Here is a 56,598-nt window from a genome sequence, read left to right on the forward strand (position 1 = left end):
AAAACCTATATAACATGATGCGCACTCTGTATAAGCGCCTTTTAGTTGCTGAACTTCTCAGTACTGCTAGGCCCGTGCACGTATAACTGCTGGGCGACATACTCCTGTTATCCTACAATAAATGTCACATTTGTTTTAAGATGAATCCGGTGTAGAAGTCTCTCTTGTTTTCCACTCAACACATGCATGTGAGTATGAGGCAGCTGTTTCCCACATCTGAACTATGTTCTCTGATCACAACTTGAAATGGACATCATCTTCCCATTGTCATATATACTTTTCCTCAATTGATAAATTATCTTTTCGACTATAGTATGTCTTGAAAAACATTGTCCAAAACAATTAAAAGTTTTGTCCAAGAGTTCAAAACCTAAATATTTCCAGTAAAATTATGTAAAACAGAGAAAAGCAGCTAATTAAACAGATTTTAAAAGTTGAAAACAGCAATTGTTTATCAAACGTGTTTAAACCAGATCAGAGTGTAGCCATGCTAGCAGCTCTGTAACACTGTACTTATAGGCAAAGTGATACTTTGAGCTAAATGCTAACATCAACATGCTAACATGTGCACAATGATAATGCTAGCTGTCTGATTGTAAGGAAGCCTATGAGAAAATTACCCCACTTCTCACTAAGTCTTAAATAACTATTCAGCTAACACCTTTCAGGCCTGTATCAACATAGTTGGAGCCAACTGACCTGAGGACTGATTCCACAAACACCCTCAATGTTTTCAAGTGAATCCAGGCAAAAAACACCTCACTAAAATTCACCTTCAGCCAATGCATAAAGATTCCCTATGGAGGAGGCATTCGCTTTTATAATATACGACAAAGATGCACACAAATCCAAAAGACTCTACGATGTATGATGTTGGACTCTCGTATTGCTCTTTCTTGTGAACACTATGCTGCCTCATCTCCTGCTTCTTCTTGGCCTCCTAATTGAAGCTGTACTCGCGCACAGTAAAACCTGTATGAATCACAGGCTACACTATTATAGTAATTGACACCTACAACAGAGCTTTGACTTCATCGGGTATTTTCTGGCAATCCGGCTTACTTGCTCTCCTGGGCTTTGGCTCTGAATTCACACGTATCTTTTGAAAAGTGTAACTAAAAAAACATCGCCCTCTCCATCCTCGTACAGCTTCCTGAAGGAGTAAAGTTAGAACGCTAACACGCAAAACTAAGATGGCCAACAATATCGCCTCAAACAACGAACACAATTGATTTAGTTTTAATTTTCCACTGGGATACAACTGCTACCTTCTCATGTCAATCAGCTAACAATCACGTGTCATGTTTATCAATCTGCGTATTGATTTATCATATGCCTGGTGGCCATGCACCCATGGGACTGATCAGTGATTCTCAATGGGATCAATAGTCAATAAAAAAAACTAAACAGCCATCACTCCACTCTGTGTTTTTTTCCTGCAGTGTGGTAATAATTTTTAGCTGATGTGAAACCTTACAGTTCCTCCCTGGAATAGTTCTCATTGATTTGACACAGGAATAACACGATCGATAAGTGTAGTTGCTGTGCATTCCGTTTGACCTTTAAACCGATAAACACTTGCTTCCCACGCCGCAGAAAGCTTTTTGGCAACAGTTGCAATTACATAAGCAGTTTTATGTTTTCAAATTGTTGCATAAATTCTCAGTTAACTATTCTGGGACATTTGTCTTGTAGTACTGGAAGAACTTTAAGCTCTCACTGCTCAGAAACTGCATGCTGGATTCCACTTTAACAATTTCCACAAACACACAGCTCATTCACATTGCGTACACATTTTGAAATCTTACATTGTGAAGCACAGAAAAACCTTCTGACTATAAGGATGATTTATGGCTGCAATTCTTCATTGTTCTTACTTTGGTGTTGACCCTCTGGGATGAAGACACAAAGCATAGAACCGTAAAAGCTGCTCTAACTCCCAGACTGTTTTCCTTGATGACCATTAAGTGGCTCTATAATTGCAAAGCAATTCTACTCATCAGCCACATGATGAGTGATTAAAGAGTAGACATTACTGCTGCTGCTGCTTTAAGCTTGTTCTCTTATAACTGTCGCCTGCTAAAAGTGACAGTTTCATTATCATCTGAACAGATGGCTTTCACACATTCACGTCCTCTAGCATTAAACCCACAAAAACCCCAAAATAGTTTAAGTCAGTTAATATGTGTCATGTAGTGAAGTGAGTTCATACACCCACAGTAAACATCACAGTCATTTGATATTCTATGTGTTGACAGTGAGAGTCTGGACGACCTGGAATGATGCGGACTAGAAGTCGTCAATCAAGAATCTCTGACAGATTGTGGCGCTTACTTATTTTCTGTCAAACTGTGCCCTTCAGAGAAGCTGTGTGGAGCTTCCCTCGGCTACATTAACACAAACCAAAGTCCTTGTGATTGTTGCATTAAGAGTATACCTCAATTCGTGACTGTCTAATCGAGAGTGTGTTTTGTTTAGAGGGATGTGAACTTCCTTCCTGTGGACCAGATGTAGCAAAATTTACTGAGGTAGTCTTCTTTTAAACCTGGTGATGGCTCCTTTAATTAATAATTCAGTAACCTCTCCGGATCTATTACAAAAAAAATAGATCCTGCATTATTTAAAGGGCGCGCTGAATTAATTATAAATATGAATTAATGATGAGATTATCCTAAGCATTCAACTTAAATCCCTGGCAGTAGCGCTCCAGCAATCAAGGACAAATCATTTTTTACTGTAGATTTCACTCACCAAAAAAGAAATGCTCTGCTCGGAAGACCGAGGCTGTGAAATCAGCCAAGCGCTGTAATTGCTATTCAGGGAGCGTCTCAATGTCGGTGCTGCAGCCGGGGGTCGTATTACCGGAGACCTACATCTTTCAGTCACCATCAAAAAATAATGATTCTTTGCGGCGTTCTTTTGATCCTTTTGACTCTGCTGCCTGTCGTTTCTCATTAGACACATCTGACATAGTTTGGGATGTTTTGGTCAGTGGTCACGCTTCCTATGTGTCACACAGTGCTTCAGCTTCAACACAATCACATTTTTGTTTTATAAAAGGCCCTAATTTTACATTCATGTCCTCTTTTAAAAGCAGAGCATGCCGATGTTAATATTATCTAAGCTATTTTCCTCAACCAGAATGATAAGATGCTTCCTTCTGTTCAAAGACAAAAAGCATTCGCAACTAGGGAAGAGCTGCAGATACTCATAAATGACTAAGATGTGATTGATGCTTTCAAGGGGCTTTGTTGCAGTCCCTCATATCTGCCAAACTGTCTCAAAGCTCCACCTTGTCTTCTTTGTCTGCACTGACTCTTGTCTTGTATTAATAATGACTGCAGTCTGTATGATGAGTGTCCACACAGACAAATAAGAGTTGTGTGTGCGCATTTATGACTGAAAGAGAGATAGTAGGGGATAATATATTCAATTTGTCTTTTTTAGAAACATTACAGCTGTAAAACTGGATAATCATAGAAAGTTTTAAAAAACAGACTGGCCAATGTTACTGCAACTAAGTGTGTGTTTGGATTCCCATGTTTCTTTCACCTTCAGTTGTTCAGCAGGGGTTTCACTGAGAGCAATGCTCTCTTTTTCAGAAATGATTTGATCGTACTCACACAGATACACCTGGAAGCTGCCAAGTACAACATTGAGGTTGATTAAGGGCTTTTACGCCACCACCACTGACCTTTGTATTGTAGTTATTCATTTGAAACAGTTTGATGTGGATACAATCCGGTGTTAAACTATTTTCCAATTTGCCTCTGGGGATAGCAACTAAAAATAAACTGCCTCAAATACCAATTCAAATATGGTGCTTTCTGACTCTCAGTGCAAATCTGAGATGAATCTAAGAAAGTTACTTACTTTTAAAAATATTCTCTTCAATTGAGCAATAGGGTAAAAGCCACCAAAGTGAGCACTAATAACAAAACACTGCTGCAACATTATCCCTGTCTGAACAAAAAAAATAATGAGGCTAGAAAATTCTAATGACTTCATGTGTTATGAAAACTACTGTAATTGTGACGATGCTTCCCGATCCGAAACCAATTCATTGACTTTAACACATTTGCCAATCCCTGACTAACAGTGCATTAACCTGCTTTACCGAGAAGGATTTTCTTTTTGTGTGCTCATTGAGGCGTTTGTTTGTTTATGAAAGCTGTGTAACAAAAACTCAATCTGGTAATTGGGGTTTCCTGTCTCTTTGGGAAATTGCAGGGTGTCAAACCGTTAAGTCAGGCGCAGAACAACAGCCCTCTACTGATAATTATATATCACCACAAGTAAATCACACACCCACATACAAACATGCTGGAACACATGGCAATAATAGTAAAAGTCAGTGTTTTTTGTTTTGAGCACTCACATAACAAGCAGCTGTCAAATGGCAGCTCAGTTATGTCACCATCATCAATTCTTTGCATGCCCTGGAGAGTTGACCCACTTCAGGTTGCACTTGTGTGACATCCTCCTTCACTTCTTCACGTCTTTCCTGTCACCACAAATAAGATCAGGTCAGGTGGCCTCAAGAGGAAACGGAAGTTGACTTCTGTGTGTTTTTGTGCATGTTGTCAATGTACCGAAGTAAAAATCAACGAGGATTGTCAGGTATTGACACTGCTGTTTGTTTGACACAGTTCATTTAAAGCACATCCCTGGCTGGTGGTCTATTTTAAAGTACAACTGAAATAATATTGCTTTTTTTGTCTGCTACAGCAAACATATCTGCTCTGTGAATCACAAAACGTATGTTTAATATTTAATATTTCATGATGCATTAAATTGATGGAATATTGAGACCTTATTTCGTTACAGCCAAACAAATCGTGCTCAAAGCTGTGACCTCAGCATTCTATCATGGGCAGAGCCGACGGTCGCACTGAGCCAGACAGCAACTACACAACACTAGAGCTCCCACAGAAAGCCACATTAGGTTTCTTGCTAAGGTTTCTTTCATATCTAACTTATAAACATGAACACAAGTCTTGTCTTGCACTCTAGCTTGTTGAATAAGAGATCAAACAAACATTCACTGGGAAACGTAGACTTAATTTCTTCACTTTGCATGTAAATGTACCTGCAGATGTCACCTTGGTCGTTTTAGATGCTGGTGACATTACTCTTCAACACCACTAACAACAAACGGTCTGCCCATGATATTAAGGCTACAAGTTTGTACAAGTTGTACAAATGGGGATAACCCTGAACTCTGTGAGACAGTTTCTTGTCCTGGTATTGGTCTTGGTTGTACACACAAAAAGTGACAGAAGTATTTTTAAGAATGATTAAAAAACAAATTTAAGAAAGAAACCCTGCCTCCGCACAGCTGTTTCATTGTTGGTTTCAGAAAGTTACAAAATGATTTGGACATAGCCCCCCAGCGAGCTCTGTGCACGGCAGCATGGAAGTTGGCCGTTTTCCCTTCAAACACTTGTTCAATGTCATTTCTAAGGAAGCAGCCAGACAGCTTCCTGGCTTTATGAGGGTAGCAGTGTAGCAAAAATGACTAAGAAAAAATATGTCCATTCCATTTAAAATATTGATATTGATGCATTTTCAGCGTCAACCCTTTTAATTACGCCGATTAATCATAGCAGCCGTACAATACTAGTACTTCGTTGAAGCATATTGACCCCTTTCCCTCAGGCGTCATCCAATCTGAAGAATAATGATATAATATATGCGAGATATGACATAAAAATCTACTGGACACATGACTTCTGTAATTAGATTTTTTCTTGAGGTGTCCTACAGGGATCAGGGCTTGGACCCTCACTGCTTTTACTTTTTATGTTACCTAACTTCAGAGTTATATATAAGGAAGTCTTGAATTGTCACAGTCTAGTCAGACCAGTCATCTGCATGCGGCCTTAACAAGCCCTTTGGTGTGTGATGATAAGCAATTGTTTTCAAAAATTGAGATTACCAGTAGCAGATGACTGTCATGTTCACGATGAGTGGAGGAGGAGCAAATTTTGTGTATTTGTTTGAGATCAGATAGGAGGATAATCTCAGTTACAAGTATTATGTTGATATCCACTTATACTGATATTAGTCATCCAGCACAAGCATATCTATGAGGGAAAAACAACTGTAAGTCATTATTTCAGTGATAAAAATGAATTAGGTAAGCGTCTGTTAGTGTGGTACCCTCTATATGAAAACAAAATTATTTAAAAAAACAGGTTAACTGTTCTCTGCAAACAAATGGGCATATTTGGGAACTGTTGTGGAGAAAGAACAAGATGGATTGAACTGGGATTGTGTTTTACAAAAACCCATCTAAATTGAACAAAGGCACACACGACACCATCCTCGAGTCGAAAGGGATGCAAATGTGGAAAGGCGTGCAGAAGCATCATCAACCTCAGAGCCAAATTCAATTCTCTGCCAGCTTTATGAAAGCAGACGAGATAAATTGACATGTCTGTGCAAACTCATTTGGTTAGCATGGTAGAAGCAGTCTAGCACATAGAAAAAATATGCTCTTTATTCTGGCGATACTCAGAAAACATATTACACATTTTGGGATATAAAAGACAGACTTCTTTTAAATGCATGCCGACACCTACAACATCTATTCCAGCCTCATACAAAATCCAATGAAATTCTTCACGGGAAGTTCCTTTGATTGAGCAGCGGCACTGCTGCTTTTTTCATGCCATCCTGCAGGAAGTACAGAGCAACACAACCAGCTATTAGCTCGGGGCTGTGGAGTACAGGCATATTCAGTGATATCGTCACATGACTCCAAACCCGGTCACATCCAGCCTCTAACTCAATCATGGAACTTTATGTTGACATACTCTATCTATTATGTCAGATGTATAATAAGCCAATTCTGACACCAACACAAAAGGATGAGGTAAAACAACATCTGCAAGTGAAACATTGTGAATGGAACAACTTTGTTCCAAATATTCCCATCAAACATTTCATATCTAAAACACGACTCTACAATTCAGAGAAACCTTGCTGATCTACCAGTTAGTTTTCTGTCTGAAAGCAATAATAACACTTTTCATACAAAAGAACTCTGAATCTTCATAAGCCTATAACAGCAGTTAATTTTTAGGAGAAAGGCCAACTAATGCTGTGAGTTGTGGCCTTGTTATCAGCAGGAGGTGAGCACTATATAGGGACAGGCTTGTTATGTATGCACATCCCAAACAGACTGAAAGAAAGCTCCTGAATCCTCATTAAACAAAGGCAACTATGCAGCAGAGGCACACTTTAGCATCCAAGCCTCAAAAGCTCTAATCTGCATATGAATGGTTGGCAAGATACACTCATTAGCATTTTAATGGGTTGAAATGGAAAGCATAAATAAACAAATATGCTTATTTAGACAAATCATGTGTGCATTAAATGTAAAGACTGCCATGTTAAACCTTTGAACAGGCGTATGCATATGGTAGAGGATGAATTAATTCAAAAGCAGAGGCATTCAAGCCACCAGCAGTTAACGTCCTCGTCCGTCACAAATACACACCTTTGAACATTTGATTTGCATGTATTTCTATGCTGATTGCACCCTATAGGTAACTGCCACCACACACTGTTCAGATATGTTTGTTCTGCCCACAGACTGTGCAGCTAAATGCATATCAGACAAACCACAAAAGAGAGCAAAACTATAACGACCACTGCAGGTGCAGTGACGCAGACATTTGTTCCTTCAGACTGAAAATGTGCTTCATGCAAGTCAGCAACCACAAAGAAACTAGATAAGAGTGTGTTCATGCTTCAGAGAAGTGAAATCCTACAACACTGCACAAAAACATGGAGTGAATCCAGAAATAGACCTGTGTTTCATGTGTCTGATGTATTTCAATGGAGGTAAAAAAAATATAGCTGATGCTCAACTTGTCATCAAGGTAGTCTATCTGATATCTGATAAAGAAGTCTGTTATATGTTGTATGATTACCTTTTTCAATACTGGACAGACACTTGTTTAATACATCAATGAAGTACAGTTGTATTTAAGCTTGATTCAATACCTTTCAGTCTTGTGCTGTTATAAATGTTATCATCTGGGCTTTTTTAGTTCATGACAAAAATATTGGGGAGGTTTTACGCACTGCAACTCTGGATATTTACCTTTGTAACAGATACTGATATCCGTCATGGCATTTTGAAGCTGATGAATCTCATGAGCAAAAATCGTCAGCTATAATCTTCACGAGAGACTCGGGAGTTTTCATTATATCTTCCTCCTTCTAATCCTCCTCACAAGCATATTTATGACATCAACGAGCTTGAAGAAAGCATAAAGAAGCTGCTGTGGATTCCTCAGATGAAGAGTCAAGGGCTGCAGTCGTATCATCATGATGGAGTTATAAAGTATGTGAGAGAAGTGGTTAATGAAGATGGAAAACTCTCCTTAGATGTAGTATGGGACCAGTAGCAGTTTGCAATCAACCTCGATCTCTTCCTCCTTGTCTTTATCATCTTCACACACACACACACACACACACACACACACACACACACACACACACACACACACACACACACACACACACACACACACACACACACACACACACACACACACACACACACACACACACACTCACACACACTCACTCAAATTGAAACAGATGGGATGCTCTTCCCTTCACACGGTAAACTGCAAGTAAACATCTAAAACAAGAGTGTGGCGTAACAGAGGACCAGCAGGGGAGGGGGAGTAAAAATAAACCTAAAGTTGTAACAAGGGAGTTAAATCTTTGCCTTTTCAAGTTTCCTCACATGCAGCGTACCAGTTTTTTGTCCTCCCTTTTTTTAACCACAGTTGTACTTAAACACTCATGTTGCTTTATGTATGTGGAGCAGAAATTATCAGTGGATTTTCTTGACCACAGCACAATTAGCTTCTACTCCATAAAGGTCAGACGAGATGTGAAACAGCTCCAACATGAAGCGTAGCTGCTGGTTTAACTCTTTGCCTGGAACAGATAAACATCTTCACCACCCACATCAGGAGTTAGACAGTGACCCATCTCCCTCTTCATTGCTCATTTCGGCTCACAGACGCTTCCCCTCTGCCATCTATAATCATTCATGTACTGCCCTTCGAGCTGCACTGTCTATGGCTATTGATCAACCAGCATTCCAAGCGCTAATTTAGTGCCCATGATCCGGTCTATCATGAGGGAAGCAGGAAGGGGTATTGATTAATGTACAGTTGTGCTCAGGGCGCTGCTGCGGCACGACTAGGGGTCAAACTAACTTGCGACGCTCTGAGAGCCCTGCATCAAGATTTGTCTCTCACACTCATATTGTCTCTGCAGCTCTGCAGCGTTGTTCACTGAGACAGTAGATGTGATTCAGTTCCCAGTGCGGTCATCAATTCTTAAAAGTATAAGTACTGATGGTGCTGGTAGGCAGTTTTTTGTAGATGTAAGTATCAAGCAATTCCATATATACTCCCTTAGTGCATAAAAATGTCGAACTATTCCATGGCCAATAGCATTTATCAACATTCAATACATTATTTAAGAAAAGGACAGCGCATATCATACAGTAGTAATAAGTGTTGTTTTTTACTGTACCATGTATGGGGACATCATTATGCTGACAAGGAAGAACCTCATGGGAAACGTTGTTCTTAACACAGTCATTCTGAAAAGTTGTGTTCAATGTTTTAAATTAGAAATTAGAAATATAAAACAAAAAACAAACCAACAGAGTTAAAATAGAAAGACTAAGGAAATGTAGCAGATCTTGAAAGTGTTTTAACTATCAACACACTATCAAACATGTTTGAGTATTGTTGAATTCCCCATGATGAAATATTTTGTGATCATACCATTTAAGCTCTGCAACAAAATAATTGATTTTTAAAAGTGATTATTATTATTATAATTACTATTTTCACTTTCACTATAGTAATGACTGCTTGCACTTTTCATACAAGAGATGTTCTCTACAAAAAATGAAACAAAGGCAGAATATTAGATTAAATTAGAAAATTCAAAGACAGTGCATGCTAATAAATATAAGTGCAATTAAAAACAGACCATTAAGAATAATAAAAAAGAGAGAAATTGTAAAAAAATTATAATAATAATAATAATTAGAATTACATTAATTATAGGCCAATAAAAGGTTTTCAGCTGTTGTTTAAATAAATTCACAGAGATAGTTTAAAAAGGCTGTGCTGTTTATTTTGATGTATGATTTTGTGTTTTTAAGAACCCAGCAGTAGAAGATCTGCGAGCTCATGAAGGCTTATTAAACAAAAGTCTGAGTCTGCAATGTAGGTCATTCCCAAACCATTTAGAGATTTTAAATAAGTAAAGGACCTTTTAAAATATATTCTAAAAAACTAATCAGATATATGTTGCACATTAGTACAACAAATAACTGCAATGCTGCCACCCAGTGTCTCTCTGAGGTAGTGATCCAGTTGACTTATTCACTGACACCAGAGCAAGAATGAAAGCTCTTTATTTGACAAAATGTTAAGACACCACAAATCAACACAGCAGAATTATGATAAAAACAGTTAGAAAAATGAAACATATTTGCTGACATGATAACAAAAATGAAATCCAATAAAGTAGGATTCATTTGAATGAACATAAAACATGATAAAGCACATGTGTGTCTTGAATTTAAAAATAAAGAAATGTCTCGCCTTAAAATTATTTACATTTTTTGCATAAAGTGTGATGAGCGTGTTCACTGTCAGTGTGAGAATTTGGGAGAACTCTGCAGCTTTTAATGAAGTCACTAAGAACTGTAAAAAATAACGTAACAGCAGCCAAAGTTACAAATTTCCAATGAGATTGTATATTATGAGGGGTTATTTGAAATGAGGGATGAACAATCTTGTTTCATCGATCAAACAGATTCTGCAGGTTTCTATTCAGCCACAAACTGCAGCAGCAAACCGTGGCTAATGGTTGTGTTATTCTCTTCAAAATCCTCATTGCACATTTAAACAATTGATACAATTCATGACATAAAGCAAAATAATGCAGCTTACAAAAACACAGCATATATATGCAACATCTTAAATAAAAGTTTTGGTTGTCAAATTCAACATAGATGATCTAAAAACAAAATATTTTCATGAAAGGCACTTTGCTTCTCTTATGTAAATAAAAAAAAACTGCCCTTAACGCCATATATTTGCACAAAAAAGAACAAATACAAAACTGGATTGACAGCATTTTCACTTTTTAAATTGTGTTACAGTGTAAAATGCATCTATCATCGTTGAGGAAAGTATTAAATTGTTCCTTGCACAGTTTTAAATTATATTCAGGTGTTTTGAGCATTTTATTTTTTATCAGAGCATGTTATCAGTACTCAGGGTTAAAGGCACTCCTGAATGAGGGTTTGTTTGATAAAAATACCTGGTGAGACAGAAAAGGCCAATAACCAAAAGTAGGGCACAACATTTTAGACAATCTTACACCAAAGCATGACTTTCCCATTTATAGTACAGACATCTCCTCTGGTCTTTTCCAGCAAAGGCAGTTTGTCTACATAATATATTAACCCAAAGCTTACACTTCAACAACAGTCCAACACTGACTGAACCCTTTTCTACCCGATCTGGTACAATCTCAAGAGGTCAATCATTTAAAAAAACTAAAATAAACTACCTAACACCAGGGAACAATCTCAAAGTTAATGCTTGAGATAAAATAAATAATGTTTCCACCAAAGTGAATCTTTTGGTGTGAGATGAAACAGTCAGTAATTAACTGCAGGTTTTGGGTCAATACAATATGGAACACTGAATGGAAGGTTTACCGGATTACCAGATAAATGTTGCCCTCCTCAATATTAGCTACACTCATTAGCCCAATTTAGCTTTGTAGAAGAAGATCAAAGGCACCATTTATAATCTCTAAAATCTTGTGAGTGGCCTGCTCCAAGGTAGGTTATATAATGCCAAAAGCATTGCTGAAAAGAATTATATTAACTCAGTCTGTATGTATCAGACAAGATCCGAGAACTGATTCACCCTCATATAACAGGAACCTGCCTGGATTACATCACTCACAAGTGAGTCTATGTCAAGCTTTGCCGCAAATTGCATTGAAAACTCAACACAATGCATTTAATATAAATTCACAATCAAATTGCATGTAAAACATGTTTGTCTGTTATTCTGAGAAAAGATTCTATTTGTATAGTTCTGTTTTAAGACCTCTGCTTATGTGTGTTCACTTGAAACCTGTTCAGGCACTGGAAAGTTAAAATGATAAAATATATCCAAACACTCAAGTGTCATTGTCTGCTGAGTGTTTGGATATCTGAGGCAGTCTAGCCACTCATAGGTCAAAACTAATGATGCGTTCAGGCAGTCCACGTCAATCATAAAGTGGAACATTTCTAAGTTTGTATTGGCAGCTTCCCTATTTGTAAAATACAGAGAAAAACTAGAACAGTTCTGTTTCACAAGACAGACGACTAGCAACAATGTTAAAGGGTAACTTTTAACTAAGCACACTTGTGCATTTATTTTTGTAACTTTTTCTGTTATGTCTGGGGATTACCAACACATCAGGCTGCCATCAAAAACAAACGGTTGTTAGGTTATGTTTAGTCTCTTCTATCACACATTGCTGTGCTTTTTTAATTGGACTATTCTAGGTGCTGACCACCGAAACCTAGCAAATACTCACTCTACATTTAGAAAAGGATTGCCTGAACACACCATTAAAAAGAACAGTACAGTTTTATGGGTTAAAAGGCCAAAGGCTGCATTTCACCACTGCATCTGGAGGAGACTCTCCAGTGGGATAGGCCTCTACAGCACATTTGTGACTAAAATGATAAAGTGATAAATGTAGCTAAAAAAGGGTTAATAAGTCACTGATAACCTCTACCATGGATACATAATACAGTCTTATTTACACATTGCATTAGGAAACATCACTGCATACAGCAGGCATTTAATCAACCAAAGGGAGGAAAATAATCATTTAAATTTCAATCTTTGGTTAAAATGAACACCTACAGGGGGGTTCAAATGAAATTAATTTAAATAAATTAACCTTTAGTTGTTGGACAAAATCTAAGATCTTTAATAAATACCTTGTACAAGGTGAAAAAGATTTTGTATGCTATTGAAGTCAACTGCAGCTTGTTAAATTACTGCACATGTATGTAAGGATTACGATACAGTAAAGAAACTGTCCTTTGGTAGAACAAATAGGATATTATAGTTGTATGATAGAAACTAAAAGATTGTGTATCTCAGTGTACATATGGTTTATTCCATTACTAAACAGTACCTTTGACCCTATCACAGGGTTTGGTATGCACAGACGCACAGACTTGGCTTCGTCATGCCACTGAAGTAAACAAGGCTTCAGACGCCGGGTTGTCCAGGTTTAGTTTTTCCGGCAAAGATTCGTCAGCATCCAGGTCGATTGTGGAAATCATTGCTTTTTTAAGTCGCTGAGGGTTAGAGAAGACAATATTTTAGAAACTAAATATTTTAGAAAAAATAATTCAAGCACCTGGATAGCTCAAGCTAAAATAAATAAAAAAGAGAAAACAGTTATTTCCCATCCACAAGTATTAGCCAAAGCCACAGCTCTGCACATAACACTCCCATACTATTATCTCCTGTTAGGATTTTGGAGCCACTAGTGTTGTAACTGTATAGTCTGGCATTTTGGACGAGACTAAAATATCAACTTCTGGATGGATTGCCATGAGATTTTGTACAGACGATTCACAAACCTCAGAGGACGAGGCCTACTGACTTTGTGTTTTATTCTAGTTGCCACCATAAGGTTGACATTTTTTGTTTTATTGTGAATTGTCTTGTGTTTATTGTTTTTACTTTGACAATCGCCTGACTTTTCCTGTAGCGTCACCACCTGGAATCTTTTTTTTATTTTGTTCAATATTTTAGTTTGTGACCCAATAACCTGCACAACAAATGACATTCACATCAGCCTCAGCTGTATATACATTGTGAGTCGCTAGCATGGTTTCAAACATTCAGACTTGTTTAATGATAGAGAAGCATCTGATGAGCTGTCCACATGCTTCATTTTTATTTGTTTGAATAATGACTTGTGTACTCACCTGTAGCAGTGAGCCCTTGTGGCTATAGACCTCTTGAATGGCTCCGAGTGGGATCCACACGATGGAGACCATTGAGATGCCCCAGCCCACCCCTTCAGCCCACCCTGGGTAGGTGTACTCCCCATAGTGAGCAGGAGTGTATTGGACGATGCTGGAGATCAGTATACACTATGTAGGAAAAGGAAAGTGTTAAAATGTAATTAAATAAACATTATTATTAGTAGTATTGTACGGATAATCCTCTTTAAACCTCACCAGCACCAACAGAGGACAGAGCAGCATCCAGCACACACGAAAGTAGATGTTTGGAGTTTTTCCTAGCATCCTCTTGACCATTAATGAGACTCGTGAGGTACCTGATGAAAATAAAGAGCTGACTAAACACTTGAGATAACTGCTATTACAGATTCCCTGCTATTATGGATATGAAAGATGTTTAGAATACAGTTTTAATAATTAATTTGCCGCAGCAAAGTTTAAAACCATAAACATGACTTCTTGGTTTTGAATTTATGAACATTATGCTGGATCTTACCAAAGATCCAGCATACAGCGACAACTTCAAAGAAAGCCAGGAACACAAGGGAGACCACAGCGGTGTAGTGGTCCATCAGCTGGAACACATAGATGCCTCCCTGTGGAAGGTAGAAGAGAGAGAGAGAAAGAGGAAGACCAAAATGACTAAACTGTCACTAGTGATACAACTGTTACCACACGTAGGCTACTAAATATCCTCAGATATGTTACTCTGAGAAGTAAAAAAGTTTTGCTGCAAAATACTGTACCTTGGTTACATGAGGAACCCCCATGATGAAGCCAATGATGCAAATGGCCAGGGTCAGCAGCTCCTCTCTCTTTAGGAAACGCAGAACTTGGGGGCCAAACTCATCTTTTATGAACGTTATACCCACCTCAACATTGGCAAACTGCGGCACACAGAAAACACAAGCTGCGTTTTAAAATAGTAATCCCTGTGTAAAACACGTGGTTTCCTCATGATTTGTTATTCCTCTGAGACATTCTGCAATCTTTGTTTTGGGTGAAATTATGAGGCTATGAAAAGAGCTGGGTAACTATGATGACAGAGTTGGATATGGAAGGAGTTTAAACAAAAGTTGGTTGTTCATGACAAAAGCAGCTGACAAGAAAAGCTGAAAATGGAAAGTGTATTTAGCCAAATAATAGGAGTTGTTTTAAATATAAATGTTCAGGTGGACAGCGAATTTTGACCATCGTCATTACAAAATTAAAATTTCTCAATTACTGATAACCAAATACCTGCAAAACTGTCCTTTCATTTAGTTATGCTTAGCAAATGTGAGCATGCTAACATGCTGAACCAAGATGGTGAACATCATACCTGATACACATAAGCACTGTAAGTTTTTGTGAGCTTGTTAGCATGTTGTGTTAGCATATTAGCTCAGAGCACAGCTGTGCATATGTGCAGACTTACAGAGGCGTTAGCAGCATGGCTGTAGACTCTTGTTATTTGGTCTGGTTGGATGGTGTGTTCATCTTTTAGCATAGGGCAAAATAAATGAGATATCAATCACCTAAACTCACAAGTTTTTACTATCTATTATACTTAATAGAAATTGCAAATTTCCCCGCTGCAGGACTAATAAAGGATTATCTTATCTTAACTTAACATTGAATAGGTCAATGTACCAGTAGAAATACATGAGAGTCCGTCAGTCAGTTCAGGTTAGCGGCACTTTATTTATTTTGAGGACACAGACCTCCTAAATAGCGAGTGGGTAATCAAGTCCATGGCCAAAAGGTGGACACAGTTATGTAAAACAGCTACTGAGAAATGGTCATTCTGAATGTGCACAGTTGTGAATAGCAAGCAGAAATATTCTGCATTTGCTTTGACTACATTAGTTAAGCAATGAAAACATCCATTTCTACTTTCCTCCAGACAAACTAAAGCCAAGTCCGTGTGTTTATATGAGTGTTAGAGATGTTACCTGGCTGTCCAGTCCCAGACACAGCAGCATGAAGAAGAACAGAGGGGCCCACAGCTGAAAAACAGGCATGGTGGAGAGGACTTCCGGGTACACGACAAACACCAAACCAGGACCTGAAACATGATAAATTCAAGTTGTTAGTACTGAAAGATGCAAAGGTATACAAGTTTACACAAATTCAGCTGGTAACTGCCGGGAAGTGGACTTCAGTTTTTGCATAGAATAAACAAACTAGATATCATGTGTTTATTTTTGAGCTTTAGATGTGCTGGTAGGCGATCTTTGTTATCTTTGGACCGAGCTAGGCTAGCTGTTACCCCCAGTTTTCATACCAATATAAACTAACCGGCTGCTGGCTTCTGTTACATATTCAAAGAAATATCCCAAAATGTCAAACAAAACCTAAAAAGCTTGAACCCAGTGATGATTGTAGAAACAAACTGAGCAAAATCCCACAAGAGTTTATGACATTCCTTTTAACCACCTTTTGGCCTCACCTCATAGTCTATAATAATAATAATAATAATAATAATAATAATAATAATAATAATAATAATAATAATAATAATAATAATAATAATAATAATCTATCTGCAGCTTACCAAAGCCAAACCTTTACCAGTCGGAATTAACTTTTTCTCAACAGCTAAACAGGTGAAATACAAATTGATTTACAGAATTACAATTGCCTTCACAGCCACTTGTTTTTTTGAAGTACTGGTTGAATGGGCTATGGTATATCTCTATGTTAAGTCAATTCATTAAGGCTTGGCGCCAGACACAAGGTGGTAAAGAGCACTATGGGATACTATGTCATGGACGGACAATGTGACGAGACTAAATAATACTTTGTTTAGCTCGAAGGTTAATAAACAATGAATGATGGCGTGTAGTGGAGGAAGATTGAATACAGGTTAGTTGCACCTTGTAAATAATGTATGCAGAGAATTTCATCTGAGCATTCTTTGTGACATAGGTTCAAAATATTTATTACAGCATACCACAAACCTCAAAGTCTGTCTTTTGTCCTGGAACTCAAACACTGAAATGATTTAGACATATTGCTTTTGAAAAGATGCAGGAGGAATACAGAAAATTTTGTGATTGGCCAACCATGCCTACAAGTGCATATGAAACATTGCTCTTTTGTAAACAGTGATCAGCAAAACATGTTTTCAGGAAGGTCAGATGAGATAGTTATCATCCCACAGAGTAATAAGAGCTGGCACAGATAAACAGTGTTTTGATCACCTTACAGAATCCTTATCTGAACCAGTCTCTGTTTTTAATAATGCATTGCTTAACTGTCAGAGCTCCTGCTCAATGTTATTTCAAGCATTTGGTTACTGAAGCCAAAACTTCCACAAAATATCCTTGAGTGACCTGCACATTTCCAATATTTAAAAAAGGTGTGCACATCTTGATATCTGTGACCTGTTTTTCCATTAAAAAGAAGAAAAAAAACATCTGTCATATCCGCAATAGGAGGGGAAAAAACAGATTGGGAACTGTTTGTATGTCCATCTCTATTTCTGTAACACACTAACATCACTAAACATCACATCAAGTCCAAAATAAAACAAAGCGATGGGATTGTGGTGCAATGGTCTCTCCAGGCTTGATGCTTACCATCTGTAGCTATGTTTTCCACTGGGAGGTTATGTATATGAGCCATGTAGCCAATAGCTGAGAAGATCACAAAGCCCGCCAGGATACTAGTGAATGAGTTGGTAAATGATACAATTAAAGCGTCCCTGGGAGAGAATGAGGACAGAATAAACAATGTTGGTACAGTTACAGTATCCAAGAAACGCAGTGAAAACAAACGTACTAGGTTATGTAGCAGCCATTTGATCATCAAGACAACAGTTTGAAGCTTTTATACTGCATCAACAAGCTCTCAGTTTGTCAGAAATTATAGTAAAAAATAAAATAAAAAGGGGCAGGTACATAATGTAGGGCCGTTAAGGGTTTCTGGTATGTTTCTGGTAAGCTGAGGCCTTTATATACTGCATTAAAACACCCCTCCTATTTTTAATGAAACCACTAACTCTTCATTTCCTGTCAAACCATTTCTCGCTGATCATAGCAGACAGGGTTCATTTCAGGTCTCTGCAGGATGGGATCAACCTTTCTAGAGAGCAGCTAAAGATATAGCAACAAAGTCATCACAGCAAATGCGGAAAGAGAAAACTAAAAAATCTAGCTTCTTTAATGTAAAACAATTTGTTCTCTTTGTTCCCTCTGCTGCAGCACAGACAACTAGTTCAAAGTAGATGGTTTTGGAGTAACTTGTGGTCAAGGGTAAATATTTATTGTATTTTCAATCAAGTGATTCAGTTGTATTTTTGGAGGTTTGTGACGGTGCCCTAATACGTACACTGAGAGAATCAATAAGAAACCAACACCGCTGATATTCACAATCAAAGACACAGTACAGCTTTTCCAGACAGAATTTTAAATCTTTACCTGAGAATGTTGTTGTTGAACTTGTTGTAACTGGCCATCGAAATCATGGTGCCAAATGCTATTCCAATGGAGTTAAACACCTGGGCAGCGGCATTAACCCAGACCTGTGGTGGAGATAAAGAACAGCATGAGCATAATTCACTTCTGTGTAGTTTCATTTAATTTAGTTTTTAAAACTATTAACAGCTTTTACTATGAGTGATGGGTTCCTCCAAGGAAGTGTTTGAGTATTTTAGCTGTGTTCTTTTTCTGAGCTTCAACTTCTTCATATGTGTTTGATTGCACGTTTAGTCATGAATATTTAATGTTAGCGAGAGTTTTAAGATCTGAAATAACACTATAAATGTATAGGTTCATTTTCCAATGAGCAGGTAGACTGCGGTTTACATTTACGCTACTAAATCTACGTTTAGTAAATTTCCAGCTTACTTGTTCTTGTACTACTGACGCGTCAGGAAAGACCCAGCTGTAGCCGGATCAAACCATTGTGAGAGATCTGAAGCCCCTCCGGATCTAGTTACGCTTTCTGTCCTGAATTTTTTTTAATTCTGGCAGCTGTTCCTAAAATCTTCAAAGCCAAATTCTTCACTTTCTAAGATGTCCCGAGTACAACCTAAGCTGTTTATTGAGTTCATTGCTGCAATGACCACATCCTCGCTTCCTCTATTGCAGGTCTGGCTTTTCCTGTGTTTTGAGCTTAAGCAAACACAATACAACAGATTATTCTCCGAAAGGAGAAGTTAAATATAAATTTGATATTGTATGAGATAATAATTTACTTAATTTAACTATCTGAGGCCAATGTGTAACCAAATAGTACAACTTAGCCCCTTTTTTTCACCCATTCATTCACAGAGTCTCACCTGCACTTCAAACAGTTTGCCCCAGACAGGTGTCACAAAGTAGAGGATACCATCCTTGGCTCCAGGAAGCTGCACATTATTAATGAGCAGTGCAAACAGGATGAAGTACGGAAATACAGCCGTGAAATACACAACCTGTGTGATACAGAAAGAGAGAAGCAGGAACTGATCAACGTGTGAGTTTGTTGTGTACGTGGGGTTGTAACAGTTGAGCTGATTTGGCCTGTTCCAGTGACACCAGTGATTTTGCCTTCATGGGAATAATTAGGGGTTATTTTATTAAAACAGGCCAAAACTTTCCAGGTGATTAATTACTGCACAGTATATCGCCTGCATGTTGGGAGCATATCCAATTTTAATGCTCTTTTCTGTTTTATTTCATAGTGCTTGATCCTTAATTGGCTGAGCAAACATGTTTGTTTTGCATCTGAAGCATGTCTTGTATGTTTTACACAAAAGTATATGTATCTACTTCATGAGTATGAAACAAAAGTATACCACTTGAAATAGAAATAACACATAACATAGTATTAGTGCTTTAAAAAAGTGTATGGTACAAACACTTTCCATAGTAAAAAAAACTTTAAAAATGTAAACATATTTTAAATGTCATTCTTAGAAAAAGAATACTAAGCATATAGACGACAGACTACACACTCTGTTATCAGCACAAACAATTTCACCTTGGCTTATAAACCTCCTTGTCTTTATCTCTGACATCAACTTTGACAAAAATGTCAGAGGACAGAAGGTTTTCAAAACCTGTATAAAATACAATAAGCATAATTCACACTGTGCATCAACAAATCTTCTGACCTTGCCAGTGGATTTGATTCCTTTAAATATGCAGAAATACACGATAACCCAGGAGAAAATTAGACAGCCAAAGAGTTCCCAGCAAATGCCACCAGCTTCTTCAATGCCACTGGTTTTCTGCAGAAGTCTGTGACTAGAAAAAAAAAAAGGAAAAAGCAGTGTAAGAAAATACAAATAACAAGTGATCCCCATTATTGTATCCTTAAAGCCCCTGAAAACTTAAACTTTGAGAAAACTTTAACATAAGTAGGTGTTTTTTATTGATAGTTAAACAAATAAAGATCAGCTTGACCAATAGTCATGTTTCTAAACCATTTAGTCTCCACTGGTCAACCAGACAGGGGTGTCCCGTATCACCTTTGTTAATTGCATTAGCCATTGAGCCTTTGGCTACGGCCATAAGGGCTCATGAAGGCATCTCAGGTACAACTATAGTTTGTCATGACTATCACATATCTTTCTATGCAGATGACTTCTTTGTTTTTACAAATTTTAAGGAGAATTTGGCGTTTAATTTAAAGATTTAAAGATTTTTTGGAAGTTTCTCAGGAAATTAAAATATACAACTCCAGTCAGCATTAATATTTTTGAACAACGGACTGTGTGGGTGATATTTGGTCAGCCCCGCACACTTCAGAGCAATGAGAAGGGCACAAACAAAAACAAATACATAAACCTCTCATGTGAAAATCTTTGGCGGAAAAAGTGGATCCACATCGCTTGACAGTAAGAAGATGATTGAGAACATAATAAAATCATTTTCAATGCCTTCAAGAAAAACACAACGCTATTTTAATGAGGGCTGTTTCCTCCAGTTAATAAAAAAAAACAGCTGGAGTATTGACATAAATAGCGTAAATTTATCAAAATTAAATGAGATGAAAATGCAGTGAACTAATCTCACTCAAAGAACTGTTGGCTGGCCGATTGCAGGTGGGTGGTGTTGCCAGGGAAACCACTGGAACAGTTTCCGACAGCATTCCAGGTGTTGTTGCAGGATGTCCAGGGGAGGGTCGCTCCGAACGAGTGGAAGAAATAGTAAAGTGCCCAGCTCATGAGCACATTGTAGTACGTGGACAACACAAAGGAGATAACAACTGTGGCCACGCCAACACCTGCAGAGTGACACGTAGGGAGGGAGGACACAACGTGTGAGAGACGACTCCGAAGAAATCATGGTTTGTGTTATAAAATCTCTGTCAGTTTCAACTATTTTTTTGGCCTACGATCAAAGTTTTGGGTATAGAGTACATCTCACATAAAGATAGACAACAGAGAAGAGCCAGTATTGCAGGTAAATCTCTGGTCAGTGGTGGCCAAGAAGGACTCAAGCAAACTCGGCCACAGATAAAAGGCATTCCTTGAGCCATGGATTAGAAATTCCACTATGTCATTTTGGCCTGTGAATAAAACAGGCTCTTGACCAAATGGGTAAAGGTGAGATCAAAGCCCTCCAACAGATGTAAATTATTCAGGTTTTTAACACCTGTGGTTCTTAGCTGTGGATCAGGTTTCCGTTTGGGGTGTGTGTCTGTGTGTACCATAGGTGTTTCTATTTTCTTCACCTGACTCCGCCTCATAGAATTCAGAGCAATGAATCAGCTAAAAAAGACACACGTAGTACCGTCTATAAGACATGTTTCTTCTGTATAAACTTCTGTATAAAACACAACTTTTTGTACTATCTGACAAAACACATTTTGATATCAGTACTTTGTATCAGGAATTTTGGCAATTATGCTTTTTCGCTGACTTGCTGTGAAAGTCTCTCATGTTTGGTAAATATGTAGCTGGAGCTAGCAGCAGGGTAGTTTAGCTTAGAGCACATTAAAAGCTCAATAATCTACATGTAATATCCGATTTGTTACATCTTAACACAAAGAAGAAATGTAAAAAGAAAATATGGGCCAGACTATTTGTATTCTATTTGTACAGAGTCACACTCTCAGTCAAGCTGTTTCCAGTCTTTATGCTAATCAAAGCTAACTGGCTGCTAGCCTCAGCTACATATTTACCAGACTGGGGTAGAAAGGCATAGATTTCCCCATCTAACTCCCAACAAGAAAGCGAATGAGCACATTTCCAAAAAAGTCCAACTATTTTTTTGCTATTACTATCCCCATTCTTGATATTTTGCATCCTGTTATTATTTTCATCTTTCTCATTTGAGAATGATAAGAGAAATGTTTTCCTGCTGACTGAAACACTGTCTGTGAAGGAAATGGCGCTATGACTTTTTAGGCAAACATTAAAACTTTGCTTCCTGAAACTAATTTTTTTACTGGTTGTAGCCTGGAATGCCATGCTCCACTGGATCCAGAGTGTCTATCTGATAAAATACAAGGAGAGGCAGCTGAAAAACAGCTCTGTGTAATCATAATGACCGAACCACGGGAAACTCCGTCTGAGCTCCAGGATCAGCTAGAGCCACTTTGTATGGCCCATGTTAAGCGCTCCGTTCATTGTTATTGCCTGTTTGCCTCTTTCACTCTGCAAATCTAGCCTACATGGCTGATCGGTACACCAGACACACTCTAAGTGGTGAAGTCATTTCAAACTGCCAAAACATATCAGTGTGCTGGAGTCAAAAACAAGGTTGACCTGTAAAAGATCGAGAAAATCAGTTTGAGCTATCCTCTTCTGACTCATCTTCATTAGTTTATTAACCTGTTGTGCCTCACGTGTCCACTAGATGCCCTCACAGAGACAAATGAGACAATCAAAGAAATACTGGCAGCAAATTTAACCAATTCAAATCTTACATTTGTATGCTATGATTAAGCATACTGCAGTGAATTAGACACAAGCATATGTACTGATTTATGATAGATAATTGTCGGCATCTAAATCACAGATCACATGTACATCACAGCAAACTTCACTGAGCTGCACAGGGAAATAATTCAAAAGAACATAGAGAAAAAACTACCTGCTTTTGGCCCTTGCTTAGCACAAAGCATTAACCAGGAAGAAATGAGTGATAAATCAAGGGAAGGACCCATACGTTTTGACCGGGTAGACAATCTCTGTCTTTAAGGAGATAAGAAAACTATGGAGAAAAATTGTAAGTTAGAACAAAACAGACAGTATTTTCAATTCACAGCCATAAGTATTGATTGTTGATGGCTGGGCTCTTGTGTGATCTGCCGGTTTACTGCCAGTGCTCTCTGGGTCCACACATTTCAATTTTTCAATTAACTGCTGGCCTGTATGATGATCATTTTTCAGAGGCACTGTAAACTTTTAAATAATCAAACCATCATACTGAGCCACATCTGCAATTTGTTTAAAGAACGGATGTAGACTTCATTGACCCTTATTTGATTTAATTATAATTCAGGTAAATCAAATAAGGATATTCAGTTCATGGTTCCGTTGATTTAATGATTTATTTCTTACTGATAAACATTTTTAATGTTCATCCAATTTCAGAGGTGTTATTAAAATTTCAAAATAAATAGTCAAGACAAAAAAAACCACTACAGTGATTACAGCAGTGATTGAAATGTTCACTTGACAAGATCCCATCCATCAAGATGTGAAAACAATCCATTTATCAGACAGAAAAGGACAGATTTCAGTTCAAATAGAAGACAGAAAACACTGATGTTTAGTGTGGATTTGAATCCAGATCTGAACCAAATATAAAGGGACGGATATGCACAGAGTACATTTGCCAGATATTTTAATTCAATTAAGAGCGGAGGGTCATGAGAAAATTATTAAAATGTTCATTAAAGTCCTATATTATGAAGAAATAGTTTTCAAAACATTCCTGGTTTCACTTATTTTGTTAAACACTCACCAAATGTTAGTGAATTTTAGTTTTGTGTCCAAACAAAAAACAAACACAATCAAGACCAAAAACCATGCCCAGAATAGCTGAACAGAAATACCTCTTTACTTGAGAAATTCAAAGCACAGTGTTTAGTGCTTGTATGACCGGTTCTCCAGAAAGCTGACCAGGTTTGTGGTGTTGCTTTCAGCTTTCTGGAGAACCGGTCATACAAGCACTAAACACTGTGCTTTATTGGGTCCTGAACAATACACCTTCCTTTAGAGATGTCTGTCATTACTCCTGAGAACGTATAGGGATACTCCACCTACTTTGCAAAGGATCTACTGAAACCTGTACTTTGATACAATATACTGCTGTTTGTTTAAATTTCCTTTATGTACCTGTGAGTCACCACATACTGTTTGTGACATTTCCTGTTCCTTGTGTACTAATCAAGCCATCATGACTGCCTGTATGTACACCGCCACAGTGTCCCAATCTATTTGGCAGTATATGTTATTTCCCAAATATTTGTATTTCTAACTCACAAACTATTCTGTTGTATTTGGCTCATGTTTTGTCGAATAATTGATTTATATTTCTGCTGCAAATATTAAATACACAGAAATGTGTCAGCCTCTAATGAAATCTGGATTTATCCTCTCCAGGAACAATCTAGTTCAAAAGTGTCTTTGTTTACATACTGTATTGATCAACTGGGATTTTTGGGACTGTTGGTTAATAATTCACTTTTTCTGGGACGTAATTTGCTCAAGGATGGATTGTAGTAACAATTTTATGGTAAAAACTATATAAAGAAATTGATATTTAATATTCAATAATTAAAGTTACCACTCTCTAAAATGTAGTTAACTAGTATACATTTTCTGATCATTGGTGCCTGATACATACTGTTGTTCATGTGCCAGACTTCGTAAACATACTTCAATAACAAAAGGGACCAACTAACAAAAAACATTGTCTGTCTACTGACTTTCCCCCAAAATGTGAAATTGAAGGAAAATTTATCAGATGGTCATCCTCGACACAGAGGAGCCTTTGGCCTTGAGAGTCACTCACCTTTTAACAAGGGACAGATTTTGGCGAGAGCATGCACTGGCCCTAAACGAGTGTACTGCCCAATAGAGAACTCCATGAAGAGCAGAGGGATGCCACACAGGACCACCATGGTGAAATAAGGGATCATGAAGGCACCTGAACCAGAAGAACAGAGAAGAACAGTGGGTGGCTGATACTATTGGTAACAGCTCATTATGTTAACTATGTATAATGATGCATCATGAGAATAATATGATGTGGTATTTGCTGTGTCATTGTTCAAATAGAGCATACTTACTCTACTAACAGGCTTCTATTGCCTTTTTTTACAATTAAGAAATCAAATCAGTTTCTGCTTAACAAGTTTGTCCTTTAAAACTGATGTATTTAATCTTTAAAAACACATACTGTTCATTCATGGAAATAAGACTCTAACTCATATCTGACCAAATTACTCTTCTTTGTTTAAACCTACAGGCTTTTTTTTTTATCTACAATCACAACTGTCAGTCAGTGAAAATAAAAGCTTCAAGGCTTTTAAGGGCTCAAGCTCTGTTTCACAACAGCCGTGAGATGCTGTGCTGAATTGTGCTGAATCATTCTCCATTACAACACAGATGATGTTACAATGACGGAGAAGCAAGATTTGTTTGTATAACGTGAATGTTATCAAACATCCAGTTACCAAATCTCTTCCAACTACCAGAGTGGGTATTAGACATGTTTATCAATCAGCTGAAGACAACATAGTTCACCTCCATTCATAATGTTGATATATTACATTAAAATAGTGGATCGGTTTCATATGTTTCCATTTTTTCCCACATTGCAAAGACACACAGGTGAACAGAGGGAGTCGACTCTAAAGTCACCATGAGCTGTGAATGTCTCAGTCCGTATTTGTTACCTCTATGACAGACTTGGCAACCTGTGCTGGGTTACCTTGTCTCATTTTGCCCAATATGTGCTGGGATAGACTCCAGCCGTCTAAAAACCTGAGCAAAACAAGTGGTTTACAGAATGGACGGGTGGTTGGATGAGACAAATCATTTCCTTAGTTCTGGAAGATTATCACTCAATTGACACATGTGCTTCGATTTTGAATTTAAAATAAAAGCATGTCGGGGACAGTTTCTGTTGTTACGACCCTCCTTGGTTATGACTGGGACTATTGTTGATCTATGAAAGGCATTGATGTATTTGATATCAGCCATCCTGCATGTGACTGTTTTTTTTATGCTACAGACTTTAAGGACTGTGTAAGGAACATTTTGAACAGGGCAGTCGGAATAGTTAGACATCAACATTAACTTTGTGTCGTTTTTTTTGACTTACATGATGTTAATCATGACTTACTTTATTAAATATACACTCTGTGGCTGCTTTATTAGGTTCACAAGGGTAATATATTGCATCCAAATAGTATAATTTTTTAGTGACTGTCAGAAATGTGGAAATGGAAACATATGTTTATTACTAAGGTCATAATGAAAAGTAATGTACTCTATATTGTATACCAGTTATATATACATAAACAAGGGGGCAACATGTTAGAACCAAGCATATGCAAAATAGAAGGCTAATCCACTGTAAATACATTTGCATAACATATCTTTTCTCCCTTGTTGTTTTGCAGACTGTGATTATGAAAGCAAACACCCTTGATCTTTAGACAGTCTTACCTCCACCGCTGCTGTAGCACAGGTAGGGGAACCTCCAGACATTGCCCAGTCCCACCGCGTACCCCACCGACGCCAGGAGGAACTCCAGCCGGCCGCTCCAGGTGGGTCTCTGCGGCTCTGCGTTCGCTGCTCTCTCGGAGATCACTTTGGGATCCAAGGATTTCAAAGCATAGTCTCTCTCACCAAGGGGCATCTTTGGATTTCCGCCACCGACCTCCATCGTGGTTTAACAGTAAAAATGTACGGTTTTCTGTTAAACACAATAATCTGTACAGCGCTTCACTGTATCAGACGTCCGAGAGATGAATGATTACCAAACCAAGAGCATGGGTTCCGTTTAGAGGGCTCTCAAGAGCAAATTGTCCCCGGATTTAAAAAAAAGAAAAAGGTCAAAATGTTCTGTTTTACTCACATTTACCTTTCTGTGCGTCTGTTTACTCATTGTTATTCACGATGATCAATGAAAGCCTATAATATGCGCCAAGGATATCTTACAAAACATACACGTGCAAAGTGCGCCCCACGTTTCCTCCCAATTCACCCAACTCGGTGTTTTGTAACGTAACAGAAGTGGTCCCATCTATCCTTGCTGCTCCGGCTGCTGTCAAGTTAAGAGGCTGAAAGGCAGCACGCCTCTTTTCAAAATAAAGCTCTCAAAGCTTCCCTTATTCTGCAGGCTGGGAGAACAGAGCCACCACAGAGATGGCACAACCCAACTCTGACAATGGGAAGAGGTGGGGCTGAAGCGTGGATGAAGGGTGGATGAAGGGTGGATGCATAAGGCAGAGGAGGACCACATCATGTCTGACTCAATCACATTTAAATGAGGGAGAAAACCTGCTGCAGAGGTTGTGTATTTTAACATGGGTTTCTTTGGAGATTGACCTGACTGTAGGTGGTCGTTTGGAGAACTGCACTTCCTCGTTGGCTTCATTTCATAATGTGACCCTGCCCCTCACACTACGCCCCCTTTAGGCTGTAGTTAGTCTCCAGGTTAAGTTAACAGGGTTATCGTAGGCTGTGCGTCTCATTTCTCAAGGATGAACTTCAGAAATGGCCTGTGTTTGGGTTGGAGACAACAACTAACTCTGGCCATGAGGGCCCTGTTTCAGAAATCAGGGTTAACAAACTGGTGGACTAACCCTGAGATGGATAACTCTGAGTTTTCTGTTCCAGAAAAGCTGATCATAGTTTGTTAAATCAACTCTGACTTTGATCACTCTGAGGTAAACTCGAGTGTGGTGAATGAAAACCAAGCCATCATCATTCTAGCTCTGGTTCCACGACTCACCATGGCAACAGTTAAATATAAGGCAGAGGCTCCTTTTAAACCAGTTGACGTTGAGATATTAATCCACGTAAACTATATATAGACTGCACATTTATCTATTATTTAAACAACAGACTGAGTCAGAGAAAGTGAAGTGTCAATAGGTTAACACAGTATAGCCCGATGTCCTTAAAATCATCATTTACCAGACTTTAAAGTGGTGGAATAACTTCATTTTAAAAATAATATTTGTTCAGCCTTAATCTGATGGGGGAAAAACACAGGAGCCAACTGAAGGTGTAAAATATAGTTGAAGATAATAAAAAAAAAATGTAACAATAGACATAAGAGACATGATTGAACGCTCACAATTTGTAAGAATGTGTTTGGTAATTTAAAGTAAAATACAGTGGATTTTGAATATTAGACATCTATTTGGATTTTGGCTCAAAAGCATTCAGTAGATTTATTTCAGCTACTTTAACAAATGTAATATTGTTAAATACAGTCACTGTTCACAGAGTCAGTTACCATGGTATCAGACCTAGCGTTTCAGTTAACTCTCTGCCTGAAACTGGATCACCAGAGTTTTCCTCATCTTAGCTGAGGGCAGCCTAACTCAGAGTTAACACTACACTGGGCACAGAGCTCCACTTCGACTCAGACGCCAGCAAGGTGAAGGTGGGGTACTGGTATGGGCTGGTATTATTAAAGATGAGCTAGTTGGACCTTTTCAGGTTGAAGATGGACTCAAAATCAACTCCCAAACCTGTATTCTGAAACAGGCCCAGGTTACGCTTTTCACATTGATCAACAACAACAGCACTTTGGAGTTGCCATATATATGACTCTGGTACAATGTTTTTTTGGAGAAGACACACTTTACCCCCCAAATGTGCAAATTTCAAGCCTGGATTACAAAGGGAGCAAAACAAACAACTGCACCAGTTTTATGCAATATGATGAATTGCAAAATGAGTGTGTCAAAATGTAGCCCTGTTTAGCAATGCTGGCCGTGTGCGAAATTAAACTGTATATTGTGTTTAATTAAATCACAACAATGAAACTGTCACACCAAAATTAACTGGGTCCAGTTCCAGCACAGGTTGGATAACTGGTTTGAGTCTGGGTATTGGGTGTTTAATGAAGGAGGGTACAGAAGTGCCACAACAAATTTGTACACAAGAATTGGCAGTGAAACTCAATCTAAGGAAAGACAAAAAAAAATGTGTACCATCCCGATTTCAGCCTGGCCTTGTATTGCACTTCATTTTAATTTATGATGTGTTTTACAATATCAGTCAATTTATTTACTTTTGCAGTTTAAGTTTTATACAATAATACATTTCATATGCGAGAGACCTAGGGAAATAAATTGTTGTGCTTTGTCCTAGGTCCAGTAGGGGTATCTAAAAAACAAAAGCACTTTTGCAGGGGTTTTCCTCTAGCCTAATGTATAGCAGTATCGCATGTTATTTCAGGTACATAAAGTAATCAACAGCATTCACTATGATTTACAGTTGAACAGTTACTAAACTGATTTTCTTTTTTTTATGGATGATGATCACATGGGCCATAGAGACCTGAGAAGAAAGACTGGAGAATGGGGAGGAGACGCAAGGCAAACATAGAAACCATGAATTTGACTGTTGGTGCCATTTCCATTAATTGGTAATGGGGTCAAAAGGCCTTACAATCGAATACCTCAGGCATTGAGGAAAAGAGATTGAAGTTTCAGTTGAAAGAGCTCCCAAAAGAAGAAACTTCATGTAACTGAAAAGAAGTGTCAACAGTGGTATTGTGTCAGGTCATGCTCAGGGTAGAGTATAGAGAGGTCCAATATGGCTTTATTTATTTCAGTATATGGATCAATGACATGACGTCCAGCCCATTATTTCCTTTAGAATAATTTTATCAATTCATGAAATATATCATTTCATTCAATAAAAGCTATTGAGTTTGAACACATTTTCAGTACATTCAAATAATATATATTATTTTATGTTTTGGCATCTAAAACCCTGAAAAATGTCCTAGCAAATGAACAGACTAAAAAACCTATAATTTATTTTATTTTAATGATTATAAATGATAAATGAATACAATGGCATGACTTTACTGTTGAAATCTTTCAAATGAACCAACTTTTACAAATACCTTTAGTTCAAAGCAATTTAGACAATTTAAAATATTTTGTCCAACAATTTGCATGCTTCGAATGTCAGGGTGGCACAACTGTAAATATGTGACTTTTATTTTAATATTAAAGTACTCAACAGTTACCAGGATATAGCATCATCAAGAGGATCTCAGCAGACCTTTATGGCTGAGTGAAAATATTTTAAGATCCCTCTCAAATATTGATTAAAACTTCAGGTGTCACAACCAGTATGTCAGGTGTCACAACCAGTATGTCAGGTGTCACAACCAGTATGCCAGGTGGCGCAACCGCAAAGATTGTTGCCGTTACTGATCTAGCCACGGGACCATCCATCTGGTCCATCAAGAGTCACTCTCATCTCATCAGTCCATAAAACCTTTGAAAAATCTGTCTTCAGACATTTCTTGGCCCAGTCTTGACGTTTCAACTTATGTGTCTTGTTCAGTGGTGGTTGGGTTTCAGCCTTCCTTACCTTGGCCATGTCTCTGAGTACTGAACACCTTGTACTTCTGGGCACTCCAGGTAGGTTGCAGTTCTGGAATATGACAGCACTGGAGGATAATGGGTTCCTGGTAGCTTCACATTTGATTCTTCTCAAATCTTTGGCAGTTAATTTGCGTCTTTTTTTCTCAACACGTTTCTTGCGACCCTGTTGACTATTTGCAACAAAACGTTTGATGGTTCTGTGATCACGCACCAATAGCTCAGCAATTTCAAGAGTGCTGCATTGCTCTGAAAGACTTTTTACAATTCTCTTTTTTGGCCCATTTTGCCTGAGGAAAAGAAGCTGCCTAATAATTATGCACACCTTGATATAGGGTGTTGATCTCTTTAGGCCACAACCTCCCTCATTATACAAATACACATCACCTGATATGTTTAAATCCAATAAGCATTCAAGTTTATACAGCTTGGAGTTGGAAAATATGCATAAAAATGATGATATGGTCAAATGACTCACTTGCCTAATAATTGTGCACACAGTGTACTGAACATGATTACTATGATACTATGAAATATATTAACTACTTTAACTTAAATAGAGACTTGTGACTTGCATTATTCTTTTGTATTTGAAGTAAAAAGGCAATTATTCAGCCATAATCCTGTCATTATTCATGTTGTCAGGTGGCACAGCTGGTAAACGTCAGGTGGTGCAACCAGATAAAACATTAATTAAGAGCAATAAATAATAGGTTTAAGTGACCAAAGAGTTGATAACTATCATGTTAATAACTATTGTATTGCATGTATTAATTTGTATATTTGTATCATTAGTTTTATCATTTTAAATGTAAAATCGGATGCTTAAGATACCAAAAAGCTGGCCAGTAGACTGCAATGATCTTAAATTATTAAAAATACAAACCCCTTCCACAAAATAGATATGTGTTATGCACTGTAGACACTCTAAGGGATACTTGCCAAAGATTTCAGTTAAAATGAATGGTAGGAAATTATATATATTTTAACAAATAGACGGTTGCGCCACCTGACGTTTGTTAGCCAGTGAAGTGCAAAAATACTGTTAAAAATGAATTTAACTACTTTGAAAAGTAATCTAACAAATGAGACTTGTTTAACAACGTTGTTCCACAAACAAGAATATGCATTACATCTAATTTGAAAATACTTTTTAAAATCATCTTTTTAGAAGCCTTATTCGTCATTGACCCATATACACTTTACCAACACGTCCCACTCATTGTCAAATATATACAACATTGTTCAAAGGAAGAGGCCCTCTGTGTTTTATGCAAGCTCCTTCTCAAGCTCTCTCTCTCTCTCTTACTTCAGAGGAACATCCTCCTGGTTACATTACTATAGACTGCTCTGTTTACCCTTCACTGTTTTTTTCTCTGTATTGTCGGAATTTTCTGTAACAAAATGAAATCCTCACTTAAAAGCAAAATAAGCTATTTTAGCTACAAATTACCACGATTTAACACCTGGAATCATCAAGTGTTAACCAAAGTCGCATGACAGTTAATTAATGTATAATTAGAGTAAAAAAATCGTTTTAACTGTCATTTTACTGCCCCATATTTTACCTTTGATACATCAGGCCATAGATTTCCATCCACATTACACCTACTGTGGGAAAACTATGGTAAAAACCCTGCCCCCCTTTTTAACTTTAAGGCCATCAATAAACACATTATTAAATAATAATTTGCTCACCAGAATAAGTGTTTCTGGCAGTTTGAAGAACGCTTCAAATCCAACATTTGTTGGGAAATTTAAAGATAACATCCATAACATTATCAAAATGTTATTATTAATTATTGACTGTATGGTGTGTGGACAACATGTTCTGGGTATAAAGGATCACAACTTAGGTTATTCTGAATTTGTGAAAATTGTAACTGTGGGAAGTCTTTACACAGTTGTTTGAGTTTTCTGTAGTCACACATGTTAAAATCAAACAAATGACACTTACAGATAATGAAGGAAATTATTGTGCAGGTAAAGGCAAACATATTGATAACCTCTGCCACACTAGCCATACAGATAAATATATCTATGACAAAACAAAACAAAAAATGAAATGTCCTCTGTAGGACCTTCAGAGGTTTGTATAGTATGTGTATTTATTGTCTGTGTAGTTGTATAGTATGTGTATTTATTGTCTGTGTAGTTGTATAGTATGTGTATTTATTGTATGTGTATTTATTGTCTGTGTAGTTGTATAGTATGTGTATTTATTGTCTGTGTAGTTGTATAGTATGTGTATTTATTGTCTGTGTCTGTGTAGTATTTATTGTCTGTGTATAGTATGTGTATTTATTGTCTGTGTAGTTGTATAGTATGTGTATTTATTGTCTGTGTAGTTGTTGTATGTGTATTTATTGTCTGTGTAGTTGTATAGTATGTGTATTTATTGTCTGTGTAGTTGTATAGTATGTGTATTTATTGTCTGTGTATTGTCTGTGTCTGTGTAGTGTATAGTATGTGTATTTATTGTCTGTGTAGTTGTATAGTATAGTATGTGTATTTATTGTCTGTGTAGTTGTATAGTATGTGTATTTATTGTCTGTGTAGTTGTATAGTATGTGTATTTATTGTCTGTGTAGTTGTATAGTATGTGTATTTATTGTCTGTGTAGTTGTATAGTATGTGTATTTATTGTCTGTGTAGTTGTATAGTATGTGTATTTATTGTCTGTGTAGTTGTATAGTATAGTATGTGTATTTATTGTCTGTGTCTGTGTAGTTGAGCTGCTGCAACACTTGAATTCCCCCCATGGGGATCAATAAAGGAATATAATAAATAAAAGTATACATTCAGCCACATAAGAGTTAAATGTGAGCGCTCATGTGTAGTCGTCTTGCCACTAGATGGCGCCACCGTTGTTTGTTTCCACTTTGGGACCAAACCTCAGTCTCTCCTGCTTCCAGGTGCTGCAGTTGAGCTCTTCCGCTTGCCGTACAGGAATTTGAAGACTGCATTACGTCAGTTATCCTGCCAGCGGCAAGGAAGCAGCCTCGTCCAGTAGGAGTGTTGTTACCTTTTTTACTTTTCCTGTGGAGAATTAGAGGGATTTGTGTGTTTTGTTTTCCCCCCTCCTTCCTGAGGTATTCAGAGCTGAGAGTCCTGGTTGAGGAAAACGTCTCCTGCTTCAGTATGAGCCATCAGTGAAAGGGTTCAAATATCGACGACACTCTCAGAAAGATGGACGAGACAGAAGGTGAGGAATATCTCATGATGTGACTTCACCCTGATAAGATATTATCAAAGTGTTGTAGTCTTATTGTTTTTTCATGGTGACTTAATTCGATGTTGGACGTTTAAAGCTTATTTTTGTGCAGTTTTCAGTACAAAAAATAATTTTTAACCCACTTTTCTCTTCTTTTCTCTGCCTTTTAAACATGCAATGCTGCTCCAGTTTTCAGTGAAGAAAACCTCAAAGGTACGGCTAATTGCTACTGTGCGGGATGCGGAGGAGAAATCCAGGACTCGTTTCACATGAAAGTCCTCCACGACACCTGGCACAACGCCTGCTTTCAGTAAGTGTCCCACGTTATGCTTTTAAACACGTCCTCCCAGTAATGAGATCAATGTTATTGGACATAAGTCTGATAAGTGAACGCTCTGTTTTCATAGAAAGAGTAAGGGGTACACTTTGCTTTGACATGGACACAATTGTTTTTCCCCCCCCTGTTGGTTAACATGTATGGCTGCTTTCACTGTTTGGGTGTACTTACAAATGGCCTTGTGGATAACCCCAGAAGCTTCTGTCTTGTAGCCTCAACATGGGCCTCCTACATTTTTGTTTTTTAACAATCCACCATTGTTTTGTGCCTCTCTTGCACAACATGCACCGTGTAGGATGTCCATTGCTGCTACTTTCACAGCTGACAAACCTCTGCATGGGGGACGGTCCAGGTTGTTGAATACAGATGGGTCAGTGGAAGGTCCTACCATCCTGGAGGACTTTGCCTCTGAGGCTTAATGATTGCCACGGTTGAGCCGATGTGATCTCCCTGATTTTTCACAGGTCACTGCCCCTCAGTGAGGTATCTCTGTGAGGGGCAGTGAACCTGTGGCTGGATCGCTGGCTTGCTGTACATGCCAGCATGATGCATCACTCATTGGATTTTCCCCTTGATAAACAGAAACATTAACTTGTTCTCATGTGAGATAACATGGCTCAGGTTTAACAAAGAAACTGATTACACTCAATCAAACTGTTGCTGACTGTCCTGTGAGGTTTGAATTGGCCGCAGGATCACATTAACATTTAATGAAAACAAATGAAGTTGTCTCTGTGATTGATTTAACACTTACCTTATAAAACAGATGATTAGAAGTGAGTGTGTGGATCTGTGAATTTAGCTGATTGGAGCACAGCACAAGCCTCATATTGTAGTGGAATATATCCAAAAAGATCTTTGTTTTTATGACTGGAATCTGGCTCTGGCTCTGGAGGACTGCTGGCATCTCCAAAAAAGCCTCAAGAATAGAACAAAATTATTGCTGACTTTGAAATAGCTCTCTTGAAGTTTTGAGCCAGTATCCAGCAGCACATTGACATCTCCTGGTGTCATCTCAGATGTTAAGGTCCTGACACAGCTGTGTTACTGACCACTGATCCTCTCCCTACGTTATTATTTTTATACTCCCTCACATTTTTTTGGCATCCTCCTTATCAGGGCATCTTAGTCTGAAACGTCTTCAGTTACACTCCTTAAAAACTTAATTCACAATTATGCTTAAACTCCTTAATCTCTGAACTTGTTGGGAACATTGTTCAGCAAAATAAAATGTCCTTTTTTAAGGTGGTTACGCCTGTGGTGCCCCTATTGTCTATTGTCCACATGCTGCCACTCTCCCCTCCATGTACCTCCACCTTGTGTAACATTCTTACAAGCTGACGTCACTCTTGTTCCAGTAAACCTGGCAGTGTTATTGAGGCCTATAGGTAACGGCACGCTCCACTCTGCTGTGCTCTGCATTCCTAGACGGCGATTCAGAGACGTGAGTCCACTGTCTCAGACACTAAATATCCTAAAGAATCCTTTTGGGGTTTTTTTCCAATAAAAGCTGGATTTGTCCAATCTTGTACTTTACCGGAGGTGAATAGAGCTGCAGATATTATCGTCATACTTGGCTACAAAAATGTTATTGTATTTCATATTTTTAGGATTGAGTGATATTTATTCCTTTTGATCTATACTCAATCATTTTCTGCACTAGAATATTAAATTACAAATGCATTACAAATTTGTGTGAACAAATAAAAAAAACTGAATCCACAAATACATTTTGAGAAATGTAATATTTTATTTATTGTATTTATTGCTTTATGTTTTGGTGCCACCTCTTAGGACCTGTGTTTACTTCAAATGTATGCAGTACAGAACAGACTAGTTCATTAATTGATAAGTTCATTGACAGAAATTTAAACTAAAATACTTTTGCTTGGTTTAGCTTTTCAAATGTGCAGATTTGGTGCTTGTCTTTGTTTTGACAAAATCATCAAGATTTGCTGATTGAAATCAGAGGTTACTATGACACATGATCTACCTCTAATAACGCCAATAACACACCGTATCCTTCTTTATATGAAAGGAGAAACAATTGTCACTCTCCACCAAGAGGTTGTTGTGGAGAACATTTGGAGCACAACAGTCCCACACCCACAGATATAGTCCCATTATGAGTGAAACACTCCCTTGTCAGGTCTTCAAGTCCACAACTTGAAGTCCTTCTTTTACTACCTCCACTTCATACTCCAACAAAGGAATACACTCCAGCAGGAATGTGGATTTAAGGAAATGAGTAATGTTTACTTTGTAGTGTTTGTGCAGGCAGGTCCATTGTATTGTTCATTGAAGAACCACCTGAGCGTGCACCCCCCCATTCACCAGCAGTCCCTCTAGAGGGAAGTCAGGTGTTTTTATAAGCACCCTTCCAACACTTTATCTGGATTTATTACAGGGACATAATGGACAATGATTATAGTTTATCAGCTGGTTTTGTCAAGGAATGCTTTTTATTAAGAGCAAGGCGGAAAAGGTGGACGTCCTTTGTTTATAGTACCACACCTGCACAGATACTGAGTGTCATAGATACCACTTTGACGACTGCACTTTTCACAAGTCTTTCTCCTCTTTGTGTGTGTGTGTGTCTTTTCTCTGGTTGGACCCAATAGGTGCATTGGTATCACAACTAAGCAATACTGAAACCGATACTGATCCTACCAGTACTGTTGAGTATGCTGTAGCTTGATCAATACTGGATTTTTGAGGCAGACACTGATGGCAGTATTTGAGTTTTGGAAATGGAATAAAGATATATCGGCCAATATATCTTTTCAAACATAACATTCTGCATCCGGACTGTTTTGACATCTTTCCCACACAGACGCACACAAATCAGATGACTGGCCTTTAAAACAGCTGTGGCCACAGCAGCACAGCTACCATTACTCATGCCATCTTAACCTCAGCAAACATTCAGCTCCGCTTCCCCTCATCACGTCATAGTGTGATGAGTCGGGCTGAAGTCATTATTACACTGACCTTGTGTTCATTCTTAATATAAGTTGCTTTTATCTCAGGAGAACAGCTGAAGGGCAACTAAGAAACAACTTCTGTTCCCCCTCTCTACACGATTATCTCCACAATAGACACAAACATGTGGTCTACCGTCTGTAAGATGGCTCCTTCTTAACTAATGCCAGAAAACTTTGAACTAACTGGAATCTTTGCCAAAGCCAATAAGCCTGGATCAACTTTACCTGCAGTGCAGCGAGAAACTTGATGCATGAGCCTCAGCTGAGAGCGGCTGCCAGCACTGCACTGAAATGATTGAAAATGCATAAAAACACATTCCCACTCAAAGTATTGTTTTTTTGGCTTCATCTTTAATACATGCACGAAATTGTTGCATAAGACATAAATGTGATATACTTAATATTATCATAGACATAAGCATGTCATCATTCAGAGAGCAGTTTTTTAGAAAGGCAAAAGCATCAGCAGTTATAATCAGGAAGTCAGTGCAGTGTCAGTTGAACGTTTATAATTGTAGGCACTCCTAAAAAGCAACCTGTGTATTGCGTCACACCCTCTGTTAGTTTTGTTTTCGTTCTGGAGAAATTAGTCAGTTTTGCACTTCTATCAGACAGTATTGACATATGTCATTTATTGTGAATCATTTGTCTGCATTTCTTCACCTGAAGTTTCTATCAGCCTCTTTGCTCAAATTATCTACAAGCCAGGGTGAAAATCAAAAGGTTGAGAAACTGTTATTTGCAAAGTCTGAATTCAGCAGTTGCAAAAAAAAGAAAAAAAAGAGAAACTGGCCAGAAAAACATTTCAGCAACTTAGCCTCTGACAGAGCAGTTCATCCTTGTCTGTATTCTGGCAGTCGAACCTGCTGCCACCATTTTGCATAACCAGTGCAGCTTGTTCAAGGAGCACTCAAAGCTTTTAGGTGCTATCCAGTCTGCGGGCAACATCAGCATTCCTCACGCTGAACATTTTGTTCTTAAAAAGCAGCCAAAAATGTCCCCTTAATTCCCCATGTATCTTCTCTGGTGACAGCTTGGATCAATCAGTATTATTTAGCTATAAAGTGGAATAAAGAATGAGAGTCTTAATATTTATCTTTTCAAACTGTTATTTTTGTAGCCTGTCACCATTAATCAGAGAGTTGGGAGTAGACAGTGACTGAAAATGAGTGCAGCAGATTGATATTCATCATGTGATCACTGTCCCCGATAGAACTCCGGTTCTTAGGTATATTTATTCTTCACCTTTGACCACAAGGCTATCAGGATGCTGTGTTCTTATTTACATTGACCTAGATAAGCAAACGCACAATGAGAAGATTAAGTAACTCACAGCAGAAACTGCACAATAAACAAGATGATCTGAAGACTTTGCCCTGTAGAGATTTTTGTTAGCCTGTCAAAGTGGAATTGCAGTTTTCCCTCAAACAACTGGATCCTGTTCAAGGGCTGAAAATGTGTATTTGGCTGCCTCTTTGGTCGCGTGCAGAGGCAAGTAACCAAACCTTCCCTGCATCCAGCACCCTCAAAGTCTAGCAAGATTCTCTTTTCTTATATTCGTTTTTTCCTCGCACTCTAACACTGCAGAAATAACAGCGCACATGCAAGACCCAGCGCATCTCAGGACCAAACTATTTACCATGCTCTTCACCTTGTTAAACTCAGAGAAAAGTACATGCTTTCATTGTCAGGAACATGCCCCCGGGAAATGTTCCTGTCCTGAGTGGGAAGTGATGCAGTGTGATTTATGGTTTCTACACAAGCTCTCTTTTACTATTTTACATCATTCACGTCATGGTATGCAATATGAGGACTGGGTTTTGAAAATGATGTACAAAAAGATAACCTAGTTTGGGTGATGGTTCCAATGTTTAACTCTTACCAAACCAAGTGACATAACTGTAATGTCTTATAGTGCTTGAATTCATAATTCAAACCAATTAATACATTTTCTGACCACAAATAAATAAATAATTTATGTTAATTTGATACCAGAATATATCATTGAAGCCAAGTGGAACCCTAACCATTCCTTGGTTACAGCCTCACAAATGTAATTTATTTTGTTGAAGACAAAATAAGCTATAGATTATTGTAATGAAAATGATTTTGTTGAAACACTATTGTGTCTCTAACATGCAAGTTGATGACGTTAACCTGTACGAGACAAAGTGGAGACACAGAGTGCTTGTTGTTATATGAGAACAGTGGAATTGATGCTTCACGGGGATCTTTTCAGACATCAACCAGACACCTTTTGAAATGATCAACAGGTCTTTGAAATAATAAGCCCGGCTTTTGAGTCGCTGCCATATACCCTTGAAGATGATTGCTTTACAGTTCTGAAAAGCCCTCGTCTCTTCATTCTTCTCTCTTCATCTACTTTGTTCTGTGCAGACTTGACCAAGGCTGCTTTTGTCTTTCTCAGGTGTTCTGTGTGCTGTGACCACCTGACTAACTGGTACTATGAGAAGGAAGGCAAGCTGTACTGTCGCAAGCACTACTGGGAGAAGTTTGGAGAGCTCTGTCATGGCTGCTCCCTGCTCATGACTGGACCTGCCATGGTAAGTCTGCTGCACTTATTATGTTTTTGTTGGTGAAGTCTGACTCGTTCCAAAACATCCGACTAATGGATGCATTAACATTTCATTTTATAAAATTAATTCCATCCAAACCAAAATCGGATCAACTTCGGTTGAAATTAAAGGGGAACTCTTGTCATTTTACACGTTAACATGCCACCCAGCCTCTGAAAACATTATTATATCTTATATCTTGGCTACGTATTCATGACAGAAAGTCTAAGACACAAACTGAGGGTGTGGCTTATGAAAGACATGGGCATTTACCTCGCCATGAGGACTTAACTAAAAGGCGCTATGAAGCGTAGGAAGGGAAGTGTATGATCTGGGTATTTGACAACGTACCCATATAAAGGTCTGAAAGTCGGTGTTACTTAAATAACTTTGATTTATAACCATTCGTTTCTCTAGAATCTCCCAACATAATGGAAGTGCTATGCTAAATTGCGAAAGCACTCTTTTAATGCTAATGTGGCATGCTAACTTTCTTGAACACCAGCCTCACGGCATACTTTAAATTGTGTTTTTCTACTTTTTTGCCCCATTGGTGTTTAGAGATCTAAAAATACCAGAGGTTTCTACGCACTTTCCTTCTATTTAAGTTTTTATTCTAGTGTGTAATGAGCATTACAACCTTCCAGGCTGTTGGCTTTTGCTGGTTTGTGATTGCGTGAAGCTTCGGTCTCATAAAGTCCGGGTCAAAACTATTAGTCTGTCGCTACATGCAATTGCCAGGCTTTGAAAGTCTGTCTTGCCATGATCGTTTAACAACAATTGCCAACCATTTCCTCCTCTACTTAATAATACCAGAAGGCCAACAGAGCGTGTCAATGCTCTCTGTGTTCCAGTTTCTCCCTACTGCTTCAGATTAACACTAACATGCATTAAAAAGCAAGGGGGGTTGTTTTTGTGGCAGTAATTACATTTACAGATGAGTGATTCTTTACGTTGGCGGCCGCTGCTGAACGGAGCTGATTGGGCTCCAGACCACACTTGTTCTTTCTCTGAACAGAAGTTCTCCACAGTTCACTTACCAGAGTACACAGTGTTTCTGTTCGGAGACACTAGAACATGAGGAGGTTTTGAAGCGCATCATTTTCAGTCCTCTGTGGTGAGGAGGCTCTGTAGATTTTACCCACAGTCCACCACTCATGTCATTATCTGTACTAATGAGTTTTCATAAAGAAAGTGTATGTTGTTAAAGCAAGACTAAGTTACTTTTAAGAAGGCTATTTTTTTGCATTATTGCCTTTATTGACAGTGTAGAGACAGAGACTGGAAATGGGGGGGAGAGTGAGGAGTATGACATGCAACTAAGGGCCCAATTGAACCCGGGATGTTGCGGTAAAGTGGCGTGCGCTGTAACCACAAGGCTACAGAGGAGCTCCAAGAATATGTAACTTATAAGAAGAAATACACATTCTTCCCTTTGCAAATGAAAAGCTTGATTGATAAGCAATATATTTGTCAGGTTTTTAAAGAAACTTGTAATTGGGGAAAACGGGATTAAGTCAGATGTAGAGGCCAATGCACCTTGGAACCATGATGTAATAATTATGCACTGAGTCAAGGTAGATTTAACGTTACCAATACATAACGGAATGAGTCAAATCTGGCACCAGAGAAACTGGTGTATGTTGAATTGAATCCAAATGTCAACCAGCTCTGATTTAATATCGTGAAGTTGATACATGAAATTGAGGTGGCAGCAGCTCTTGCTGGTCACAACCACGGTCACTTGTCTAACATGGAGCCAGACTGAAGTTTTTTCTTTTTGCCACCAAGCAACACACACAATGGACTCCTCTATTTAGTATTGGCCTCCTGCTTCATCAGCCAGCGAAGCCAAGTGCTTTTGGCAGAGCTGGTTTGGCACTGCAGCCTCTCAGCCAGAGAGAGAATCATTGTGGGCCGTCAGCAGAGGAGGGTCATGCAGAGCTGCTGCTGCTTGTTAGGCATTCAAGTCCAGAACACTAGTTTTTTTGTCCTGGCTTTCAGTTATTGGTTGGTTTATTGATTGATCGAAGATGGTTGTTGTATCTCAAGGCATTGTTTTTGATGACTATTTAATCAATTTATCTGCCTTTGCTGTCAGTTTTTCCACATTTCCAAAATGGGACCTAATTGTTCTTCACCTTGATCTCGTCTCGCTCAGTTTGTACGCCTCTGTGTTGCCGTTGAAGCCTGAGGCAGGTTGTGACTGCGGTTCATGGCGGTGGTTCAGCTCTTGGCTTGAAGGCAGGGAGTTACAGACAGTCTCCTGATATGTCACAATGATTTGGCTAACATCTCTCTAATCTCTCTGTAGCAACAGGGACTCCTTTCCCAGCACTGACTCACTGTTTTAGAGCCGTGGCTAATGTGGGAACAAATATTGGTTTCAACTGTTTTTAAATCTGCTCAAATTGCAGAGAAATAAACGAAAGGTGTGTCCTAAACCCAAACTACATACTAACTCTTAGCAGGTTTTGAGTATGTGGTGTATTCACACAACAATAGTGACAAATTAAAGTATACGCAAACCTTTCTATATGACTTGAGTTTTACCATCGGCGACAGTAACACTGTAGTGTTTTCGTCTTGTCAGTCTGTGTGTATGTCATCATGGCAAAAGGTATTCCTGGAGACACCGACTTTGGTGGGAAATACCACAGAAGCAGTTTTGAGTACTGTGCCAGGTGTTTATATCTCTTTCTGTCTGTTGACAGATTTTGTGACCACAATAGCGTCGCATGATAGTCATGAAACTTCCAAAATGTTAATGAAAGATCAAAAATGAAGGTTGAGTTCGAAGATGGCCATGGTCCGAGCACGGCTCCAGAAGTATCTGTGATCCCATTGCAAGATGGGTTCTAGTAAAGTGTGCCTTTGATGGACATTTTATAAGGGAATGGAGGAGCTGCCCACAGCTGGAAAAATTTTAAATAAATTCTGAATGGTTTATAAACCGGTTCATGAATTATTATTATTATTATAAATATAGTATATAAGTCAGAGTTTGATTAACATCCAATACTGCACATATGGTATCGTTTCCTGTTAGTTAGAAATGGTTAAGTAGGTAAATGTATTGTATATTAACCACAAATACTGTTAATCATTGAGATGTTTTTCTGTTCGTATGTTGTGTTGAACGTATCCTGTGTGTATTGAAGAAAGTCTTCCTGTATTTATGCTGTTTCTGTCAAACTAAAGTTTTTCTTCCTCCCTCTCTCTCCAAAATGTTTTTCACTGAGCCACATTTAAAATGAAGGCTTAACACTCTGATCTCATGATTGAACCTGAAATCAACATTTTCTGTGCTGAGGTATAATTTGAGTACCTGGTTTCTGAACGGCGGAAACGCATTACCTCATCTTGCATGAGAGAGAGTGACATAAAACATGAAACATACGTTTCAGAAAGGGAAATCGGGGTGTTAATCAGAGAGAAAGCATGTGATTGTGAGGGGGTTGAAAGCTAGACGAGTGGCTCAGACCTTGAGAGTGAGGTGACATCATAGCAGATTCCAGACAGCGTGAGAGTGAAACAGGTGTTACGACCGTGTCACCGCTCACAGCGGGAGGAGGGCATAAAGCAACTCTCAGCACAACACACTCGTCACTGACGAGCTAAGCAAAGCAGAACAGGACTGCAGCCTCACCGTCAGCATGTTACTTCTTTCCTCTTCGAGTCAAGCAGACATTTTTGAAGATCAGTCCATTTGATTGTGGTTCCAGGTGGCCGGAGAACACAAGTATCACCCAGAGTGCTTTGTGTGCCTGAGCTGCAAGGTGGTGATTGAGGACAGGGATACCTACGCCTTAGTGGAGCGATCCAACCTTTACTGGTAAGAAACCTGCACTATCCTCTCCAAAGCTTTTTGCAATGTAAACAGCTGGTAGTTTTGCTGTGGGTTAGCATCTTTTAAATAGCAATCTAAATATGCATGCTAATTATATGGTGAAGAAGTAAAGGTTTGAAGTAACAGTGTCACTTAATGTCAACACAACATCCTTTTAGTAGAGTTTGTGTTTGTTATAGGAACCCTATGTTGAATGGAGGCATGAGTGGCATTTAATTCTTATACATAGTGACCTCTTAACTGTTCTTCCTTTTTAGTTAACATGTTCATTTATATTTCAAAGATGGACTCACCCCTTTTTTTCCTGTTGTGTGCAGTGGAAAGTGCTACAAGCAGGTGGTTCTTACACCCATGTTGGAAAAGCGCTCCCACGACTCGGTGCTGGACTCCCTGCCACACACTGTGACGCTCATCTCGATGCCCTCTGCAGCCAACGGCAAGAGGGGCTTCTCCGTCACAGTGCTGAGGGACGTCAACGGCTCGACTAGTGTTCAAGTCAAAGAGTAAGTGGGACCCGATGGAGATTGGTCTCCATACCTGTTTATCATTATGCAGGGGCAGCATGAGTGAAACTGATGATAGGTTTGCTAAATAGCAGGTGTGTGTGTGTAAGTGTGACATTGCATAAAGGATAGTTGATAGTTTAATATGATTTAAGATTGTGACCTAGGTCTCTTTAACCATTTGTACATTCCTTCTTTAGTGCCGATACTCACAGATAGATGTTGGTACTGTTTTGTTTCAGAGTCAGAGGGATGCTCATTAGTCCAGAGGTCCGAAATGCCATCCATGTTGGGGACAGGATCCTGGAGATTAATGGCCTTCCTGTGGGGACATTGATGCAGGAGGAGGTGGGTTTTATTCTTCACACACATCTCGAGGAAGCTAATTAGCGTCACTATTAAGGGCAAGTCCATTCCTTGACTGCAATTTGTGAAGCTATGTCTTTGTTAAACAACACATGCAAACGTATTCTTTGGCATTCCTTACATTCCTCCATCATTTATACATTCTTCAGATGGGAGAGGACGGTATGTGGTATGACTGCACTTAGTAAATCCTCTCAAAGGCTGCAGTTCGTTTGTTGGAATGAAGTCATGCCTTTTAATTGGTTTTGACTGTTCTGATTCAAGGTTAAATTCTACAAACTAATCCAACTCCTCTGCCTTTCTTGTAGAAGTACAGTCTGTTGCCAGTTTATTATGTACACTTAGCTAAAACTAATGCAGTTAAATACAACAGTCTTGCAATACATGATGCCTTATTGAAGGTTATAATGTACAGGGGTTACATGAATACATCAGAATAAACATGTTTTTTATAATTAAATAGCCATAGTTAAGGTTGATGTGAGGATCTTTTAACTGGTTATGAAATCGTCTCCATTTAATGCTGTTGCCTCTGTATGACCATCAACGAGGAGTCTATCTCTATATAGTCATTATTAATGCTTTTCATCGGTGCCACTGAGACAAATTCCTCAAGAAATCATACAGGTTCACCAGAATCTTCTTTAGCGCCCAGGCCGTATTGCTTGGCCAGCTGGAAGGAAGGGGGGCGCAAGAGAACCAGAACCAGGACTGAGCGTAGGAGACTGTAGGATGCCTGCTGCAGTAAAATGAGAGGTTTTCTAAAGGGAATCTGGTGCCTGGAAACATTTCCACCTTGTTCCACAGGGGCTGTCAAAGTCAACACAAAATTAAAGTTCCTCATAGCAACTTTAAGTAGAAATGTAGTTTTCATTTTGTCAGGAAATCATAAGAATCTTGGGAATAGTGTGATATATTCCCAGAAATTAATCATTTTAAACTCCTTCAACCCTAACGTTTGTTTGTTTGTTTGTTTGTTTGTTTAAGGTGGATGATCTTATTCACCGCACTAGTCAGACGCTGCAGCTGCTTATGGAGTATGACCCGGTCAGGCAGCGTTTAGACCGGCTCAGACTGGGATCCCCGAGAACTCGTCTGGGTGTTCCAGCCACGTCGCGCATGCGTCTGTCCTCGCCCTCTGACACGGTCCTGGAGAGAACCGATGTGGTTGATGACGGCACACTGAAAAGGAGGTCTTTGAGGTATGTTAGAGTAGCCAAAAAACCCATAGCTCACATATCACAGGTCTGTAATGAACAAGAGATGAGTAAATCATTTTTGTGATTTTTTTTAATCAACCATATTCTCGCTATTCCAGGCGCAGTAACAGCTCATGTAAGTCACCAGGGCCAAATTCTCCTAAAGAGATGCCTTTTATTACCCAAAACATCGGCCGCTCTGAATCCTTGAGATCCTACAATAGCTGCTCTCATCGCATCTTCCGGACATGTGACCTCATCCACGGAGAGATCTTGGGAAAAGGATTCTTCGGTCAAGCTATAAAGGTCCGCCTTCAACTTCTCCACCGTGTATTTAACTTCAATCGTGACTTTTCTGGGTCCTCCTGCAATGGGCTTGAAGTAATACAAATGTTGCTTTGACCCACCAACAGGTGACTCATAAAGCCACAGGAGAGGTGATGGTGATGAAGGAGCTGATCCGTTGTGATGAGGAGACCCAGAAGACTTTCCTAAAGGAGGTTGGTAATTTGCAGGAGGAGGCCTGAGCTTCCTCACAGACCAAACGGAGTCCTATGCCTCTGCATAGGACTCTGTTTGTATTTATTATACTCAGTATAATACATTATACAGTATTTATTATACTCACAACTGAAAGCTTGTCACATGTTACCTTTTTTTGAGGGTTTTGCCCCTGTCTTATGGGAAAACATGGATCAGATTTTTTTTTTTTAAATTTATGTATTAATGATTTTTTTCATGGGTTATATTTTTGGAAACTGATTAGAGATTATAAACTTGCAATTGTAAAGGCTGACTTATTTTTAACTCTACCTCTGTTTCTGCCTAATCTTTAGGTCAAAGTAATGCGATGCCTGGAACATCCCCACGTGTTGAAGTTCATCGGTGTGCTATACAAGGACAAGCGGCTCAATTTGATCACGGAGTATATCGAGGGAGGTACCCTGAAGGATTTCATCAGAGACACGGTGAGTTGAACCAGTTGATTCACTTAACCTCTTCTCTCACAGTGGAGCACAAAACAGCCATCAGCGGCCACAGATAGAGCTGTGTGCAGCCCGGAGCAGTGTGGGAGGGGTCTGACCTGAAGGGAACTCTGCACTGATAGGGGGATACTGTCAGCTCTCTAGTGGGCTGGCTGACAAGAGGCCAAGACGTGGAATGAGAAAAGTTGTATAAAGTGTTTCCAGGTGAAATTTAAAGGGCTTTTCTCCCCTCCTCCCACAGCTGACTGTTTTTGAGGGGCAGTTCAGTTCAGAGCACGACCAAATGAGGAGGGGGAGAGTGTTTTAATTATATGTAGTATGTGGAGGAGGGTTATTCTGGTTTACTGTTCCTGTTAATTACTGTTTTCCTGTTTCTATGGGGATGAGAAATCATTTTGTTTTTACCTCTGTTATGCATTATGGTCCTTGAGGGAGCTTCTATAATTTTTTTTGTCTTTACTTGGTACTAACAGGATCCGTTTCCATGGGAACAAAGGGTGAGCTTTGCAAAGAGCATCGCTTCTGGCATGGTGAGTTGGCCTCTTGGGAAGACAACTATTTTCAGCTGCCTTGTTTGTAAATGTGCACTATGGCACAGGGGAAGGATTAGAGACTGAGTCGGTCACAGAAGATGTGTGCATATTGCTAAATGGTTTGACTATATTAAAGTGAATCTTACCCTCTTTGACTTTCTTTTTTGTTTCAGGCCTACCTTCACTCAATGAGCATCATACACAGAGACCTCAATTCTCACAACTGCCTGGTTAAACTGGTAAGTGACATGGCATCTTACCAGCCAGTACACATCACAAAACCTGAACAATAAGATTAAAGGGTGGGAACGATTTTTTCAATTCAAAAGTTGGCGTGCATCCAGTTGTGAGTGAAGGAAGTTCCCAACCCTGTGTGTTTCTGAGACAAATCTCAACAAGAACAGTTGTAAACCTTTTTTTAAGTTTACTGTGAACTCCTACCAACATTGTTTTATTTTAGCAGATTCTACAAGAGTCTCACAGAGCATTTACTTTTTTATGATTCATTGATTTTATAGAGCATTTATTTTTCATCCACGGCTAACTCAAAATTTGTCTTATTTTTAACCCCATATTTTATCGTTTTGTCTACTCAGCATTTGCTTTGTTATATCAGGAAAAGTACATAATTTCCAAGTGATGTGACAACTTTACTGTAAATCAATTAAAATAAAAAAACTTTGTCCCTTAAGGGGCCCTTCAAGATATGTGAGCGTGCAAACAGAAATACACAGGCAACTAGTTTCCACATATTTAAAAACAACCTAAAAATACACATATCTGGTTAAAAGTGCCTTTATCAGTCTATACACAAGGTAAACTGACCATTTCTTGTACTGATGTACTAATGTTTATGTACAGAGTTCAAAATAAATAGTTACATAAAGAAATGACAATAAAATGATAAAATTGAACCATTAAGCGCCATCTTTCAACAGGACAACACTGTGGTTGTTGCTGACTTTGGACTGTCCCGACTCATAATAGAGGACAAAGTTAAGCCTCAACCTGAAAAACCAAACACTAAGAAGAGGGTGTTCAGACGCATCGACCGAAAGAAGCGGTACACTGTCGTGGGAAACCCTTACTGGATGGCTCCAGAGATGCTAAATGGTGAGCCGCTGACAAAAATGAATGACCAGCTTGATTTACAGAAGATCATTTTATTCTTTGGGTTCTGTGCATTAAATTTAACCTTTTTACTTGATGCTTTTTCAGGTAAACGCTACGATGAGAAGGTGGACATTTTCTCCTTTGGAATTGTACTCTGTGAGGTGAGAACTTGCTGTTTTTACCAGAATTATCTGCTTTGATTTTCTTATAATAACATAGCTTGTGATTGCAGTGCTTACTGACAGGCAATTCTAAGATCCAAGATCTCCTCACGTCCGTATTATTAGATCATAACAACACACCCTTGTTAAAACATTGCCACGCAACGTTCAAGTCTCTACAGATCAAAAATTCCATTGTATTCTTCAGACATTCTGGGATGTCACGTAAAGTAGACACCATTGTAGTTAATGGGCTGAATCATGTTATGGCCTGTGCTGATATTTAAGTGTACAAGTGTGTGTCTTCTTATGAGCATATTGACGCTTACCTCCTCCTCTGTCTTATGATCCAGATCATTGGAAAAGTCTATGCAGACCCAGAGTGCCTCCCAAGGACTCTGGACTTTGGCCTGAACGTTGGCAAGTTTGTGGAGAAGTTTCTCCCTGAAGACTGTCCACCAGCTTTCTTTCCACTGACTGTGGCCTGCTGTGACCTCACACCAGACAACCGGTGAGCACCTGCTGTTATTGTATCGGATAAAAGCTTGAACATTTTTATGATAAGCCAGGGTAGAGCACTGCTTATGATAACCTGAGCAGGGCGAAATGAGAAATGTGTCCGCCTTAACCTGGACAGATATTATCCAGCCAGTTATTTGATCTCAGGAGTGTGTAGAAGCAGTGGGAGAGAAAACGACTGCTTAAAAACAGATGCCCTGTCGACCTGCCTGCGCTGGGGCACGCCTCTGCTGCCAGATTGCTTCCTCATGTTTTCTCTCAACCTCGTCAGTCTAGCTTTAACCTCAAACCCCTCTGTGTGCCCTTTGTGCTCTTTCCTCCCCCCTCAGCCCACCTTTCGAGAAGCTGGAGGACTGGATTGAAGCTTTGTCCCTCAACCAGGAGCTGGGGATCCCCCTGCCAGCCGAACTGGATGAACTCCACCAGAGTGGGAGTCGACTCTACTTGGCTAAGGACAGCTCCCCATCCCAGAGCCCAAATCAGTCATTGACCCCCACAGAAGCCCCTGCAGACTCTTCCAGCATGACAGACAGTGGGACCTAGGGCATGCGCCTGTCTACTTTGACCCCTCTGAACTGCAACACTAATACTGTGGATGAGAAAAAGAGGTAAATTGCGTTGACGCCGAGCGATATTAGAACTGGATAACCTGTGGTAGCTGGAATGATCTCCTTGTGTGGCACCTTTTAGAGGGGGGTAGACACATTTCAAAAGGACCAGTGTTAGTTTCTATTTAGTTCTACTCCGTTAAGCCCCCACTTAACACACACATGGTTTTACTTTAGTGTTTACGGTGTATAAAGACGATATGCACCTTTCTTTGGTCCGTTCCCCGACAAAAGACAAACAAAAGACTTGAGGAGTCTGATGTGACAGAAGGTTTGTTTTTCAGGCTCTGAAGTTGTCGTGTGCTATGTGTGGAATGCACCGATCAGTCATTTCACTTCGGCAGCAAAGCAAACAAAGATGCTCCACAGTCTGGCTGATTGACAGGTCACAGTAAACAGAGGGCAGAGCAAAACAGGTGTGACCTAGAACAGCGGTGGAATAAAACAACACACACTGACTGCAAATAGTTTCATCACCCTGAGATTTAGCTCAAGGTGCCGAAGAAATGTTTTAGATATTTTTCCGTCTAAACACCGCTGATCACATTTTTGACGAGATGGTTACAAGTACGGTCCTGTACTTTGTAGACTAACGATTTTTATTCATTTCTTAGAATGATGAATTAACTTTTTGCTACACTGACATTTTGTTCAAAGTTTCACCTGATGCCTATTAAATAATAACTGGCAACAGCTCTTATGGAAAGTAGGGCTGTTATTAATAATTGTCAGACATAATCATTCCACAATTGACCGTAAGAAGTTGCTTTGTACAGAAGAACTGGATTTTTTTCTTAAGCGATGTATATAAATATGTACATATCGTGCCTCTAATTAAATGCCTTTTTCTAATGGGAACTCTAGATTTGTAGATTTTTAGACATTTTGTCAACCATGGAAGTTTTTACCTTTTTTGCTATCATCATGCAAGGTACTGACGACCAGTTGTAACCACTATTATTTATATCACTGTAGTGTTTCATGAATAAACCTTCTTAAAAGTATTTTTTTTTTTATTGTCATTCTTCCATTTTGAATCTCATTAAAAGTTTTAAGTGTACTTAAAAATCTGCTCTCCTGATGCAACTCAGGATCAAAGTTAAATAATTTGTAGAAACAAACAAAAGAACTGTTTTCTTTTCCTACAAAAAATGTCATCACTGCAAAAATGACAAACTGAAATAATCATATTTTATAATTTGTCGAGGAATTTAGTGATTAATGACCACAATGACTTCCAGTTTTGAGAGAAGCAAATTTGTTGTCCTTGATGGTATTTTAAAATAAATAAATCAAAATGTACTGGTTAGAGCTTCCCAACAACAGAATGTCTTGCTTTGTTCTGTTTCATTACATTTGTAGAATAAATGATATAGGCTTAATGACGAGTGTCAGTTGTTTATTTTAATCATTATTACTTGCAACCGTAAAACGATTCTCATTGACTGTTTCTTTCAAGGTGCTAAAAGAAGAACATAAAGGTGTTGATCATCAAATAGAGGTGGATATTGTCGATTTAATCAGAGAGAAATCAAAAGTGGGTCACGATCAAAGTGTATGTGTTGATCACTGAATAGAGATCCAAACTTACTTTTACATTTTTTTTAGCTTTTAACATCTTTCTGTAGCTGTTTGAGTTTAGATGTTTTTACAAGCATCTTCAATTCTCCCGGTCCTACTTGTACTTCTTACCTTATAATATTAACCTACTTTCTCAGGTGACTCCAATGACTGAAGTATGTGTTTAAGAATGGCCAACAGAGGGAGCTGGTACAAAAAAGTTCCTACTGTGAACAAACTTTGAATAACAAGACATTCGTCTATCCGTGATGCAGTATTATGTTGTTCTCCCTCTATCATTTTAAAGGTATTGATTACATCACATCATAGTGTCTGAGTTTGATGTTTTATTTCAGTCTCAGCAGTGAAAATCTGCATTCATACAAGTACTAAAGTCAAATGCTGAACAACAGTATTTTGAACATGTTGCTTATATGAAGAAATAAAAGAAATGACATTCAGCACACAGACACTTAAAATAATGGAGCAGCAGTAACCAAAGATTACCAGTGATGCGGTTCCAGCAATAATCACAAAACTAGATCATGTGGAGTGACGGAGTGATAACAAACAAACTGGCAACACACTAGGAAGTCACGGTGCATCATGTGTAGCAAAATCTTCTGTGTATGACTATATTTATCACCAGGCAGGTATTTTCTTAAATGTCTTCTTCAATCAGTAGTTCTACTTTGTAGGATGCATAAATATGGCCCCTGAATACAAACATACAGCAGGTAACCATGTGCATGCACTGATGTTTTTGAATTAACAGAAAACTTTGGACCGTTTCTATTCTTCTTCATCGATCTCTCTATCCTGAAGCGTCAAGTGCAAAACTCAACTATCTGAATCTAATCACCTGGCTCCCCCTCAACTCACTCGCTGTCCTGCTCTGCTAAAACGGACCTTTTCTTGACTTTTTTTCTGTCCAGTGTCGTCCTGAGGACGATCTACTGTCTCTCATGCTTCCTGAGAGCACTCTGTATATTTCCTGTCACTCCTTAACCTGTGGAAGAAAAAGGGCAAGTCCTCTATCAAGTCTGCTGATGACCTGACCGCCCGTCATGCTTTGTAACTACATAAGTCTGTCAGTCGAGTACAAAGAGAAAAAACAATTCATCCAGGTTAAAATGAACAAATACATTCAGAAGTATCATGCTAAGGCAGACTTGGAGGCCTCCTTTGTCTTTAGTGGGCCGGTTTTACCTCATTTTCCCTCACCCTGTCTCAGAGGAGGATATTTTTGGACACATCTGTGTCGCCAGCGTGTCTCCAAGACAAAGCAGTCTTTTTTACATACAAGTTTCTTATCTGTGTCTCCCTCGGCACAGCCAACAGGTCAATACAAGTGAAACCTCATGTGGAGAGCACTGTCTCCACATGGAAACATACTAAAAAACCAAAAGCTATGAACCCCCATTCCAAACACTACCTCTTCATAAAGAATTGGTTTCATTAAACACCAATATAAACACTGGCAAGTCCATTAGACTAGATATTCATTCTGTTATTTAAGGGGACAGCGCATGACCTTATTTTCTTTGCTATCAAATGTAGCAAAAGTGATTATTAAAGACTTCATGTCATATCTTCATTAACAACCGATTCACCACAAAGGTTTCGAGTTGTTCCGATTGTGTCCACGGCTTATTCTGTTTGTGCCTCCGATGTATAAAATCTAATGAAGAGGGGATACAAAAGACACAGCATTCAGTCTTTGGAGCGATCACTGCTCCCTTACTCCTTTTAAAACAGAGGTTACTCAGGGAGGCAGAAGGGAGAAACCAAGATGTAAAGAAGTGCTTTGGTCCACAAAAATGTAACACAGTCCTGCGTCTGAGGACTACACGCCTTCTCACGCTCCGGGGGTAACGGCTTGCTGGCCCATGAGAGGGTCCCCGCCCTCCACGCCATCCAAGACGGGGGTCATCTCGTGCTCTGCTGTGATCACGATGGTGTTCTCATCCACCAGCTCACAGGTGGGGTTGGAGAAAGCCGACAGGGGCAGCGTGATCCTCTGCATCTCGCGCTCGTACACTCGCTGCTCATGCTGCTTCTTTAAGTCCCGAGCCCTAAACACAAACGGCAGAGATTAATTATGTTTACCAATAATGACTGCACACATACAAGTAGTCATGTGATCTAATGTTAATTAAATAATATCGACTGTAATGGCTTAAATCATTCCTCTTAGCTAGATATCAAAGCTATCATGCAAATTTAATATTAGTTTTGAGTCTTTTATTGCTGTTACAATAATAGAAAATAGCTACCATAGTGAGGACTTCTGGTAGTCATGTGGCTGATACTATGTACAGCAGCATAAATCTAAATAGTCGCGATAAGGAGCGTCAGATAACATGATGTATGTAGATAACAGCGCCTGTTATGACAAGTGCCGGGTCAGCAGCGAAGGCAAGGGACAGATGGTGAGAGGGAACAGATAGCTGACAATCTGGCGAGGAGCGTATCTTCTCTAAGGCGACACAGTGATGCTTTCTACTGATCTGGAGCCAAAACACGACAATATACCAAACACTTCCTACCCGCATGCTTCACTGCAGCATACTCTGCAACTCTGTACCACCACCAATGATTCTTTACCCTAGTGTTGTGGGTGTTTTTTTTGCTTTATTGTCCAGAATTAGTTGAAAAGATTAATACCACTTTCATGCGCGCTGTGCAGCGAGTTGGCTTAGCTTAGCACAAAGACTGGAAACAGATTGAAACAGCTAGTATAAAAAAAAACAGGGTGTTATTTAACAGACTGTTTCCTGGTTGGAACCAGAAACTTCCTGGAGCTGGTTGGCTGGCAAACTACCCCGGCTAGCTGATTCCCCACTGTTTTCAGTGTTTGTGCTAAGCTAAGCTAATTATCTGCTGGCCTCAGCTACATATTTAACAGGCAGATATGAGAGAGGTTTTAATCTTCTCATCCAATTCTCAGCAATGAAGAGACTAAGCAAATTTAAATGTTAAAAGACTGATTACTGCACAACAATATGATATATTTTGAAGTCTGGCATAGATTCCATACACTATTTTGTCTGTGTGTGTGTGTGTTTGTGTGTGTGTGTGTGTGTGTGTGTGTGTGTGTGTGTGTGTGTGTGTGTGTGTGTGTGTGTGTGTGTGTGTGTGTGTGTGTGTGTGTGTGTGTGTGTGTGTGTGTGAGTGTGTGTGAGTGTGGGAAGCCTGCATGGGATCTGTGTCCTTGTCAGAACAATACCAACTCCTGCTGGTTGGTCAAGAGCTTGTTCCCAATTGGAGTATAGTATGAATGTTTGCTTGCATTGTACCCACTCTGGCCAGGAGAAGTCTAGAGTGAAAAGAGTCCCATTGGAGGGGCAAAACGAATTTCTAAGATGATGGGCATGCTTGCCACACACCTTTCACATTATTAAAGTGACGTCACTATACGCTGAGGGCAGGTTTAAACCCTCTGACATAACATGCTGCTACTCCTTTAATAATAAGCACCTCCTAAAATAGAAAACAAAGACAGGGGCACCACTAATCCGATTTGACAGCCAAACACAGACCTGTGAGGGCATTTTGTGCTGTGCCAAAGGGAATCACAACATCGGGGCCATCACTTTGCACATTACATAACTGCAATGAATGTGCAGGCGTCTCCATCCAATGCAACCCTGTCTTTTTTTCAAGAATATTAAATAAGATGATGCTTTAAATAGACTGCAGGCATTTCACGTCCTGTTTCTCCCCACGTTTTGTTGTGGTTGTTGTGTGATAAAAGCATTTAAATTCCTGCCAAGCAGAACAACAGAGAGCATCATTGGGGAACTGCAAATAAACATGCATGCTATCACGTGTTTTTACTAATCATAATGGCATGTCTCCTGCACATCTTAAAGTTTTGAACAACACTACATGTTTCAGTGGAAACAGGAAGCCACAAGAAGCTTTGAAGCATCTCATTTTGGTTTTGTGTCACAGTTACAGCAGACGTGCACAATGTAATGATGACATCCTGGAACAGATTAAATGCCTCTTCAAAGAGAAAGAAAAATGAAATGCTCTACATTAGGTCTTCTTCATCAAATTCCTCTAAGACTGGACCAAATGATTGATGATGATGACGATGTGATTTTGATACTGACCTCTTATAGAAGTAGCCGAATGTGATGCCTACTCCAAGGATGATTATAATCGCCATCATGAGGATGCCGATGACGTAGCCTGAAAAACAAAAGAACAACACAAAAAGTTAGAAAATGAGCATACAAACTGAACACAAAGACATTTTGTTCATGTAGCAATGACACATGAAGATGAATTAAAACCAACATCATATATATATATATTTTATACCAACATACCGAGCGTGCCAAGGTCCTTTTTCGCTTTGGGTCCTGTGCGAACTCGCTGGCTGATTCCCATCACTGGCTGTGCAGCAGCAACTCCTCCCTGAGAGGCCCCCGCCTTGGCCGGTTGAAAGCTCTCAGTGGAGGGAATGGTTCCTGTTGGCTTGAGGGTTTCGGCCACTGCTGGTTCAATAGAGGCTTCTTCTAAAGACACAAATGACCAATGTCAGTGTTAAACAACAGTTAAATGAGTTTTAACTGGGAATGCTCTGAGTTGTTCTACTGCTGATGTACTGCCAATGAAAGCCAAATCATTTCAACCAGAACCTGTAATTCTGAACTGTTACCACTCAGTTTTTTTGCATTAATGTGATGAAGCACATTCATTTGTCAGTTACTGAATCTGCTGAATTAGCCTGAAAGGTGTTGTATGTGAGTAAATTTTGTTTAACGTTGCGTTGACCTGCATGCTTTTTTAAATATGTGCCAGGCATAAACAGGCTCCGCATGCTCGACTCTGTCTCAGGAGACAGGAAGGTTCAGCTGGCAGCTGTTAACATCTGCTCTTTAACTCCTCTTCGATTTCCTCCACACATGTTGTTGTTTTCAACTCATGAGTTAAAGGGCATGATGTCATAAATTGAAGCAGCCAATTAGCTGCTGTATCCAAGCGAAGACTTTTCCTCTCTGCCAATGAGCTAAGGTTGGGGCGTGGTCAACGGCTTTCCTCAAACTGAACTTTATGACATGACTGCAAGGCTTTGTTATTGTGTGACTAGGTTTGGCTTCGGAGTCAAGATGGAAAACAAAGAGCAAAGTAGACGAAACTTCTCTCTGTGGTTTAATCCTGACCAACTGACCTACTGCAGACTAATACAGTAAACTGGGAAAATACATGTTGCCAGTAATCCATCAAGACCTTTTAAAAAACTTTTGGGTTAACCCATAAAAGTTAATAATTTGACTGCATCCTCTCTCATTAAGCTATCTTTTTGTGTTGACCTATTAGAACATTTAAAAATGTCACCTCATTAATTCTCCCTGGTTTAACCCACTTCTTAAAATCATGAGAGCTATAGAAGAAAGAGAAAGTAATTGAATCAAGAGAGCAGACTGAAAAATCTCAGACC

At 39.0% G+C, this 56,598-nt stretch overlaps 3 protein-coding genes across 5 annotated transcripts in view; 1 reads left to right on the plus strand and 2 right to left on the minus strand.

The window, feature by feature from the left end:
• Positions 1-10,457: 10,457 nt before the first annotated feature.
• Positions 10,458-27,423, minus strand: si:ch211-225b11.1 (uncharacterized protein LOC561694 homolog). 2 transcript variants are annotated; one of them, XM_054611062.1, is made up of 13 exons: positions 26,721-27,423; positions 25,060-25,194; positions 21,106-21,316; positions 20,202-20,334; positions 19,386-19,520; positions 18,523-18,626; positions 17,683-17,807; positions 16,054-16,166; positions 14,866-15,006; positions 14,616-14,715; positions 14,336-14,436; positions 14,081-14,248; positions 10,458-13,441 (listed from the first exon to the last, which is right to left on the minus strand). In XM_054611062.1, exons 1-13 carry the CDS (start codon positions 26,938-26,940, stop codon positions 13,328-13,330), a joined length of 1,800 nt encoding a protein of 599 aa, XP_054467037.1. In that variant the 5' UTR covers positions 26,941-27,423; the 3' UTR covers positions 10,458-13,327. The 2 variants fall into 2 exon arrangements, with proteins under 2 accessions (XP_054467037.1, XP_054467038.1); XM_054611063.1 differs by lacking the exons at positions 25,060-25,194; positions 26,721-27,423 and adding an exon at positions 23,131-23,230.
• A 6,142-nt stretch (positions 27,424-33,565) lies between these two features.
• On the plus strand, positions 33,566-50,581 carry limk2 (LIM domain kinase 2). The gene is made up of 16 exons (XM_054610716.1): positions 33,566-33,839; positions 34,038-34,158; positions 39,598-39,733; positions 43,471-43,580; positions 43,913-44,098; positions 44,341-44,446; positions 45,452-45,666; positions 45,783-45,969; positions 46,077-46,163; positions 46,500-46,631; positions 47,123-47,179; positions 47,356-47,421; positions 48,121-48,295; positions 48,401-48,456; positions 48,810-48,967; positions 49,305-50,581. The coding sequence occupies exons 1-16, from the start codon at positions 33,824-33,826 to the stop codon at positions 49,516-49,518; spliced, it is 2,022 nt and encodes a 673-aa protein (XP_054466691.1). The 5' UTR covers positions 33,566-33,823; the 3' UTR covers positions 49,519-50,581.
• Positions 50,582-51,484: 903 nt separating this feature from the next.
• Positions 51,485-56,598, minus strand: part of pik3ip1 (phosphoinositide-3-kinase interacting protein 1) — a 6,437-nt gene continuing 1,323 nt past the window's right edge. The window contains exons 4-6 of one of the 2 annotated variants that reach the window (XM_054610929.1): positions 55,484-55,669; positions 55,265-55,343; positions 51,485-53,218 (exon numbers count right to left, since the gene is read on the minus strand). In XM_054610929.1, coding sequence (XP_054466904.1) covers positions 53,002-53,218; positions 55,265-55,343; positions 55,484-55,669 — 482 coding nt within the window. In that variant the 3' untranslated portion in view covers positions 51,485-53,001. Of the gene's footprint in view, positions 53,219-55,264; positions 55,344-55,483; positions 55,673-56,598 lie in introns of both variants that reach the window. The other variant, XM_054610928.1, reaches the window with a different exon arrangement.

Source organism: Anoplopoma fimbria, chromosome 13 (genome assembly GCF_027596085.1).
Source record: "Anoplopoma fimbria isolate UVic2021 breed Golden Eagle Sablefish chromosome 13, Afim_UVic_2022, whole genome shotgun sequence".
NCBI classification, from domain to species: Eukaryota; Metazoa; Chordata; class Actinopteri; order Perciformes; family Anoplopomatidae; genus Anoplopoma; species Anoplopoma fimbria.

Excerpts from the sequence above, each read along its gene's own strand:
- si:ch211-225b11.1 (XM_054611062.1), bottom strand. The coding sequence starts at position 26,940 with ATGGAGGTCGGTGGCGGAAATCCAAAGATGCCCCTTGGTGAGAGAGAC. Across the intron at positions 19,521-20,201 it reads GAATCAAATCCACTGGCAAG|GTTGTGTATTTCACGGCTGT; the intron begins GTCAGAAGATTT and ends TGTATCACACAG. Across the intron at positions 14,437-14,615 it reads CGCTGTATGCTGGATCTTTG|GTACCTCACGAGTCTCATTA; the intron begins GTAAGATCCAGC and ends TATTTTCATCAG.
- limk2 (XM_054610716.1), top strand. Across the intron at positions 44,099-44,340 it reads ACTAGTGTTCAAGTCAAAGA|AGTCAGAGGGATGCTCATTA; the intron begins GTAAGTGGGACC and ends GTTTTGTTTCAG. Across the intron at positions 47,180-47,355 it reads AGAGCATCGCTTCTGGCATG|GCCTACCTTCACTCAATGAG; the intron begins GTGAGTTGGCCT and ends TTTTTGTTTCAG.